General features: G+C 48.6%; 1 protein-coding gene across 7 annotated transcripts; it reads right to left on the bottom strand.

The window, feature by feature from the left end:
- Positions 1-30,674: 30,674 nt before the first annotated feature.
- On the bottom strand, positions 30,675-71,728 carry ccser2b (coiled-coil serine-rich protein 2b). 7 transcript variants are annotated; one of them, XM_048987547.1, is made up of 12 exons: positions 70,671-71,728; positions 59,983-61,189; positions 59,371-59,573; positions 50,891-50,990; positions 50,433-50,514; positions 50,022-50,199; positions 45,452-45,538; positions 44,505-44,591; positions 42,393-42,497; positions 38,780-38,864; positions 37,937-37,976; positions 35,119-35,320 (listed from the first exon to the last, which is right to left on the bottom strand). In XM_048987547.1, exons 2-12 carry the CDS (start codon positions 61,145-61,147, stop codon positions 35,260-35,262), a joined length of 2,193 nt encoding a protein of 730 aa, XP_048843504.1. In that variant the 5' UTR covers positions 61,148-61,189; positions 70,671-71,728; the 3' UTR covers positions 35,119-35,259. The 7 variants fall into 7 exon arrangements, with proteins under 7 accessions (XP_048843500.1, XP_048843499.1, XP_048843501.1 ...); XM_048987548.1 differs by having other exon boundaries at positions 37,937-37,973; XM_048987543.1 differs by lacking the exons at positions 37,937-37,976; positions 38,780-38,864 and adding an exon at positions 64,977-65,177 and having other exon boundaries at positions 30,675-35,320.
- Positions 71,729-72,089: the final 361 nt, after the last annotated feature.

Raw genomic sequence — 72,089 nt, 5'->3', positions numbered from 1 at the left:
TGTCTATGCATCTCTTAACTGTTATGCAGTACAGGGTCAAAAACATCACCCAAGTAACATAGGGTACAAGGCAAGCGAACACAGTGGGTATCATGTTAGTCCATTACGGAAAACACACAGTAATACATTATGGGTAACTGAGTGACATCCAGTCACCTATCTTGACGTCTTTGGAAACCCCAACACCCCACACAGAAGATGCTAGCTCCACTCACAGCACCCTAAACTCCTTAGGCAACACTGCTATCCACTGAGCTAACCACTTTTCCCAGTCTTTTGCAAAACGTATCAAACAAGAGACAGGAAATACACAGGGTTCTCTCCTGTAACACACTATCCTTCTCTTCTCTTTCTTCCTGCCTGCCCCCTTTACCTGGCATCAGCCCATTTCTTCTAAACATTGACCGTAAAGGGCCACGCACATAACAAGCATAAACCATTAAGACATAGATATGAGTGCCACCTATCTTCTCGGAGGATACATAACACTAGTACGCTCTCCCCGAGAGGCTCTGGCTGTGACGTATTTATTATCTGTGCTTTTGCAACAACATATCACATTATTATCACAGTAGAAGCTCCATGTGAATCCCCCACTCTCCTGCAGATTGAACTCGATGAGGTGTACGGAGCTTCTGTATGGTGGTTGACCTTTACTCATCCTTGGCGACAAAGAAAAGCTCATGAGAAATTGATTGTTTACTGAAGCTAGTGTGGAAAAAAAGTAGAGTCTTCAGTCAAGCAAGACAGAAGGCCAGGGCAATTATTACACGATACACATGAAGGGGTAAACTGGGTATCTCTGGGGGTTTGGAGAGCCGTCTAATAGGAGCACAAGTCAGAGTTTCCTCATTCGGTAACATTGTTTGCTTTATTAGCAAAAGGACAAGATTCACACAGCTAAATACGCAAGATTCCCTTCGAAGTGCGCAAAGCACTTTCCTATTATTGATTACCAGTCTGTTACTGCCAGCAGGAGGGAAAGATGCCTGCACAGAACCTAAATCACCATCTACCCTGTGGTTTCCTGCTGATACCAGGCAGCATAAATTATGGAATTATGAAAATGCTAAGACATGGAAAATGCGGAAAGCTGAGCCAGACGCATTTATTTTTTTGATTTCGTCTGGGGAAGAAACATAATGTGTGTAAATAAACCATGAACAATAAGAGTGAGCTATCCCATAATACCTAACAAGCTACAGTAACATAATACACATGATAAAACAAAGAAGATTATTGTTGTATATGTTAATGAATATTTCTGTTACTGTTCTTATTAGGTTTCCATAGTGGATATGTTGTTTATGAGAATAATCTCTATGTATAATAGATACGAATAACTACTATAAACTGAATAATGAAGAGTAATTGAATAAAGTCCATTTCTATAAGCTGTGCACAAAAAAAATGTGTTAAGTTCATGTAATGTCCTTCATAAAATCATAAAATCCATTTAAAAAAAACAACAGCACACCAGCCAAGAAAAGGACATGTTTTAACACCATCCCGTATATTGTCCAAATAATATTTTTAATGGTCATTTATGTTGGGAATATATTAGCAACATACCATAAAAAGTAGTTCCATTTTGTAAAAAGCAGAGATATGAGAACTTTTTTATTAACTGTTTTATTAACTGTTTTGACAAACCATATACTTATTTTTTTATCAGTAAATCCCATACCTGCAAGAGTACATAAAATAACGTTTAATATTCCTTCCTTAGATCCTTTGAAATTATGTTCTTCCAGTATGTAATGACTGACCTCACCCTACCTGTACTGAAATATCTCATAGAGAATTATGCCACATTGTTCTTCAGTTAATGTTATGAGCTAAGTATAAAATTCATTACTTTTGCGGGTCCTTACCAGTCAGTGCCCAAAGAGAGCGGTCGATGCTAGTCAACTCAAAGCTGAAGTCGTCTCCATGATCATTCATCACCGTGAAGCCTACAGTGCTTCAGGTATCGTTTCAGTCTTATCTGGCTGACTGGCAGCAATTTTTCTGCCTCGCAAACCACAAGCTTACTTTTTCTTCGATAATTACCTAAGGTGTTCCTCAAGGCACTCTTTCTAGTCCTCTGCTTTTTGTTATACGTGATCTACTTCTGGGCCTGATTATTCGGCAGTACGAGTTGGATTCACAGTGCAGTGCCAGCAACATTCAAACACACACCTACACAAAATCCACCTCCATTTGGTTTTTTTTTTATTTTAACATATGAAAAACACAGTTGAGCAAAAACGTTTTGAATAAGAACAAAGTGATATAATTTACCTCCAAAAGGTACTCCCAGTCCTATACTGTAGATAGTGGAATGGTTGTACTGTTGCGCCCTCTGCTGAAACTAAGGATCTGAAACATACCCTGGACTGCTAATGTTTAATCAAAAAACCTGAAAGCACCATATGCATCATCATGACCCAAACCTTCTCTCAGTGGTTCCGTGACTGAAGTTCTCATATATATCCGTTATACGTTTATACTCATTTGGACCTACCAAAATGCTGTGTCTGTTTGAAGGACCTACTAGGTAACTCAAAGATATAGTTACGTAAAAATATTAATGCATATTTCAATTCAAATTTGTATCCACGTTCTGTATTTTACTCTGCTTTGTCTTAAGAGGTGCTTATGAAACCAAATTGGCAGGCATAAATGTTTTTACTGTATTCATAATTGTTCAATTACCTTCAATAATCAAAACCATCTGATTCATAGACGAGGGTTTTCACTGCCACAGGAAGCTTACATCATAAGTAGGCGTGTCCTGGATGACACACCAGTGTACCACTGGGTAGGCACATTTAAAGGGCAACTTAATCATCCAGTGAACGACATGTCATTGCACTGAGAGAATTACACTGGGGCTGGGTTAGAGGGAGTTGACACCCCCAGTGAGCCAATGCACTGCCACTCACAAACAAAAAAAATTACCTTATTATCCTGGCATGTTCCGTTAATGTCAAGACGGTTTGAGGCTCACTAAGGGCCACACAACCATCCCAGATTGTTAAGTGGCTTAAATATTTCGTTGTTTTGCTATGCTACATAGAAGCATGGACTTCCATTAACAGACCACACATCGGCCCAACACAGGCAGCAGACCTGTCGTCAGATCTGAAACTGCTCGATACCAGTGAAAGCTCTCAATCCAATACTTGGTTTTCTGGGGCCTACCTCAAAGGGGTCAGCAGTCAGCAAGTCCTGCCCCCATCATTAAGTATCAAAGCAACTCCATCACCACATCCACACACCTGGAGTCTGAGGATTACCCAGCGTGCAGAGGTGTAGCCAGCCTGCGATTTTCAGAGTGCTTTTATCGATCTGTTTGGGGCTCCTCGACATCTTACCCAGGCCTTATTAGAAAACTGTCCTTGGAAACAGGCACTGTATTCTCTAATAAGAGCGAACTTACCAGAGTTTAATATGGATCAGCTTCTCATATGAGGGTTCCAGTGTTGGGCAGAAACCAGCTTGCTTAAACCAGTAGACCAAGTCTTAGTTAAATGGGTTTTTTTTTAATCATTCAAATCTCCAATCTCCTAGATGAGCTGGTGAACCCGAGGCTGCTCTCTTAAAGGTCCATACTGTAAGAGATGACTGGATCAGAAGCTCAGATCTCCCTATTTAGGCAAAGCCAAACACTGACAATGACCTCACTGGAGATTGAGCCAATGTCCATTTTAGTCTGCTGATGCTTGAACAGTTTAAATGCACTTTCTTGTTTTCTCTTTTTTTTTTACTTTTTTCTACAGCAGCTGAAAAAGAAATATGTAACATTTTGTTTCGCTTGAGGTGTCTGTGTCTGGTTTTTTAACATGATATTTTTGCTGTTAACCCTAACAAACATGCAGCACTGGCTCAAAGACGTGTCCAGCTGCTCTGCTGTTTTCCAGTTGATTTCCAGTAATGTGCCAATTGAGATGCCACTGAGTCTTGGCATGGTTTTTAACGGAACGATTTGCTTTCAATTAGTCACATTGGCACCCAAGTAAACACACACATGCATCATTTTGGAGAGAGAAAACGGTGAGTGTCAACCAGCGCAATTATAAAAGCTTTAGCGAGATAAGACAGAATTCAAGACATTAAACTGACGTTCCACCCACGGGATTCCCTGACCTGTACGTCCTGTGATAGGCTGCAGGCTCACTACACCTTTGCATTTCAAAAGCTCTTATAGATGGATGGATGGATCTATCATGATAGGACTTACAGAAGATGAGAGTCGACTGCAAATAGTTGTCTTGCCTTTAATAACCGTCTTTCTCCATTCAGGGGCAATACAACACCTAATCAATGTAATATACCCACAATCCCCTGGTGATGTATACAAACTCTACTGGCACACTGCATTATGGGATTTATACTACCAATAACTATTCGTCACAGGACGGACGGATGGCACAAGTGACTAAAAGGCAATTTTATTGTGGTTTCATACGCTGTTATGGAAAAGGGACGGATAGATTAAGGCATTAAGCAATGTTACGAAAAAGCGTAACAAAACTTGCATGATAAAAATAGTATGACCTTATAGCATTACAACTCCTTCTGCAGTGTATTTACGGTTTTTTTTTGTAGCTATTTTACCATATGCACAGAATATTTGCACACTGTGACAGGGTTTATGCCTGAGAGGAGAGCAATTGTGAAATCAATCCGTTACCAAGAAACCCATCTTGGGTGCAAGAATTGCACATCATCAAATCCTGATTCTTCTAAAGCAGGTGCTGTTGGAGGGGGTCTACAGCAACCAGTACGCACGGATCAAACGGCTTGGGACGATTCCAACCACTGCGGCCCGCATATCAGTTGTAATTAAGCAATTAAGCAACGTGATTAATTGTTCGAGTCAGTTCGACGTCGATCGTTAATCGGAATCAGCTTTTCTTTTATGCGCGTCAGCCATGCACTAACCCCGCAGTCAGAGAACAGATGACAGCCGCGCGTCTCTCCCTCCGCTCCGCCAGTGCTTATTTACCCGGCGACAGAATGGGACCCTGACCGGGAATTGGCCGCGTCTGACTCCCTCCCCCGCCAGAGCCCGATTAATAAAGCTGTCTTCTTTTGCTCATTATATCTTGATTATGCCTCGCTCTCTGCGCCTAATGTTCACCAAGTAACCGGCCGCGTCGCTTATTTTAGCCTCACAAACATGAAAGATACTGGCGGCGGACCCAGAGAGCTGATTAGAGTTAAAGCCTTTTTTGGGGGGGCGCTGCGGGTGTCTGCGGGGCTCTGTGTGTGCAGATAAGGGAGAGCAGCGCAGCCCGCAAACAAGCAAATTAACCGCAGGCAAATGACAGCACGTGGATTCAGGTGCGAAAGAAAATGCAGACACTTACGAGGGGGGATGATGATGGTTCTGTCGATATACGCTTACATATAAACAAGAACTGTTGTGGAAAAGCAGAGGTTGAAAAAACTTTACGAAGTTCAGAAGCTTTTTCGTGATTAAACATTTTATATGACATAACGATAATCTGATCCTTCCGGCTAAACTATATGTAACTCTATGATTAGGGCAGATTAACTAATCGGTGAGATTCTTTACCAGCGCACCAACTGTCTTTGTTTTATTATGGTAATTAACAATGGCTTTGCGTGACGGTGAAATTTAATGAGTCTCTACTGCACAGCTGTGAATCCATTTAATGGGGTAAGAACAAAATAACTGAATAAGCATGAGATCGGAAGAGAGAAAGAGAGAGAGATGCCGGTTAAAAGAAATTCAGACGGCACTGCTCTCTCTACAATAACCAGCTCTACAAAGGAGGTGATTTACTTAGTTGATGAGGTTCTGGTAGTTAAAAAAGATTTAAGGTTAAGTGTTGTAATTTTCTTTTGATAGCAATGGATTTTTACTGCTTGTGTCTGGTAAGATTGTGTTGGGACGTGCACATAGACTCTGTGTTTTAGAGAAGTGTCTTCGCAAGGGAGGGGCGAAGAATGCCTGGATTTCGAGCAGGAGGGGGGGGTGTAAGAAGGATTCACAGGGACAATGTGTTTCTGTAAAAGCGTAAACAGAAAAATCCTAGTGACATAGGTGCCTCCATCCAGACAACAGACGAGGTGAGGATCCCTTCCCCCACCACCGCAGCAGGGAGTCACCCCAAGGGCACAGAAATAAAAGCTGATAAAGCTGTAACACCGAGTCCTGCCCCCCCCCCCCCCGAAAAAGCAGGCAAACTCACCATTCTCTCATGCTGTCTGAAACGCATCGTTTTCGAGAGTACTGTGTTTCAGAATGAGAATTACAGGGACTCCACATAGCCAGCCAAGCTATTGCCTTTGGAAGGTGGGAACTCAAGCAGGAACAGCTGTTTGGTGAGGGGCTGCTGTTTTTGTTTACTCATTTCCTAGATGGTGACCCCAGCTCTCTGACCCCATCGACTTGTGCCGAATTGGGGATCTTTGCCCATCTTTTCTCACCCGTGTGCCGATAGCCGCTCCGTCGGCCAGAGATCAATCCAGAAATACCCCGGCCTCCAATCATCACGAAGGTCTGTTCTCCTGCTATGGATAAACAAGTCTCTCACCCTCACTCTATCCATGCTTCATCTCGCTCTCTGGTCCCACATCCCCTCACTCAGTGATGCCGGTTGATCGCTGTAGCTACGGTCCCTCTCCGGAGTCTTTCCCAGTTGCCCTGGGTCTGCTCACCCTTTGTATCCCCCCCCTGGGTCCCCCATATCCTTCTCTGAGGAGTATGTCATAGTTAAGAAGCACAGGTTCTTCAGTCAGTTGGGGGGAAAAAAAATGAAAACCCAACTATCAGCCTTTTGAGGAGGTGAGCTTTTGACGAACGGGCTCTGGGGGGAGGATGGCGAGTGACAGGCCAGTGGGCACAAGTAGAAATTTCCCAAGATGCTCGGCTTTGTAGCAAACAGACAGGCATGCACACGTCCATACGCATCCGCAAAAGGTGTGAGCAGCCGCCCTCGCCAGCCAGACCCCAGTGGAGGTTAGATAAATGAGAAACGGAAGATGTTGGCAGAAGAATGGGACCGGCAACTCTCAGGACAGAACGCTTATCGGCTCCTAACTGCAGTCCGGGGAAATTCTCAGCGCTTATGGGAGTTTTACTTGCACAAAAATGTTCTGAGGGCAGAATGAAAAAATAATTGGTTACCTCTCTGAACCAATCAGATTGTAGAGGAGGCGGGACCATGACATAAGAAGAATGACCAGCCACAACACCAAGAAAGCCCTCTTACATACCTGACATATAGGTCAAATATTTTAGCAGAAACCAATATCGCCTATAGAAGACTTTGACCAGGGCCGGTAATATTTATGGGGGGGCAGGTTTGTTGTTTGTGGGGGTTATAGCCAAAAGAGAAACGAGAGACAAAAACAATGTAACTTCAATAATCCAATAACCTGGAGGGTGCTGATGGAAGAACTTACTGACTTGGGGCTTGGATGGGGGGGGTACCATAAAAGTTACAGACCACCTTTTAGATCCAGCATTGGCTGAAATGCAGAATTCCTGGATTTGCTGCTGGATGCATTAATCATACATCACCTTCATACATAGATCATCGCCCCCTTAACATGTTGGGGTTAGCAACAGTTATCAATATATACACGCACATCGTACATGTCCATGGTCAATTTCAAGGAGCACTAGCCCTTTAAAAAGCCGCTGTCACCCCACCCCCCTCCAGGAAGGGTGCCTTGGGTACGCAGTTAAAGTCCCCCCCCCCCCCACTCTAATCACAGTTGTCTCATGCAGTCAGAATGAATTATAAACCTGCACTCCATTAGGTCAAACTTCACATTTATATTATAATTGCTTCTAAATTAAATTCTGTCTGCCTGTGTCATACACTCTAGGAGGGGGGGGGGGGAGTAATTTTGCTTTAAAAAAAATAATCACCTGAATACATTTGTGCATTTTCCTTGTGCCATCATGCATAGTGCATGAGTACATTCAAGGAAAAGGCACCCCAACCATTTTTACTGCAGCAGTTTAGTCGATGGCAGAATATTTCATTACAACATTATAACTAATTCATAGCGCACAACATCGCCAGTTCGTGTCTGAGAACCGTCTTTGCCGGTAAACCCTTCAGAATGTCTCGTTCGATACTCCTAGTAAAGTAGACAGCAGTGGTACTTATGGAAAAGTCAGTGCTGACCTTGATATTAGAGTCTACTGAAAAGAACGATGAAAACATAACACCCCGCTCCCCTCCCCTCCCCCCACGAACACCCCGCTCCCCCAACAACCATCACCGGCACTAGATAAGGATGGAGGTGGAGATGTTTGTCCAGATCCAGGATTTAGGCTGGTCAGACATCGAGGCTAATTTTCTATGAGTAACGGACAACTGTTGCGTTGTGCCACAGCAGTTTAACAGAATGATCCCCTGGTTTTACGTGTTGGGCCATGATTTCTTCTCTTTTGAAGAGCCAAAGTAAAAAGGAAAAGCTTTTGTGAGCCAACCTGAATACCTGTTTGTTTGATCCTGTTTCCTTTGTACCCTTCCTCAGATTGCCCTCTCTCTCTGTGTCAGGCCTCTCCGCTTTGATGTAAAGTGACCGCTGCACATAGTTACCTTCCAGTTTTTTTAACGTTTACAATTGTAAACAATATCTCAGCTTTAGGACAGGCTAAAAAAAAAAAAAGTAAAAGGACTTGAACCCGTGCCATTTAGCAGGTTTGGTTGTGAAGTTGCCATGGTGGATACACTCAGGGGTGTGACTGCAGCAGGGAGCAGTGTCCGTCCTGAAGGGGGCGATCTCAGCCCAGGCCGGTCTACCCATCTGGATCCATAGGCAAAATAAATAAATAAATAAATACTGTTCTCTGGTCCTGCAGCGGTTGCCACAGCAACTGTAATTCTCAAGCATAACATCGCGGGCCTCTATTCTATTAAGGATGGCAAAGGAAGAGCAGGTGGGATTAGCAGCAGAGGTAACATTAGGGGGGGAAAAAACCGCGAGGTGGTTCATATCAAAGTGCTGCACACCAAGAGATTAATTGGCATGAAGCGCGGGGCCCATCGGAGAGCGAAACCTGAGATGTTAAACCGAAAAACGATAGACCGCAGTGGGGGGGTAAGGATACAAGCACACCTTACAGAGAGGGATACGGGCGAGGGAGAGGGGGGTGGAGTGATTGAGGGATGGATGGAGATGAGAGGCACTATAACGGTATAGATCTCAGCCTTTGCAAACCCCTACTGTCGCAAAGCATTGTGGAGCCCGGTACCGCCGCATTCCTGCAGCCGCATGCAACAGACAAATAGGTAGACTGCAGGGCGGAGCCGCAGCTGTGTGGTGGGGAGAGCGAAAGGGACGTTCAGACCTCGTATCCGCCACTGCAAAACAAAGGCAGATACAATATAAATACACCACTGTAGCTTTCAAGCAAGTGTCCTAAATGTTGAGTCTTTTTCTGTTATGTTTTGTTTTTGGTTGTTTTATTTGCAATGATTAAATCGTAAAAATGTAAATGTGTACAAAATCTATGCTAAGTAGTTCCATTTCAGTTGCTTTTTACCGTACGCATCCCTGTGTCCACAGTAAATTATGATAATTATTTTTTTCATTGCCGTTGTTATGCCAACAACGACTCACAATAAAACAGGATCCTTTACTTTCCCCAGCACATTTTAATGGCTGTATATTTCATCGGCTTGACTAACTTCCATCTCTCAGGGAGAATGGCTCCTCAGACACCTCGATGCCTGTGATTGGAGGCTGCACGGTGACCTTTAATACGGCACCTCATTGGCGCTTGGCACTGCGGGTATCTGGACGTCCAGCCTCTTGGTTTCGTTTTTCAAGCGACATGAAAAGGCAATGAGGATTATTAAATGTGTAAACGGTGAATGTCGCATGTTTTCGTAAGCTTCTGTTTCACATGCATGCCCCCATGTCAGAAAACAAACCTAGGCTGTATGTCACAGAATAACTAGCCCTGTCCAAAACACAATATATGCGACATACATTTATTAACATATTCTCTGAGGGGGAATTATTACGTTGAGGTGTCAAAGGCAACTAATTTATGTACATTAGCATTCCACAAAATAATAAATATTGCTGAAAGCAAGATTAAAACAAACTTTACTTGGAAAAATAATCCTATATTTAAGACATATTTAGTACACATAATGATATTTTATTTGTAATAATTTGGATTTATTCAGTCACACGTTTTACAGACTTCGACCTTCGTTTTGTAATTCATTGATCGTTGATTGATCAGTCTACATTTTTGTGTTCACATATAAAAACGCCAGATATACACACCTCTACAACAGATATTCCCAATGCTACATTTCCTTTATGTGTAAAGATATTCTATCTGTCCCTCTTTATCAAAATTAGCAATTAAAGGAAATTAGTAAGTAAAACCACTTAAGAGCAGAAACATTTTATTCATATTTATGATGCTGTTATCCAAAGCAACTTGCATAGAAGGAAGCATTATAATTTTTGTGTGTCCCCTGGGATGTGAACGCACAACCTTTGTGATGTTAGCCCAACACTCCACTTGTTGAACTACAGGAGCTCAGGAGGAACAACATAATCAGCCAGCCTGCTCATGAGAAGAGCAGATGTTGAACTGAAAACTATTACATAAATACCTGCATGACAGGTATTTTAGGCTCCTTTGTTTTATATTACACAAAAACCTGCATGACAGGTATTTTAGGCTCCTTTGTTTTATATTACACAAAAACCTGCATGACAGGTATTTTAGGCTCCTTTGTTTTATATTACACATAAACCTGCATGACAGGTATTTTTAGGCTCATTTGTAATATATTACACAAAAACCTGCATGACAGGTATTTTTAGGCTCATTTGTAATATATTACACAAAAACCTACATGACAGGTATTTTTAGGCTCCACAGCAATAAAGGGCTAAGCCAAGCAATGTATGGCTCAGAGATTGACTTAAGCTGTTGATGTTCATAAAAACGTCATGAAAACTTGCTAGTGAAAAATAGCAACCTGCATGGTTGTGGGTCATCAGTGCAGGTCCAAACTCACACAACGAGATCTTGTTTGATAACAGGCCTCACAAAATATAAACTCAGTGTTTCCCAAACCAAACCCAACCACACTGGACGGATCCACATTTCTGTTTTATCCCAGTACCCAGCACACCTGAAAGCTATTTAAAGGTCATGATTGCTTAGGTCATGTGTTCTGGGAACTGGGATAAAACAAAAATGTTGATCTATCCAGTGTGTCCTGAGGACTGGTTATAGAAACAATGTATGAGCTTTGCCAGCTGAAAGCTATACAGATTCTTAAGAACCTTTATACAACACCAGTCAAAATTCTGGACACGCCAAGTCACTTGCAAAGGAGAGTGATAATGTCACATTACATGTCCTGGCCAGCAGACCTATACACAGAAAAAAATAGTTTTGGAGGAGTTTGACTAGAGAGTGACGGAAAAGCGGCCAATGAGAGCCCAGCATATATGTGGGAGCTCCTTCAGGACAGCTGGGAAGGCATCCCAGGAGGCACCACCATAGAGGAGACAGTAGGGTCAGCCAGTCTCTGGAGAAATTGGGGTTAAGGGCCTTGCTGAAGGGCCCAATGGTGGGATCACTCCACCGACTATGGGATTTGAACTGACAACCTTCTTAGTCTCAACCCATGGAGCTGTCCCTCACAACAAATGAATTTTTTTGTCAATGTCTAATTCCATATGTTATTTTATAGTTTTGATGTCTTTACAGTTATTCTAAAATGTTGAGAATAGTACAAATAAACCTCTCTATGGGTGGGTGTGTCCAAACCTTTGACTGGTGCTGTATATCTGAATCTGAATTTAGTCATATTAAAACCCAAAAGTTAAACCTCATAACCTCTAACCACTCCACTTATATTTTCCAATACCCAACCCAAAATCCCGAACCTTGGCAGCGGGGTTGCTTAGCAACAGCACTCAGCATTGTCAGATGCGCGTCAGCATCTGTGCGTGTGATCGCGCTCACACTCATCTTCCAGTATCTGTGAATGGGCCGCGGAGATCCAGAAACAAGCTCGCATCAGTGCCGGGCCGAGGCCACGGCGTTCCGGCAGAGCTGGGGTGCATCCCGACCGTACACACTGCGTTGTGCCGTCAAACCGTGATTTGGGCACGTAAGCATATTCTGATGCTCCGGCAGGGGAGCACGATGCACAGAACGGCCTATTTATACCGAGACATTTCGCTTAATCATGCCACCAAAAAGGGAAACACCTCCACAATAAATGTCAGGTGGGGAGGGTTCAAGGAAGAGTTCGAGAAAGGTCACATATCGGGAGAGGCTTCAGAGCTCAACTTTTACTAAAGTTTGAGTGGAAAGTTCAGTATTTCACCACAGTTTCAGTTTGCCTTTAGTTTAATGGGTGATGCACTTTTTACCAAAAAAAAAGCAGCACTGCTGAAATATTTATGCTTTTTTCAACATTTATGCCGTAGGGTCTCACTCGTAACATTTGTATGCACATGGCTTTGGCATCCAATCAGATTGGTCACTTGGGTCCCCTCCCAGACATTCGTGGTCATGGTGGCGTTTCATCACAGGCATTAGCAGTGTGCCGCTCAGCCAGCTAGGACTCTGTGGCTGTGATTGGAAGGTCGTAGGTTCGAATCCCAGGGCTGACAGGATGCCACTGTTGGGCCCGTGAGCAACACCCTTGACCCTAGATTGTTCCAGAGGCACTGTAAGCTGGCTGACCTAATGCTCTGACCCCAAGCTTTGCTCTCGTGTGTGTCTTTGTCGCAGAAGAAATGTGAAACTTGTGTGTGGAAAGTAGTTTTCCAGTGTACTTGTACAAGTGGCAAATAAAGCATCGTTTTTTTTTTGCCAGGTGACATTTGACTGTTGGGATACGGGGGTGGGGCACGTCACTGTTACGGACACCAGGCCTACACTGTTCTGCGGCTTGGATCTACAAACACAGCAACACAAGCCTCTGAAGACCTGCACACTTTGATCCGTCGCACAAGAATCACAGGGACAAGCCCTCGGAATGTCTGCTGTTATCACACCGACACACTCCGAATTCCAGCATCCACAGCCACGCCACACTCCGGCTCCGGATCGAACGGTACTGGCCAGGCCACCTCCAGAGAGAATACACTTCACACCGAGCCAGTCGATAGTTCATAGCGGGGCCTGAAAACAAGGCGGGGCAGCAGGGAGCTATATTGACGGGCCGACCTAGACAGGCACAGCGCGGGCAGCCTCAGTTAGGCCCCTCAGTCTATACCATGCAAACAGAAATGGCATGTCAAAAAAATATAAATACTGTGAAGACTGTCACGAATGCTTATGAGAGGTTATAGCAGCCACATGGAAAACACCTCAGAAAGCTTTGTGGTGAAGCATAGTGAAATCCGATTTCAGCTTTAATACAAAGGCTGGGTTTGCGGTGAAGAGGATATTGAATGAACGGGTGAGCATTTATGTCTCTCCTGTTTATGGGGAAATTTCCAGGAACCGCTGAAGGTCCAAGAGCCTAGGAGTGCTGCTGCCACAGAAAGGATCTGCCCCCCCCCCCCCCCCCCCCCTGCACCGCAAACCTCTGCAGCGTGGCTCAGTTACAATCGCAAAAAGAGATTTCAAAGCAAACAGCCTCCTTGGGTCCTTCTGGGTCAGCCCGTGAAATATTAAGCATCTTTAAGTGCCTTTGGGAAGGATAACGGCCAGCTCGGTCATCGTGAAGCAGGCAGGCGGCCAGGGCCGGGCCCAAACATTCCAGCTACGCCCCATTTCCAATATGCTGTCGGATCCGTCTCGATATGCGCTGTAGGCTCCATGGGTTTTGATGTGGGCCACGGAGCTCTTTTCGATAAACATCTACGCCGGTCAATGGAAATGGGCGGGATCGCAGTGAAAAGGCGGAGCACATCGCAGGTTCAGCATAGCCAGTGCGTTCCAGAAGGGTGGACAGTGCGCATCTAAAAGGGACAGATTCCCTCTTTGCTCCATCATGCAGTCGGAGCGACTCTCTCAGAAGTGAGCGGGGGCCTGTTTGTGTACATCTTCAGGAAAAACCCGGAATTCCCCTGAGTCTTGCCGCCTCGTTAAGCAACATGCTCCGTGCCGACTTGATGATTCACACGTTTAGCGTTATCGTGGTAATAATTAAATTCCTCTCCCATTACAGTGTACAATTATTAGAACAAAATACTGTATTTCACAGCAAGCTGTTTAAAAATTTCCATCGCTGACAGCCCTTAGAAGAAGAAAAAATAAAAAAAGCCTTTCAGATAAGTGGCGCAGAGGATTACGATTCCCGAGGCAAAATCAAGCAAGTACCTATTTAGTCACACACATTTTGAGGGCTTTCGACGAGGAGCTGAGATCCTCATCTCAGAGCTGCGCAGACGCGGGATGTTTATGCCGCATAACAGTATTAAAACCCAGCAATCTCTGGGGAGGGAAGGGAGAGTGAACTACTTGAGATCAGGAAAGCACATGCAATGGGGGACTTTCACCATTATTCCCTCCATCTTGCAACTGCATATCTATTACAAAGTCACGGTGCGTCTGAAGCCTATTCCAGTATGCTCGGGGGGGGGGGGGGGGGGGACACACTGGATGGTGTGCCTGATCATGGGGACACACAGGACTACTCATAATGGGGGGGAATACACATTTGTAAAAAAAATACACATTTGTAAAAAATGTAAAATGTCACTGCAAAGCACTGCATAAATAACATTGGTTTTCAAAATTGTCTTTTGCTTCCTAATGCTAGCAGTCTAGTGTAAGTAATACATGGAGGACATTAAGGTCAAATGCATCTGATCCCCCTAACAGAACCACTGACCTCGGTCTGCCCCCCCCCAGTTGAAAGCCCCCCCCAATTGAAATGATCTAGAATCGCCACTGGCTTGGGGGGTCATGAGTATGTCAGTGTGGATAACAGTAGCTTTGTTTTGGAGAAGGGAGGGGGGCCGATTCGGTAGAATTCTTTGAGGGCTTGGTCATGTCTTTGTGCAGTCCTGCGCACGCACACACATACATACACACACACACACACACACACACACACACACACACACACACACACACACACACACACACACACACACACACACACACACACACACACACGCGTGCACATGTCGGGGAAACATATCTTTATGGCGACCACTCATTCATTTCTATGAGAAAAATGCTAACGCTAACTATGACAACCTTAACCCCTACCCAGTCCTAACCATAACCATAAGTAATCAAGAAAAATACAAGAGTTATTGCACTTTTAACTTTTTCCATTACAGTCACAGAAAGGAAACTGGTCCCCATACGAGAATCATGTTGTGGAGCCATTGTGTCCCCATAAGGTAAGGTATACCCGCCCACACACACACACACACACACACACACACACACACACAGAGGCTGCTTAGCAATGTCAGGATGTCCAGTCATGCATTTTTTGACTGTTTTTGTCTTTTGCAATACCTGCGTACTCAGGAGTACAGATGTGAATCCCCAGTCCCAGGGGATCGGCCTGCAGTGGTGCCCAGTGAGCCAGCAGGCCAGCCCTTGGAAAACTACTGTTATTGTCATTTATAAAAGGCCATCTGTCACACTCTGCTTTCTAACACCAACAACATGGGTCCCCAAGTGAGTCACGCTCCACACCAGGCCTGTTCCGCTGCTCTTAACAAGTATATAGGGGCGGGGCTACAAGGGCACTGCCCTTAGCCAAAATCTGATTGGTCTGATTGGCCCCTCCCCTGTCACTTACCGATTCAGAACACATCATTAGCTAATGTTAAGGTTGGCCCCCCTGTATGAGTTATGACTCCTCTCAGGTGCCCCACCTTAAAAAATCCTCGGATCACCCCTGATGTTACGATGAGCTTGGGTGCCAGCTATAAACCCCCAACATTTTCTTTTATTTAAATAAAGGCAAAAATTCTATTCGATTTACTAAAAGTGACCCGAATTCATTGATTTTATTACGGCTACAATTTCCTTTACAGTCCATTTACTTTTAAAACCCTCTCACTGCTGGATGAATGCATTAACTCTATGAAACACAACTAACAGTGTAATTGAGCAGCAGAAAAGCTAAGAATTAAAAAGCTACCAGCGTCATATCTCACTAGGCCATAAATGACACTCCGCTTCTGTACCACAGGTCAACACACGGCCGGCATCGACCCCGACACCAAGCGAAGGCGCCTTGAACATGACCGCCTGAAATTTCAAAGTGATCAGCATGTTCTATTTTTGCCTGCTAGAAAAAAAAATCACATCTTACGCAGGCCTTTAGGCTAGAATACAGCAAGATAACTGCTTAACATTAAAATAAAAAACTGAGATTCTCACATTTCAAATCCTGACGGGATTGACTATCAAAAATTGTGCAGATGAAGAAAATGAGGTGAAGAAATCATTTTTTTTTTCAGAAAAGCGATTTGAAGGTAAAGAGAGAAACCAAACAGGATTTTTAGCAGCTGAATGGTGGTTTTGGGTTATTAATGGTGCATTCACCCTGGAATGCGGCATTAACCCCATCACCATGTGCATACAGACAAGCCCCATGTTCGATTTATCGCTCACACAGGTTCTAGTCCCACTTCTCACACCAATGTAGTGTTTTTGTGATGCGACAGGATCCCTTCAGTGTTACATAATTTTTTTATGCAAAGCAACTCCAAAGCCAATTGAAGCAACTATGCAAAGCAACTCCAAAGCCAATTGAAGCAACTATGCAAAGCAACTCCAAAGCCAATTGAAGCAACTATGCAAAGCAACTCCAAAGCCAATTATCAGCCAGATATTTTGCTCAAACAATTCACTATCCACTCAAAGGTACAACAGCAAGACCCCTGTTGTTCTGCATTAACCCTGACCCTATCCCACTAATGGTTACACTCACTGAGCAATTCTCACTGGCATGCTGCCCTCAGCCTTGCATTTTACAGTGTTATATCCTCACATATCCATGCAAAGACTTAGCGGCTGTTTAACTGACTTTGTTAAGGGACTCCATGCTGGTAGAGATGCATTAAGCAGCTTCGTTCCACGTATCACAATCCTCATTAACAGAGAGAGGTTATATTGATTAAAAACTGTGCTAGGACCCTGTCGGCGATTATTAAACTCCCCTCAAACGCAGGCACCCCAAGAAGAGGGAGCAGATGTCCCGTTAGCTGAAATGAAACTCGCCCCATCCTGGAAGCCCACTAAGTAAACATCTGGCCTTGCCGGTGTAAGCTACCAGGTGGCCAAAGATGCCAGAAATCTCCCCAGTGTCCATCTCTCTGCAACAACACAGGCACCTGTACCCTGCTTCCCAAGGTGGTGCACGTCACAGCATCATAAATGAGGCAGTTGGACGGTTTCGTATTAATCATCGAAAAGGAGGCCTCGGGAATCTCTCCATTTTGTTAACGGACCGCTGGGTCACCAGGAGGCAAAAGGCGTGATCCAGAAATGACGGGCTCCTGGAGTCTGAAGGGTACAAATGACATCTTTGAAATGGCACCGCGACACTTGGAGGATGTTGGAGGAAGTCGGCAGTATTTTTAATCTGCAGAAGAAGCATCCACAACAGACAGGAAGGGAAAGTTCAGGATGCACCCAGTCTCCCATGACTTAAGTCACATCGTAATGATTTTTCTCACTGCAGTTGAATTGTGTAATGTAACTGTCCAAAGAGAGGATACTTTATTACCTCCAGGCATAAATCTGTGTGGGTGTGGCCTGCAAATGGGTCTCCTCCTCCTACTGGATGCTGCTGAGAATCCCTCTGTTCGGATTGGGGAACAGAACCATGTGACATAGGAATGGGCAAAGAGAAAATAAGGCTGTTTTGCAATAAGTGTACTTGACCATGCTTGTGTTCTCATGTACCCGTTTTACATAATTTACCACTGCCAAAGACCAGTTCCCAGTTCCAAGAACAGAAGTACAGAGGATGGTAAAAAATCCCAGGATGTCATTCTTGCCCGCAGATATCAAGAATACCTCACTTGCATCCTCACCAAACGAGACCAATCCCATAATTCGTTGCAGCCCAAGTTCGTTCTTGGGAGGCAAGTTAGCGAAACCGCTCTTGCCAAGACTTGGTATTGAAAAACACCCCAGGTTTACAGGGGAACAAATGACTCTTTCCAGGGTTTACCGAAAACATCACTTTATACTTTTAGCCTTGAAAAATGGACGGGTATAAACCATCGCCATCCTTCGACCGTCCTACCCGAGACGACCTGCCCCATCTCTCCTCAGAAAATTCAAACAGCAGCTCACTAAAACTTACGTCAATCCCAAAACAAAGATTCTGAATGAACGGTATTATTCAGCCAAGTGTGTCCTGCAGGTGTCGGGCCTCTCCGGCGTGACCAAGAAGCGATTCCAAACACTTCAACCAATTCCGTAGTCGCAGGGTGAATGATAACACGGAAAACATCGGCTCATTCTTCTGGGAGTATTGTGGCTCTGAATAGCGACTAGAGGCCTTTGTTTAATCTGTTAGAGTGCCTCAATGTCATGTATTATTTGGATTGCGGCCTTTCTATTACATTAGCAAAGTCATCAGATGACGCAGTCACAGTCCCCGCGATGTTCACACCCGCTGCCCTGTCACACTGTTTGTTTGGAGCTGCCAGGGAAATTACCCGACAAACACTCGCCTGCAATTGTCCAAGTCTGCTGCTGAGCTCTGACGGGGAATGAAAGCTTATTTGTGGGCTGACCACAGCTGGGACTTTCCATGTCATTGGGTCTAGATTCAGCGCGAAGAACCTTTGGAGGGACCCAGATGCCGGATTCGTCAGGTGTGTGTTATTACACCATGCTGGCAGGTTAGTGGAACGCGAAACAAGCCCATCCATCCATCCATCCATCCATCCATCCATCGTCTCTGGACAGGATTGTGGGCGGAAATTGGAAGCCTATAATAGGCAGCATAGGGCACAAGTGAGGGGGGACGTCCTGAATGGGACACCAGTCCATTAAACTGTCCTAATGAGGCAAAACACAGTAACTGCACTGAGAAAAGCGGCTTCAGAGTTTTTCAACTGTCCAACCATGTGTGCAGTAAGTAGGAAAATAATAGTGTACTTATTCAAAACTGAGCATAACTGAAGGAAGACAATTTGTCACGAGATAAAACAGAGGCCAAGAGACCCGGTTTCAGGCATAACTCAGTTTTGACGAAATGTGTCATCACGGTGTTTGGCCATCCTGTGGCATTATGGGATGTAGGACGTATTCAGAGACAGAAATACAGAAACTAACTGCATTTCTTTGGAATGCAGGAGGAAATGGGGGAACCCAGACACGTGAAGAACATGCAAACTGCCCCCCGCGCCGAGCAGGGGAGGGACGTGAACTCACAACCCTAGTGATGTGAGGTAACAGGGCAGCCCAGTGGGCCACAATGCTATACATTTTAAACAACGCTTTGTATTTTTCTGAAGTGATGCTTCACCACAAGATCCGGAGACACCCCCCCCCCCCCCCCAAGCCAGGCTACACTTCTGTTCTTTTCCACAACCTACGCACCTGCGTCTATTGTCAGCTAATTATAAAGCCCGCAATTACATGACTCAGACATGCAGGTGGCGATATGAAACGAAAATCCAAAACTGGGGGGGGGGGGGGGGGGGAGCTGTGGATTTTCTGGATTTTTTTATGATTAACATCAAGCTAATATCAACAACATCACGCACAGCAGTTTAAACCTTGTGTGCATTATTCATAGGACAGTGCGACGAGCTGCAGTCCCAAAAAGGGGTTAAATTCAGTGAAAACAGTACAAAGCTAAACCCACAAGAGATGCATAGAACAGGGAACCAAGCAGCACTACAAATTTAATAAGCTGAGTTAAGTCATAAAGCGAGGAGTAGCTGGCGGAGGCCCTGAAAGCGTCTCCAACAGGTGTGTCAGTCATTCTGGTCTCGCTTGGTGCTGAAATTAGTCTGGTTGAGATTTCTCCAACCAGGAAATTGCTGCCGGACTCAAAATATTTCCAGTTCTCTTGTCTCCTTGGTAATTGCCGGGCTCAGAGAAGACCCATTCTTCAGAAAAAAATTATATTGGCAGGGATTGGGGGGGGGGGGGGGGGCTCAGTGTGATTTGTGAACACTTTGGCACCCTGCTCTGTCCTCTGTTCCGAATTTTAAACTGTAATCGCAACAAAAATGTTTGTCTTGTCAAGCAGGGGTGGGACACTGAACCCAGCTGGAAGATAATTGGTTCCCAAGGTGTCACCTCCACTGTCACTCGCTGATTCAGAGTATATCATTGGCTAATCACTGGATAACCTCTATATGAAACATGGCACCCTCTTATACCCTCCCACCTACAATCCTAGAGTCGCCCCTTGTATGGAGTCCTCTGACGGTCTGGACTTGCGGGTTTCTGAGTTCACTGACAGGTGCAGCATTCCAGAGAGGTCAGGTGACACAGACCCCTCGGCCCTAAAGTGACTGACACGTGGGGGTGTCAGTAGACTTAGGGAATCCGGCAGCAGGCTGTGCACGCTGCACAGACCCGACAGAGGGAGGGGTGCTTTGCCCTGCGTATTTATTGAGCAGGTTTTCCATCCAGTCCACAGACTCCCCCTCCCCCGTTCAGTAAATGGAGTGGCGTGGTGCATGAAATAACAACATTCTAACAATGGCCTGTACAGCCCAGTTAACAAGTCAGTGTGCTTGACCAGTATCACATAAGGTGACGAGTAAACCTGCTTCAGAGAGGCGGGGCTGCAGGGGCACTGACCCCAGCTGAGAGCTGATTGACCCCTTCTCCTGTCACTCACAAATTCAAAACATATCATTGGCTAATGAACCCCACACCTTATCAAAAAAAATCCCTTGCTGTCTCAGTAATAATACGTTCAGCTCACAGACATAATGGGTATTTTCTAACAGACGTCTGGATTTATACTTAAAATGGTGGTACATCAATTCATTATAAGATAGTTACTGTTAGTTCAGTGACGCTGTGTCTAGACATGTTTCCTTTGTCCATCAATATTTAACTGACTCTCTGCCCAGTAAAGTACAGATGCCTGTCTGCCAGACCTCCAACAGTCGTGGCAGCGCCTTGAACAGAACAAGAACGCACTAACAACTGCAAAATTTTGTTTTATTTTCAGCCAGGCTGTTGTAAGAGTTATATTTTGCTGTCCCCTGAGATTACAGATTGTAAGATAGCCTTTATTTTTTTGCCTCTTTAGATTCGCTGGATGTCGTAACTCACAGATTTCCCGATCAACATAAATACTCAATATCCAAAAGAAGAGTAATATGGTAATATTACTATTAATTTGAGAAGTGTGAGTATATCACCACTTCTATGCTGTGGATGTTAACTCCACCTCTGTGGGGACCCTGCTTATCATGCCGATTCTATGAATTGACCCCGGAAATGGGGGGGGGGGGGGACGCCCAGCCTGTGCCCAGGTCCCTTTTAGAGTAACATTATAAAGAATTCAGTGATGAACAATAAAAGTCATCTGCAAATAATTTTAATGCAAGCTGATAAAACTATTCATAAACGCCTGAATTATGCACAGGAAATGTATGATTTATGCATCATATACACTATATTCATGCTTATCTTTTATAGCTTGTTCTGAACCCTTTCAGCCATTGTTTTTATGCTTATTAGGAGTGAATATAGCACATCAAAGTCTCTGAAAAGATCAGAGACAAGTGGACATGAGCTTCCCTCCCACACTGCGGCCCTCCACCCCCAATCTCACTGCGGCCCTCCACCCCAATCACACTGCGGCCCTCCACCCCAATCTCACTGCGGCCCTCCACCCCGGTCACACTGCGGCCCTCCACCCCCGGTCTCACTGCGGCCCTCCACCCCAATCACACTGCGGCCCTCCTCCCCGGTCACACTGGGGTCCTCCACCCCGGTCACACTGCGGCCCTCCACCCCGGTCACACTGCGGCCCTCCTCCCCCGGTCACACTGCGGCCCTCCACCCCAATCACACTGCGGCCCTCCACCCCGGTCACACTGCGGCCCTCCACCCCAATCACACTGCGGCCTTCCACCCCGGTCCACACTGCGGGCCCTCCACCCCAGTCACACTGCCACACTGCGGCCCTCCTCCCCGGTAACACTGCGGCCCCTCCACCCCAATCACACTGCGGCCCTCCACCCCCGGACACACTGCGGCCCTCCACCCCGGTCATACTGCGGTCCTCCACCCCGGTCACACTGCGGTCCTCCACCCCGGTCACACTGCCCTGCATTGTTCATGTGCGCGTTCACAGTCCACCATTATATGGACCAATTATAAATTAAACACACACAGAAATAACTGAATGATGTTCTATCATGGATTTCAAAATATAAACGCCCCCCCCCCCCCAAAAAAAGTATGCTGCCACAGACACTCAGAGGAGATTTGATTAAACTGGGACTACACTATGTAATGTAAAACAACACACCTACGACTGACAGCAGCCGTTCTTACTTTTAAGTGAGTTAGTAGCACTTTCCCAAGGGGGATCCGTAAAAATCCCAATGGGCCTGGGGGGGGAAGCAAACTTGATTATTTAATACTAGAGCCTTGCTTGGTATTCTCTAGCCTGCCTGAGACTCCCAGCCGCGGCGATGAGGAAATTTTTCTGATTTTACACTTTGTAGGGCCTTGTGAACTACTGATTGAAGTGTTTGGGTCTGGAAGATATGAATTACTTCAGTTAACTTTCTGAATAAAGGGCCACAACACCCTCCAAAATTATACGATTCGTTTTGCATGTCAATGATTTAATTCTGATGTCTCAGCAAACAAGCATAGGAACATCAATTTTCCAAAATGATGGTCTTTAGGAAAGTCCTGTTTCCCTGATTCGACTGAATTTGTGCTTCTTACCAAAGCCTGCACAGCTAAACGTTTATTCGCTGTATTTATCACTTTGCCGAATGTCCATCACGTTTACCCAGAATGCCTCAGTGCGTTTATGTTTGTAGGAATTATTCTGGGGATCACAAAGTAGCCAGGAGAAACAAAGATTTCCAGGAGGAATAATGACGCACTGCTTAATGTGTCATTTTCTTCTGAAGCAAACCTTTCAAAAAGCATCAGAAAGTGCAATTATCCTGCGCTTGTCCAGAATGTTCTGTCTAAAGCCGTATCTCTGTCACTTACATCCTGTGCCTACAAAACACTGTAAACACTGTCTAAAACAACTCTGCATTCTGAGCACCTGGTGTTTGGCTGTGTATTCGTCTCGAGGAGGGTTTGTACTTTCAACGCGGGTAAAAGAAAACGTCCCGCCTTTGAGCAGCTAAATTATTTCCAGATGTGCATAATGAGGTAAATATTTACGCAAATGTTTTTCGTATTTGCACTGCTTTGTCACTGCTGCTGTGAATTCACACACAAGTTTTGCCATAAAGTCACGTGATGTGACCAAGTGCTTGTATTGGAGACCCAAACTCCCGGAGAGCAACTGAAATTCCTAACGACTGTGTCGACAGTCCTGCTCTCTACAGCAGTGCCACCGTTTCTGCAGCCTATTAAATGTATACGACTATCTTCAGAAAGCCCCGGGCGAGTGTTCGTCAAAACAAATCATACTGTAACAAACAAACAAACAGTGAGGTATGACAGCCTTTATGTAGCATATTACCTGTCGTTATCATTCCTATGAAACATAAAGAAGTGATGGGTTAGTGATTAATTAGGGATAATCAGATTGCCTAATCCACCTGCTGCAGTCTTTTTGTTTTGATCTCAAACGGCACGTCAGTTTACGTTGAAATCTTTCATGCCAGCGCCAGGCATCGAAAAGAGGGAATCGGAGATGGGCTGGACACCAGACGACGTTCAACATCTGCTTCAAAGAGTCTGCGTCTCCACGGAAGTACTAATGATGTCCATGAGCTTTACAAAGGCATGCCGAATGCCCTCTGCGATCTACATCCAGGGGCCGGCAGAAGTTCAGGCGGGGCTGGGGGACCCGGCTGGGACACGTCAGAGCTGAGCTGCAGCAGCTCAGCTAACAGCGACAGGCTCACAAAAGTAGAATAGGGCAGCGTCCACCATCACACAGAACATGCTGACCTGCCCGAAATGGTGCTCTTGAGTTCCCTCTCACTCCCTACTGTGCTAATTACCCACAACACAACAACATGATTCTGAGGGCAGATGGTTTGGAAATAACCGGAGGCCTGTCCCCGAAATCGGAAAGCCGATTCCACGAGAAATGGCTACTGGTTTATTCCATAGAGTTCTGGGTCAGGCGGCATAATTACATCTAATTTTGTGTTTGTCTACTTTCAGTAAATCACAGAGCCTGGTTTCTTGTCCAGATATAATCCAGTAATCACAGTTCGGCTCTGTCCAAACCCCCTCCTTACAAGACATGCGCAAACCGTCAGATAGTTTGCCCAGGCAGTTTTTATTTTTATTAAGTTTCAAAAACAGACAACTGCAAGTGCAGGTAAACTATTTCCAAGCGATCCCACCTATAAGGCCTTTTCTGGTTGCTCTGCGTGTAGCAAAGTTGTCAGCAGATCTGAATGTAGAACATTCTCCCAAACAGATGATGCGCCGTTGACCCACACAGACGCAAATGCCACAAGCTTTTATGTAAATCATCCGGTGAAAAGGCCGTGATTGTTGTTCACGATGAGTAAATATTTGCGGAACACAAGAACGAGCTATGTGGAGCTTGCGTGATGCTGTGGTTACTTCTTGGCTGTAGCTGGGCACAGCAGCCGCTCTGATATACCCAAACTTAGCACCACATGTTTGCTGCCGATACCCCCCTGGCAATATCCACCCAGCGAGGGGGTACATACACCACGCTGCTTACTAATTATGGCTGTGGGAGTCAACAAGCGATGATAAAGCTTTTAAAACATATAATGAAATGAATTACTATTCATAAGGCGGCACATGAGAGTTCGGCGGATAGCGAGGAGCTCATTTAAAAACATGAGAATGCAATTTTTCCAGCTAAATTTGCTTTTGTGATGTACATGTAACTTCAATTTTAAAGGGGCCACTGAGGGCTTGGATGACGTCCTCCATCTTGATTACTGCACTGTCCAGTAATAGAATCAGTGATGCATCACTTCAAGACAGACATGCTTTTCTATTATTTTGATACTTCTCTTTTAATTATTAGATTAGGGAGGGCTGAGAATGCCGCCCACAAGCGCGCGGGGGATTCTGCACAGGGTCGGGGCCCAGGAGTAGAGCGTCACCGAGCGACAGACCACATGGCAGACGCCGGCGGCGAGGCAGCGTGCAGATTGGGCGAGGTGTGGGGCCGTACGTCGGGGGTGTGACTGAGACCTATGGTGGGCTGATAGCCACATGGGCGACCTATATCAGGTGACACCAGGAAGTTAAACCAGGGAGATGGGGAACGCGAATGACAGGAAACCAGGGGTGATTCTAGAGATTTTTAAGGTGGGGGGGGGGGGCAAAAGAGGGACCATAATTCAGAGAGGCCATAACTCATCATTGACCAATGATATGTTTCGAATCAGTTAATGAGAGTGACAGCTCTTAGTCTCTGTGGCCCCTACACCCCGTATAATAACAGCCTTCTCCATCTGTCCACAAGCCACCATGCTACATAGACCGGGACCACGAGTGACGATTCAGCACGACTGGCTGCCACGCTTGTCGGGGGGGCGGAGCTTTTGCTGCAGTGTGAGTGATGTGTGTTTTACCGCAGAATGAGAAGGTCCTGGACACCACCCACACCCTGTTCCTGGATACTCTAAAGACATCATCTGTCGAATTCGCCCCCTCCCCTGTTGGGAACGGCTGTCCGTTTTTTCGCTGCGCCATCTTTCCATATCTGTTTATTTCATGGTGGTCACCTAGCGGAACAAGCTTGGCAGCTTTTGTCAGGGCTATTTCCAGAGAGACTAATCTCCCTCCTATTATTTTGCGATTACCCCCCTCCCCCCCCACCACCACCACACCCTGCACCCGACGAGAGCATGACAGCACATTCACCTACCAGCTCCACCTTATCTCTCCCTCGCCAGCTCTGCTGCACTGCATCCCTAGTAACAACCCCACCCCCCCCCCCCCCCCCCACTCCATGGGCGGACGGCCCAATTCGCACAACTAGCGCAAAGAGAGAGAAGGGGGAAAGACAGGCCCTGAAAGAGAGGTGAGGCGACCGGGGGAGCTGATTCGCCCGCAGCCATGTGAATTTTTGAAAGCATAGCCAGAAGGAAAATAGCAGAGCCAGGGCCTCTTAAAGGGGCAGCGTACATGCCAGTGGTTAGAAGCAGAACAGAGCAGATGAGGTCCCTCTCCCAGGACTGGCTGTGCAGACACCTGAAGTGTTTAAAACTTTAGAGGTGGATTCACAGGCAGCTCACGACGCGCCGATGCACGACTCGGGAGAATGGCGGTGGCAGCGGGGGAGGGGGGGCAGACAGACAGTTGCTGTCAGACAGCCTGGACAGGAAGACATCAAAGGCTTCGCATTATTACATTTTTATTTGCTTTCCAGTTACTCCCAGCAGTGAGTGACTTGCATCTCTCAATTTTGCACTTACATTTCGGGGGTCTAACAGTTACATCCCCACGGGGAATAGTTACCTTTAGTAACAAGCTCCTAACATCCTGTGTATGATTCAGCTGGCCATAGGGACTCATCGAGACAGGCGTCGGAGCTAAAACGCGGAGCAAGGGGCTTCGCCTTCAAAGCTAAGGCTTAAGAGAGCTGTAATGAAGCTGTGTCTTCTCCCCATCGAGATCCAGCCCTATTTGATGGAACACCAGTATCTGTTCATTACATGAGGAGGTGACGGTCATTTAGGGAGGAATCGCACACGGTGCAAGGAGACCAGAGAGAACAGCGCTCAGGTATTCAAAGGACGAGCGCGGAATTAAACCCGGCGTCGCTCTGCCCAAAGTCAATGTTTGTGAAACATCACGACAATGGAGACGAGATCTGCTTGTCCAGAAATCTATAACATACTGGAAGCTGACAGAGATTAATAAACATCGGAAGGAGTCTGTGGGTTGGCATGCAAGATCTGGGCGTGGGGCAGGAGTAGGTACTGTGCATATGAGGAGATGACGCAGAGCCTGGGCCCACAAGGAGACACTCGTTCGGTGTGAAGATGTCACTCCGCTGTCTTTGCTCGCATGGTTTTAATTCATGTATCTTTCCCTTGCTGCACCTGCAAATATGTCCTCTGGGAGTCAGAAGTCTGTTCTAAACTATGAACAAAGTGACAAAAAGAGTAATAAAAACCATCCATTGATTTTCCATCCCCCCACATATACAGCAGAGGACCTTGGAGCACAGGGCAGTAGGCAGGGCAGTAGGCAGGGCAACCCCCAGTGGATGGGATGCCAGTCAGCCTCAGGGCACATGCTCCCGGTCACACACCCTGAGCAATTTGCAGACGACAGTTCACCAAACTACATGCTCAATTTCCAGTGATGAAGATTCTGGTTTAATAGAGTGGAATAAGCACATGGACAGCCCACCTGGGTCAATAGGCGCGCTGGAGATGGCAGACTTGCCCTCCTACCCCCAGAGAAAGTGTCACCGCGGAGTCTAGCGTCGCGCTAACAGGTGTACGCCTCACAGAGAAGCCATCCCTCGGACTCAGGAGCCAACTTATCGAGGCCATTAAAAACACCGCGACAGGCAGGGCAAAGGAGGGGAGCCATCAAACCCAGTTTAGGTTGTCAAACTCCATCTCATTTCTCTCTCGCATAATTGTCTGATTAAATCCCAGCCTTTCTATTACGGCGGAGGTGTGGGCCGCATCGCCGGGCCAGAGACGGCACTTGGCATTGTGCGGAATCCAGTGTGATCCCCGGATTAAAAGTGCTTTACAAACGCTCGTCGTCATTCCGACTGTCAGGCGGGAGACACCGATTTCTACAGCCGGAATACCGTCAGATATAAATAGGCAAGCGCAGCTTAGCAGCAGCGCCATGAAGAAAGCAATCTACCATCGTGCTGGAAATGTTAGGGGGGGGCCTCCCCTAAATATGCCTTACTCTGCACGCCAAAGAGGGGCAGTTTAAACTTTTTGAGGCGAGGCCTCCCAGTTTCCACACCTGTCAGGGAACATGTTTTGAAGGGTTTTTTGATTTACCACATGTCGTTGAATGGCGTCACCCTGATGTGAATTAAAACACAGGAACCAGGATGATTTCATGCCTGCAAAAGGAGTGGCTCGGCACAACGGCTCCGAGATCGTTTTAGCGCTTCCACGTACGTACGTACACCCACGTGGCTATTTCCTGCTGCCAGGAGCTAATTCTGTGGCCCCCATACCGTGAGGGAAACCGAATCTTGCGGGCGGATCCTTCGCTGTCCAAAGTTCTCTGACGAGAACGCTGGGGGGAGGAAGATGGCAAAGTGTGAGGGGGTGCAGCACTGATGATTTCCGCATGAGCCACCTGTATGAGGACAGGAAGTAAAACGTAACAGAGAGGAGAGAAACAGACGTATGTTAAAATAGTCATTCTTCAGCATTTCTTGTTGGAAGAGAAGATCTCACAATACATTAACAGATTATACAGACAGACAGACAGACAGACAGACAGACAGACAGACAGACAGACAGACAGATTTTGATGGAGCTCCACTTTTGAGGAAGACATTTTTTTCCTTTTACAAGCACGATGGTGTTTCTGCGACCACAGTCTGGGTAGATCCTGCATATGTGTCCCTCAAGAGTGTCCTATCATTGCGGCTACAGAGGGCAGGCTGCCATGCTCAGCTAACAGAACCCCCCCATTTTAAATCACCACTGGCATATTGGCTATGCCCTAGCTCCCAAACGAGCTTCCCGTCCATGAAGGATGGCCGGAATCGCCTGCCTCTCCCGTCACGCGATCCCATCTCACCCGACCTCTACGTTCCTCTCCATTCCACCGGATCATCGGCAGAGTCCGGCAGCCATAATGATGAAAGATGGGCTCTCGGCGGTCTGGTCACGGTCCCCATGACGGCTGAGGGGGGGGGTGGTGGAGTGGAGAGGGTTTATCATCACCGCGTGGATGGCATCTCCATCCGCGGCCTGTTTCAGTCCTGCAGAAAAACCATCTTCGGCACCTGACGGCAACAGAAGATGAAGATGCCATTATAAAAATAAAACTCCTTAGCTGTTACTGAGGGTCCACCGCCCACCCCCCTGGCTGTCTGTTACAGCCAATCACTGAGCTGCAGTGCGAAACAGAGCAAGACCTCCCAACCAGCGCTACACCTCTACAGATCACGCGCCGCAATCCCAGCCCCAGCGGGAAAACATAACTGAAGTCTGGGAGATGTCAGTCACCGACACACATCCTGACCCGCCGCCCCATGCTTCCTTTCAAGCAGACGCTAGATAAATCAACCACACTCCACTGCTGTTGTCTTTAGAAGGCAGCCAAGTCAGCTAATGGTTTTAGCTTATTCATAATTAGAAGGCTAACAATACACTTAAAGATTGACACTGGGATACCGGTATCCGGCGTAAATAATAGGGGGCTTATTAACATGCAAGCAGGCACATCTTTGCCGGAGGTCTTATTAAATGTTAACATTTTATGCGAGGAAATGTCTCAAACGCTGGGGGCTGGAAGCTCGCGTTGCTTCAAGGCTTTTCTGAGGAGGAAGAAAAAATTAAATGAGAGAAAAGTATTGTATGCATTGTACAGGTCTTAAAATTCAAAAACAGAGAAGGCACCTCCTCTCCACCCACACCCAGACCCGAACAAATGGCCAAGGTCCAATCTGTCCGCGTCTACTTATGAACCGCGAGACTGATTCTTTAGAGGGCAGCGATGGGCAGGGCTGAAAGGTGACATCTGATGTCTTCCTCACTCCTGCAGGGGAGATGGGAATGACATCGCTTCTATGAATGGCAGCCCTTTGAAATGTGACAAAGGCCTCCCCTAGACTGGTGCTCATCCACTGCTCGTCATCAGGGCCACACGAAGACCTGGCTGGGTCCCTATCAAACTACAACACGTCTTGTTTGCTGATCCCGGAATTTCTCATGCCCCACCCCCCCAGTGTCTGACACGGCCTTGCTTTGAAAGTCACCCTCACGACAGGAAGGTCGCTGGTTACGTAGGGAACCAAAGGATAGAGGACTAGAGACAGAGGGCGGTGATGTTGATGTAAACAGTTCTGCGCGTCGGTATCGTATTCTGATCACCCGCTAATTAACTCATCAAACAGGCACCCTTCAGGGAGCAATCTAGAGCTGCACTTATTAATAACTGCGGCGTGCTTCTGCTCAGAAGCCTGAGGGGGAGTGTCACAGCCCCCACCTCTTTTGGAGGGAGTCACGGCCCCTGGCAACGAGTGAGCCGCTTAGTTAAAACCAACAGGCTGCCACCACAGGGGGGGCCCGTCCTCTCCCTCTCCACCCGGCCACAAGCAGCAGTCCGCAGAAACCCCTACTCACGCAGAGTCTCCCGGGATGACTGTGTGACAGGAACGCCGATGTTTAGCTTTTCATCCATGCTCCTGAACACTGTTGCAAATAGAGGAAATTATGCAGAAAGATCAGGCTGACTGCTCTACGGCGCCCACTGCTGGTGGGAGGTCCCTTGTAACAACTTGGGGTGTCCGTGACACAACTTGACCGAAGTGATGACTGTTCCCAGGGGTGGGGGGGCAGACCAAACCCCTAAGTCATTAGGTCAGGAATGTAAAAAAAAAAAAAAAAGAAGTCATCAAAGAGACTCAAAAGACTCTCATTCGCTGCCATCTTTATTTATGCTCACAAACACAGACCAGAACAAAACAAGAACAAATTAGTCTAATATGCTTAATGTTTGCTCTCCACCAGCATCTCCACACATCATTTAAAGTGCATCCGAGTTTCCTTTAAATTACAGACAATTACATGTAGGACGTCAATGTCTATACATACTTATCATTAGAGCGTGTAGTCAGGTTTCTTACAGTATTGCACAATTTTTACAATCGGAAGATATGAGAATGCAGCAGAGGTGGCAGTACAGTTACTAATGAGTAGGCGCACATCTTAGAGACTGCGATGCGGTATCCAGCGACAACGGCGAAGGGAATCCTGGTACACGTGAACCTTGGGGCCCTGTGAGTGCGGCCTTGCATAGCGTAGCATGGTGCTGGCCGGCTGCGGGGGGGTGGGCAGGTAAACACAGAGGAAACATCAGGCCTGTACATACGTAATACCGGTAAGGTCGCTAAACAGGATGTGAACAGAGCGACGGTCACAGAAGGTCATGTGGACTTCAGCGGGGGGGGGGCCTATGTCCCATAGGTTGATGAGTGGACACCAGGCCCTGTGGCCAGGGGAGGGGCACTGCAGCACTGGTCAATCCCCCGCTGTCCGTGGTAACTCATCCATGACGTTACTATGGTTTCTGTCTGTGGCCCCAGGGGAGAAACGGAACAAATGAGGATGACCTCGGTGCCGGTGTGAGTGACAGGTACGAGGGCCCTGGCTGCCCGCCACTGCCAGGGAAACACGTACAAAATAGTAAATAAGTCCCTAATGATATGATAATAAGCATAAAGGGATAAACGATAATGATTTCCAGGCATATCCCGCTGTTTTGGTTGATATGTTGTAAATTGGACTATTAGCCATTTCTGGCTGAAACTCTTAAATAACAGGGAAAAGAGAAACGGCCTAGAGATTAATCTCGAGCAAGAACAGCAGAGACAAACACGGCCCCACGAGACACCGGCAGCCTCGACCGTCAGCCCAGACCGTCTACACCGTGCACTTGCAGGAACTGGTGGGCTGAGCAGTTAAAGTGAACCAGGAGGCCACAGATGGGTCCCAGGCAGACCGCAGGGGACACAGCCTGGCCGTAATCAGCCCCCTCCTCACTAGCCACCCTGCCAGACCACTGACACGACCCACCTTGACATGCAATGGTGAGGAAAGTCATCTCACACAGAAAACTACTGCATGCTGCCGAGAGGCTTACCAGTCCTCCACAGCAGAACCTTCAACATAGAACCATGGATACGATAAACGCATCACTGTGTGATGCAGCTGATATATTTATACGATTGTATACAGCGATGCGAATGCGACAGCAGGCAGCAGAGCAGCACAGCTTGAACTGCATTCTGTGCCTTTGCAGAGGGCGTTTAAAGCTCGCTCAGGCTGCCATACATACACGTTTGTCCAAAAGGCTATAAACCAGGAACTATAAACCAGGAACAAACTGACCCCAACAAACCAATAATGATGATGATCATTTATTGCCGTAAACGAGCCTCCTAAAACCACAAAGATTTCCTAAGACCTTCTCGGGGGGGTTGGGGGGTGGGGGTCAAGACTGGTTTAAAAAAAATACTTAAGAAAAAGACGGGATCAGGTAGATTGGGGGGTGGGCAACTATTGTCTCTATGCTTACGGCCTTATATGCTGATGCAGTGGGTGATTACCTTGCCATGTGGGGTGACAAAGGATGCAGAGGAGGGGGGAGAAAACGCAGATCAGAGCACTAAAGTGTGTGTGTGTGTGTTTGGTGGGGGGGGGGTGTGTTTGCAGCTGAAATGCAACAAGGCAGGTGGAAATGCTTTAATGATAAAACCTTTCTTCTGAGATTATCATGCAGAGGTTAACAAGCTCCTCGCTAATTATTCTTGATAACAGCCCCCATCCCAGGCAGGGCTGGGCCCGGTTCCAGGCAAAACTGCTCATCGGCGGCTGCTACGGGCCTTTCGAGAGCATGCCACCTCCGCCGGTCAGGGCGACCGAACCGGGATGGCAGGATTATAGAGGCGGTACAAACAGCGACACAGGGATAAGTATGCTTAGCGAGCCTTTTTCAAAGATGGAGACAAGACAGGATGAGGGGACTCTGTCAGGCAATTTGTTCAGAGCTGGCAGAATGCCACGGCGAGGGGAGGGAAGGGAGGGTTGGTGGGGGTGCTCCTGACTCAGATCCTTCACTAGGACGTTGGAGCGGGAAGCATGGCCAATGCTGACCTCTGCCAATGACGGGCATCCTTCTCCCTACCGCCTCAGCTGCATATACACACTTTGAAGTTCAGGACCGCGTGGTGCTTGCCAGAGCGACCTACCACCGGCACCCAGGGAATTCTGATGACTACAGTTAAGATTTCAACGTGATGGAGCAGCCCCCCCCCCCCACACACACACATGCTTGGCCTGAAGTTCAACAGGACCCGTCTGACGGGCAGGAGCAGCGGAATGCCAATTGGACATCAGACCTTGGCTGTATGTATCCTTGGCACACAATAAAGGGGGGTTTTAAAAAAAATAAATAAAATCGAGAGCTACCAGGGATGTACACACTGTGGCTTTCATTAAGGTCGCCTCCTGCGCATCTCATAACCACAGAGTGATGTTGGGAGATAGGAGGAAGCGTTTGAGGGCGCAGGACTGGAGAGCAAGATGAAAGCGAAATGTTTAGGGTACAAGCCGATTCCCCAGTTACCGCTGGGCCCGTGCGGAAATCCTTTTGAGAGGTTGATTGTATGTATTTAGCGTGTTCTGTGTGTGTTTCAATGACAAATGAATGTTTGCTATTTCAGTGCTGTTTAATATGTGCTCCACTAGTGAGTCAGACTCATCGACGTGACTCACTCCTGCTTTACCTCAACGGTTCTGCTATCCCCGGGGTGGGAGGGGCTAGGAGGGGGTCAGACCAGGGACAAAATCTGAGGCTCAACTGGGCTGAACCACAGCCTCCGGCGAACTCCTGCACCTCGCAGGTCGACGTTTCGGAATCGGTCACATGGGAGGCATCTAGTTTAGTCAAAGGGGCATTGGGAAGAGGCATCTGAGCGGACGGTGACCAACATGTACTGCATCGCACCAATGGGAGGTGATGACTACCAGCATAGGGACAGAAGTCTTCTAGACAACGTCTTGCACACCAATTATCCAACGGAAACACCAATCTACTTTTCGTTTTGAACTTCGAGAAAGAATGTGGAACGCTGGAGCCCCCCAGGTGGTACACCACAGTTTTTTTTTTTTTTTTTTTACAATCTTACCTGCCCGTTTCCCCCCCTACAGCACAATACTGGCTAAGCTCTCGAAAGCATCTGGAAGGCCACACCAGCTAGAAGTGAGAACAGGCTGCTGAAGGAATGCACTCCAAATCAGGAACTCTTCGGCGGGGCATGGAACGAGTCATTTAACACATCTTATGTTTGGCCCTACGCGTCCAGGAGAGGGTCACTTCAGAGCTACTTCACTGTCCTCTGTGGCAATTCACCACCTTACCCCACAACGAGTAGTGTGTCAAAAAAAAAACATCGATTGGAAACCGTTCAGTCAAAGGCCTTTGGGAGGAGCGGCAGTTGAAGGGAAACTGTACTCAGTGTTTCAGGAAACAGCTGGCCTGTGGCCCCTCCTCCCCGAACAGAGAAACAGCTCACCGTCAATAAACTGCAGAGCTATCTACAGGCAACAAATTAACTGCACTCAGAAGACAACTGACCCAGCCTTCGCCTCTCCCACATTCGAGAGGGAGTGCTCAACTGTGCTGCGATTTTCACAGGGATTGTTTATTTTTTACAATTCGAGTCTCACTCTGGCTAAGATTCTCCCGCTCGTTCAGTCAAACATTAAGGGAATAAATGAGAGCAGCAAGGCGGGGTTTTGATCTTCTGAATACTGGTTGTCCTGTTGCTTGGGCAGGAGCTCATTATCTGACATGCAGGGTTCTGTGAGGGTTTCAGGTCATGTTTCTGGTGTTATGGGTTTGCCAGTCAGACTACTGATGCATCTTTGGTTTGGGGAGACGGGAGTGGGGGGGAAAGGTCGGTCCTTTGGCTCTGGCCAAGGAGCACTCGGATTCCCTGCCCCCCGAGCCCACTCCGAGCCCACGAGGCCGGGGGGTCCCGAAGGTGGCGACAGGCAGGGCGGATCCTGATGTCTGAAGCCTGGGAGTAAAACTGGGCAAGCCTCTGGAGGGGGCCAGCAGCTGCTTGGTCCTCAAATGAGGCCCTGGAATACTCCTAGCGCCCCCTGAGGTGGGCAGCCTGGAGGCAAGCATTCCCCGTGCTGGGGCGAGGCGCCGTGAGGTGGTGCGAACACTGCCATCTGGAGGTGGCCCATCTGCCTGGGACCTAACGAGGGACCTCACAGCCACACCAGAGTCTGAGACAGAGTTCCCAGCCTCTTCCGTCTTGGGAGGCGACTCAAGAAGCTGGCGGGGTTGGAAGAGCCCTGGTTCCGAAGGGGCATCGGTGGCGGCATTCGGGGCGAGGGGGGAGCGGGGCCGACTCCCTGGCGTGTGCCCATCTGACGGCGGGAATGAGCAGGGTTCTCCGGGGTCTAGTAAAGAAGCTTCTCCAGCTAATGCTCCCTGGACAAGGTGCTCGCTGATCCAGGGGCCTGAAGGCTGTAGTATTTGAGGCTGTAAGGAAAAACAAAAAGGTGGTGAGAAACCGAAGAGGAATGGAAGCTGCCCGAAGCACAGAAAAGATGCTGAAATTGCAGGCAACCTGGTGGGCAACGCGCTGGGTGGGACAGGAAGGCAGGTTTCAGGACAGACCTTCCAGTCTGGTAGCATGGTAAAGCTCACCAAGAACTGGGGCCCAGAACGCGATTACAGCATGGCTGAGCTCTGCAGCAGCAGTGTGGCCGAAAGAGACACGAGCTCCTCACGGGGGGAGGAGAAAAAAGCTTGTGAGACCCCCCCCCCCCCCGGGCTGACGAACAAGGAGAGGAGAAAGGTGGGCGGTAGTCTGGACTGGAAGCAGCACAGCAAGGCACCTTCATTTACAGAAATGTTAGTGTCTGTGACAGGGGCACCGGGGTACCCTCAGCCCCCCTCGTTAACATTTAACGATGCTCGTTAGGAGGAAGATGAGAGCCGCTTCCTGGCTCTGGACAAATGGCCTTAGGGTGCTACATGGGCCGACCGCCACTCAAAGAGGGGGCAGCTACGTCAGAGCCGGACTGAAGTGAACGGCAGCTGTGATCGGGGACAGCTTTCCACGGAAGCGTGCTGTACAGTGCCCCCTGGTGGCCACTAATGGAAGGCGGGCCTTCCATAAAGCCGTTTCTGCTGCTCAGTATCCTAAAGCAGACAAGGGACTCTTCAACAGGTCAAGGACCACTCAACACGTCTGGCAATACAGCATCTTAAAAGACAAATTATTTTTAGTCCTAAATGTAAAAGAACATTCTTTACACATCTGACTTAATCCCTACAACATGACTGCAGCATCTCTTAGCTTGCGCAGGAAATTTCCGTGAGACATCATTAACACAGTTAAAGCCCTCTCCTTTCAGCGCGGCTTGAGACCAGAGGATCCAGTGCGTCCTGGCAGTGAGGCCACCGGAGCTTTAAAGTGCCACTGATTCAACAGCTCATCCACGGCACGCGAATCTGACTGTGTACATAATCACGGGCAGCACGGTCGGCTTTGAGGTTTAACATCAAAGCTGATGGCAATGCACAAAGCTCCTGCAGCTCTAAGCCCCATCGACACCCGGCCCTCACGCAGAGGGAGATTCTCTGGTTTAACAGCACCACCTACTGCTCGCCACGTCACACTGCACCCCTCTCGACGTGCTCCATCTTTGTTTCGCTGGGCAGAGCATGCTACACCCTGGCTGTAGCTCCTGGCGGTGGGCAGCTCACCAGCTGTTGGAGTGGGAAAAGTCCCTTTTCGGGTTTCCCGACTGGGGATGATATTAGTGGCCTGTACAAATTCTGGGTGAACATACAAGGCAAGGTTTTATAATTATACCCAAGCAAACAGAACCCACTGGCAACCAGAGTGACCCCGCCCCCACATCTCCATAAAAAAAAAACGTGTCAAAAAAGAGCTCATCTTCTCATCGGAGACCCTGTCTGCGCCCAGTCTAATTCCAAACACCCCTCAGACTTGATGTTACCGGGCTGCTGACCGCCGAATCATGCAGCTACTGCCCACTGCTTCGCTTAATCCTTTCCGTCTCACCCAACCCAAGGCCCGTTTGAATAATCAGAACGGAGAGCCACAAGCGACTTCAACAGGCACAGATCACTTTAAATAGCTGCTGATACTTGACGATTAATGATATTTGAAAAGATGATTATCAGTCAGCCACTGACTAAAGGGCAAGGGGGAGGAGAAAATCAACTGTAAATGAAAACAAAGCAGCAGTGAGAAGCACAAATCATGCTTTTAGCTGCAGCTCTCGGGGAAAATGAACCCAGTTTCCAGTTTCCCTCCATTCATTTAATACACTGTGTGCACGCGTGTGTGTGTGTGTGTGTGTGTGTGTGAGTGGCGACCCCAAGTCTTTTTGAATTAGCGTATTCGTGAAACACAAACAAAATTAATAACTAAAACTCAAACATTCATTCCACAGAGCAATTCTCAAAACAAACACTGCCTGTTACAGTCTTCATTTCCTCTCCAATGATTAGCTTGAGCCGAACATGCTAATTCCCAGAATTTAGCATAGCAGTACCTGTATCAGGGCAATTTTCATCACCTGCGCTTGCATTTAAAACTTCATGATTTACATACTTGCATCCTGACAGGATTTATTAGCACAGCGCATGATGTTAAATCATGCAGTGCGCACTTCCACACCCCAGGCTCCATGTAGCACTGTGCCTCTGCGCCGCGCTAACAAGCATCACGGCAAAACCAGTCCGGACAGACTGATTGATTGACACGCTGGGAGATCAAACGAGGTTCCTGAGACAGCCCGTTTTCCAACACAAGACCACGGGGATACAGAGGTAGATAAAGGGGGGGGGGGTGAAATAGATGGACAGCATGGTGCTGCACTACTGGGGGAGACCGGCAGGAGGAGAGAGGCCGACTGAGGGAAGATGGGATGTGCTTGATACAGTAGACAAGAGCAAAGTGGGCCCACTGTTGGCCTTGGGGGGGGGACTGCAGTGATGGACTGCAGTTAAGCAAGGCGACACCCCCCAGGGTCATGCAAAGAGCGTGATGGTGGGGTGGGGGACTGAGGGTTGTGATGGGGATGGTCGTAGGGGGGAAAAAAAAAAACAGTACTGTACCACGCTTTATCGCGGAAGTAATGCACTAGATGCTCCACTTCTTTCCCAAGGTATTATGGGAGACGTAGGCAGAGAGGGAGAGAAACAGGAAAGCTCAGTCACACAGATATCAGTGCCTGGTGCTAATGTAGACCCCCCGGCATGTTAAGACTCTGGCAAATCCACAGACACACTCAATGACAATACACACACGCGTAATCCACGTTGACCAAGATTCTCTGCACTCTCTCCAGTACGTACAATTAAGCAGTCCCCTAATATACACACATGCAGGGCAGAGATCTTTGACAAGTGGACAGGGGGCAGGGTGCTGGATGCCATGCCCCCACCAGACTGAGCGATGCCGCAGGCACTGTGTCCCAAACGTCCTGTGGAGGGATGCCCCAGGAGAAAGTGCATCATGTGCTGTGAGTTGGGGGGGCGGACAACAGCCCTTTTCAACTCACATGGAAATTTACATGTATCGATATAATCATGAGAAAACTCCCACGTATTCGTGTGTGTAGGAGTGTCTGTACTGTCATTCCAAGATTCTTAGAGCATTTTTTTATTTTGACACCAGAGATATTTCCTCAGTATTAACATAAAGTAGTTTTTTTTTGTCATTCTTACTGAATAGATATGGACATCAGCATGATCCTTAACTAAAAAATATGGGGCACTGGCACACTGAGGACAGTGACACGGGGGGTGGGCGAGGGCGACCAGTGGACTATACAGAGTGGTGGGGGGGATGGGGGGGCAAGCAAGCGATCACGTGGGCAGGTGGGCGGCACTGCAAAACCCAGGCGGTAATGGGGCAGGGGTGGGGGGGGGTGAGCGGGGGCGGCACGGGTGACTCACTCTGCTGGCGGTGAGGCACGGAGGCCTGGGGGGTCCCCTGGTACAAGCCCTGCCAGGGGTACAAGAGGGGGACAGGCAGCACACCCTGCGCAGAGAGAACACAGATGACGAGAGGCGTGACACAGACCGGAAGGGACGGAGAGAGAGAGAGAGAGAGAGAGAGAGAGAGAAGAGAGACAGACAGACAGAGAGGAGAGAGAGAGATGGGAGAGGACAAAGAGACAGAAAGAGACAGAGAGAGAGAGAGAGAAAGAGACAGGGGGGGGGGCGAGGCGGGACCCACAGCTGAGCCCACCATGACAGTGTGGGACGGGTACATTTTTAGAGAAGCTACCAGACCTCCAGCCCTACAGATACACAGAGAAGTGAACAAAACTGGGGCAGACCCAAGCTAGACGAGCCTCAGGGAGAGTCAGGCTGACAGCTTTAAGGGTAAAGGTCAGAGCGAGGCAGAGCTGGGCGGGGCTAGGGCATGAAGACAGGAAGCGGGAGGTTAGGCGTCAGACTCTCTTATAAAGCATGACGCTGAAGGTGGCAAAAGAAACCCAATGGGACTGCCAACACGGGCACTAGACAGGCGCAAGCTCCAGCAAAGGATTCAACGCTGTCCCTGGAGCAGAATATGGAGAAGTACCATTTGTGCTGGTTGATGTAACAAAGAGAGACAATAAGGCGTCAGAAGAGCTGCTGTGAGGTTTATTCGCTCAGTTGGGTGCCAGGGAGACCTAAGGTCAGTTAGCACCGGGAGCCTGACAATATTTATAACACGCCCACTGTGGTCGGCTCCGCAGACAGATACTGCGATCCTGTTCACCTTCCTCGCTCCTCACCCATCGCTGGCACCTCGCCTGTCACACGGACACCCGTCTCCCAGCAATGACACAGGAAACGGGGCCTGACGTCGATGGCCCAGATCAGAGGAGAAGCCAGGCAGTAATCACAGCAGGGGGAGTGAATGGAGGATCTATCCAGGGGTGCAGGACCAAGGGAGAAAGAGCTACAGTCGTCATAATCTGTTCCTAGCTAGTTCTGTCAGGATCCTCAAATTGGGCAAATGCAAGCTTGGAAGGAAAGTGGCTGCGGTGGACGACACTCCCCAGGGAGCCCCCCTCCCAAGCCCCCCACCCCTCCAGATCTGCGGTCGATATCCTGCATGGACGAGGCCGCGAGACTCCATGAACAACGTGATTATGTTCGACCCCCTGCTTGGCAGCCATCTGGCTAGACTGCCACCTGCTGGGGAGGTGAGGAGGGGGCAGAAAGTGGGAAGAGAGCGGCCGCCTCCTTTATTCCCCCACCCATGCCTTCAGACGCTGGAGGAGCTTGCAGAAGGAGATGCCTTTACCCCAAATGCTTAACATTAGAGCTGCTAATACCATCAATGTGCTAATGTAACCCATCACTGAAGGCTGCTTTCCATCCTTAATCAGTAGCGACTTCATCGTGCTTCTCATGCCGCATGTTTGTTTTCTCCTCTTTCCCAGAAGGTGATGCAAAAAAACGCAAGCATACTTCTATACCTCCATAAATATTTCCAAAGATTACAGTTTCTAGCCAGAGGGAAGCGTCGCGGTTCTCCTGACTGGTCTCATCATCTTGTCGGAGGCCGTAGGAAGTCAGGCCAACCTCCGAGGAGGTCCACAGGCATTCTGGAAGATCTGACCCCAGATCATCATTTACATCCTTCCAGAAGCAAGCTGTACGAGTGCCACCATTAGCAGCACTGGCTCGGAGTTGGGCACCAAATCCACTGGGGTCCTTCTTGGCCTTTTTCTGTCATTTCTACTGTCTACAGACATATAACCGTCTTCACTAACCAGGCCTCCTTCCCTCACACTTGCTCGACGCTACAGGCATACAGACGATGCTCATAATACAGCCAAGACTACCACGCGATCAGCGGCTGCCGCATGCTGCTGGACCTCAGGCAGGTCGGCCCACGTCCAGCGTACAGCACCTGGCACTCTGACGTACGTCGCAAGGGACACGGTCACAGAAGTACAGACCCATGTTACCTGGAGCCACAGTAAAGATGCTGAATGGCGAGAACTATTTATATATACACTGAACTGTATCCTCACGCACATGGAATGGACACAATTAATCACCCCAGTAACACCAGCAGCTCATCTTGTGAAAGTGGCAGTTTATCGCTTATCTTATATTTACATTACACTCCACATCATGCTGGCCATAAGCGGTTAGTGAAGCGGTTGACATTAAATTAAGTGTCTACGATGTGGGCGTCTGTGACCAGCAGCAGGAATATGTCACCGGCTGTTTCTCCTGAATATCAGGCTGCCGCTAAGCAGCCCATGTGGAGCCAGAACCTGGGCAGTGGAGGAGCCACAGACGGCACGCCAGGGAACAGTCCGGCCATGTGGCGGACGCAGGACCCTCTTTCACCTTCAGATGGGAAATCGGAGGCCTCGGATCAGCAAAAATGTCAGGGGCAGGAACATCTGTGATGCTCTGGGCCGAAGGCGGCGGTGGTGGGCAGTGGAGTGGGCGGGTGGGAACTGTCATGGCTCTCCAGTCCTGGGGGGGGGGGCAAGCAACATGCATCCCGCTGACAAGCCCAGAGAGCCAAGGGAATTGAAGGCCTTCGGAGGAACATTCCGGAGCAAAAACCGCCTTCTTTACCCATTTCGACTTATTCATTATCTGAGACAAAGGCAAAAAGATACGCAGGCTTACTTCCCCATCGCGCAGGCCTGGGTGAAACTAAACAGCAGGGATAACGTGTACGGCGGGGTGCTCCATTCACGTGGCGACTGTTACCGGGACAGACGGACGCCCGGCTTGAGAAACACGGAAAAAGCAGATGCCGCGCTTTAATTTAACTTCCCCCGACTTATCTCGGCACGCCGTTCGTAGTACCCCCTTCTAAGCGCAGTGGAATTCAATTAGCGGGCCACAAATTCACTAGCGAGCCCCCGGCTGCCGTGTGCCATTTCGGGGCACGTGTGCCTTATCTGGCGTTCGCTGGCAGAGCCTCCCCCCCTACTCTGATGCCAACACCTGTCCGGGGGAACTTTATCGTCCCGCTCAGGTGTGCTGCAAATAGGGCCGCGGAGCGTGACCAATTTCCCCTCTCCTTTATACGGCTTCTTCTGAATCGCAGCTGTGAAGATAAAGGGGAGGGGGGCGGGAGGGGATGGTGGCTTTACAAAAAGCACAATATGGGGGGGAAACAGAGGCAGCTAGAGAAAGGGGCTCTCGTCACGATTAAACAGGCCCGGAAATCTTTGGGTACTGCAGCCATTTTACTTGCCGCCCGTCGCTGCATCACACCCACGGCCCATGAGGTGCCCAGCAGGTGCCGGGATAGATCTTCTGAAGATCCAGAAACGTGGGCGCCTCGCCCCCTACCCCAGCTTAGGCCTCAACGCTGCACACATCCCACATAGCATGTCGATTATGAAACCTGTAATCCCAGTTGAGACAGCCAGGGGGCGTAGTGGTTGAAGTGAGACATTGTCACAAATTTACAGAGGAAGCACTGCAGCAATTATGATCAAGCACCTCTGATTAAGCTCAGGCGGGTACTGTTAGCGGCTCCCTGGGGCCCGTCAGTGCTTTCGGACTGATTCAGACGAGAAACGGGCCTCACCGCACTCCGTGTCCAGGGCGTCTGCGTTGCCTTGTCGCTGCTGCTCCGTCTCTCTCCCGAGTCTCTCCTCCGGCACGTACACCTGCCGGCTTGCACAGACGCAGACTACAGAAACAGAAGCATAGAGGGCTGCGTCAGCGGGACTCGCGGTGAGGCGGCTCGGCTTTGCTGTGACACTCGGCGCGGCATGTTACGCTTAGCTCTCAAATCTCCTCCCAGCTGGAGGGAGGAGCCTGCAAATGAATTGACATCAATCAGTTAGAGCTGCTGAGGGATGAAGACTCCATCAGTTATTCAAGGAGCTCCATGTACACAAAAGAAAAAGTTGGAGATACGCAGAGGGTTAGGTGTCTGAGCTCGGCTGGACCGCAACAAATCAGGAGTGCCACTCGTACGGCCAGAGGTCCTCTTGCGAAGGAATGGGGTGGCCGGGCTCCCTGACAGGGCGAACAAATCACGGCCCACCAACAAAAAAAGCCTCCAATCTCACGGCACTGTAAGCAGGTGAATAAACACCAGCGGCGCTCAAACTGGTGTCTTTTTGATGACAGGCGTTTGACCCGCCATGGAGGGCTTAGGGAGAGCTTCGTCACGTTAGGGGGGGCGAGAGACGGGATCATAGATCCAGGGGTGACATGAGGAGACCATGAAGCGCAGGAGCAGCATTAGAGAGGACCGAAAGCCACTTCTGCATTATATACATCATATACATTCAGCCAACAAGAGACTTTGGCCACTATGAATAAACAAGCTGTGCGTCCCTCGCTGATCTCTAAACTAGAGAAATACACACAAGGAAAACACATCATATACAAGGACACGAGCTGTATGAATAAAACTACACAAGGAGATTCAGACCTTGCCCAGGCTCCCTGCTTTAATATTCCGGGCATGGAGATACCAGGAAATAGGGAAATAAAGTCATGAAGGTTTCCCTAGCATTTTCCCCGCAACTAGGTGAAAAAAGGCGAACAGATTTTTTACAGCAACTGTCTTCCCAGTGTCTTCCCAGAAGGCTACAGGTGCCAAGGGCCAGTCTGTAACCTGTAATGTTACCCTCAGTGTAATGTACCTCCGATGGATGAACTCCTCTCTCCGCCGAACTTCACACCAGGGCATGGTCTAACATAAATTTAAGGTGACTTTAATTCCTTTTTATGTCCCCTTGGTGCATCACGCTTCTTCTCCTTCACCATACGGTAGACGCAGATGTTAAAGCGCTAAAGCTTTCGGGCACTTCATTAATAGATGTTCTGGGGGGATGGGGGCTTGCAGGTATAAGCAGAACCGGCATGCTCAGGTCAAGGCAGTGCCAGTCCGCCGCCCCCCCCCCCCCCAGACCATCACAACCCGAGATTCAGGAGTGTGCAGGCATGCAAATCAGCCGAATCAGCCTGGTAGCAACTCTGGCGGCAGCAGCGGTGGCAGAACATTCCGGCATTCGGGCTGTGCCTGGAGGACAGAACAGTGGCCAGCTCATGGCGGGGGAGGCACCATTAGCTAATGAGCCGACTGGACCGGAGCGAAGCGGGCCGTGACTGGGCCAGGTGCTGGACAGATAGGATAGGAGCCTGGTAATGCAGTAATAAGTCACGCTGAAGGAGGTTATTCACATCAAAGCCAAAACGTCCCAGGTAGATTCAAGAGCGGGCTGCACTGACAACAGGGAAACATGGAAATGCATTTATAAGGCCTTTTTGCAGTTAAACCACTGGAAAATCCACTATGATGGTCCAAACTCCCCATTCTCTGCGAGTCCAGTCTCTGAAGACTAACTGTAATCACAGGACAGGAAAAGCCTCTCTCAAAACGCTGGAAAAAAAACCTTGAAGCTGGACAGCTTTTAAAAAAAAACAAAGAAATCCAGTCCACAAAATACATATTTTTTTTGAGTAGCTCGAATCTGTCTAGCAGCACGACCTTAAATACCCCGTAACAGTTATGTAATGATGATGTTAAAATTAACACTAACTGCTTAACACCACTCAGTATTCATTTTAATTGTGCTGCACAACGTATCCAGCATCGGAGGGATCCGTCACCGTTAGTTTACGGTTACAGAAAACCGAGTTACAAGGCTTTCCCCGGAACGTTCCGCCTGAGATCTCTCACCATTTGTTGAGTCAGCAGCAAGATGGTTTCCTCTTTACTCCTCAGCTCCTCCCTCAGGTCCTGAACCTCCCTCAACAGCGCCTCCACCTGGCAGAGAAATGTCACACAAAGGCAGACACCTTAGCGAGAGCCCGCGGCTCCGTGACAAATACCTCTGCGACAGCTGTTCTTCAGAGCTCAGAAGCCGCACCAGGTCTTATCAGAAGCGTGGCTTGGGGGGGGGGGACGCATTACCGCACACTCTCCATCACTGTCTACATTAACCCAACGGCGCCGGTTAAAGCGGTCTTGCCCCTCTGGTGACTGACAGCACTCCACGATTCTGCCCATGGCGGGATTCAAAGCCTCCTCTCCCCCCTCTTCGGTTTATCACTGCTGAAGGGAAGTGGGCCCTGTAGCTGCAGCTCCCCTGGACCCTGGGACCCCAGTGCCAGTCCCAATGGAGATGGAGTAAGCGCAGGGTGGGTCACATGAGGGACCCCGACCGAATGCTGCATGCAACTTTAATAAAGCCCAGCCCACCAGGGCGGCGCCGGTCACCGCACGCTCCGGCCTCCTCAACACCACAGCCTGCCCAAGGGTCCCCGGAGGCTGCCGCCTCCCATGAGTCACACGGGTGAGATTCCTCCTTCAAGGACTGATGCCGGCGTGTTCGCCAGCTCACGAGGAGGAATATATAACACGCGTGTCACTCCCGTGGATGGGGAAGGGAGGTGGCAGATCCTGTCCGGCTGTCATCAGGGAGATTGGAGGGGGAGAGGTTCGCTGACTCATCCCCGAGAGCCCCCGGGACAGCGGAGCAATTCCTGCGCCTCCCACAAACGGGGCAGGGGGGCCACAGAACCGAGCCAGCAAAACCCAAACCCTTCACTCTCGCACGCAGATAGCCAAAAAGAGACCACGGCAGGTTCCGGTGCACTGCGGCGCGGAGCGAGAGGAGGCCTTACCTGGAAGGCAGCACTGGACTCTTTATTTGGTTCTAGACTCCGGACTTCTGACTGCAAAGCCTCCTGTATTGTGTCCTCAGCCTCACTCTGAATGGGGGGTGGAGGCAAGACAGAGAGAGAGAGATGGGATGAAAATCGAACCCGACTCCTCCTGCCAGCTGCTAACCCCCCCCCCCCCATGCGTCACGCTCCACTAAACCTCTCCCCCCCCCCCATGTATGTGATTACACCCTCGTTAATATCACCAAAATTGAATCAATATTCCGTTCTGTGTCGAACTCATGGCACCCCAGTTAAGCAAACAGATGTTAATAGATCTGGGTTTGTAGCAGTAAGCAACTCTCTGGATTTTAATGCAGGCAGAGAGCAGCAGCAGTGTGCAAATCAGGCCCTGACATCCCGATATTGAGAGTAAATCAGCGTGTGACAAGAGGCATGTGATGCACTGAGCCTATTACAGCTTATTACAATTTGAATGGGGGGGGGGGGGGGGGTAAGTGGGGCCGACCAATAATATATTTTGAATCAGTGAGTGACAGGGGAAGGGGCATTCCGGGGGCCAGTCAGCTTTCAACCAAGGTATTTGTGGCCAATCAGCTTTCAGTTAGTGCCCCTGTGGCCCCGCCCCTGCCGACCACAGAGCAGCGATGGCACAAACCGTATTTCACGTTCAGAAGCCTCACCATTATTTAGGACCATGAGTGAAAGGTTGTGAGGATATTAAGGGCAATTTAAAAGACATAAACCAAAGAGTAGCACTGGATTTTAGGGTTAAGGATGGCAGTATGGACATATGAAATGATCTCTTTTGATGTGGTGGTGAAGAACATGGAGTCCCAATGGGCCCATCAGGACACTGCTGGATGCTTCTGAGAACAGTGGGCGCAGCAATCCATCTCTCCTCAGGCCAAGTACCCTGATGGATGATGCCAGCTTGAGGGAAGCATCCAGAGGACAGCTTAAAAGGTCTGAAGACAGACACGTACATGCTTGTTCTTCTAACAGGGGTACAATATGTAAGAGGGTGGCACAGGGACGGAGGTTAGAGGGCTCGGTCTGCAGCCAGCGAGCAGGGGTCATGTGCTTTGTGCGTTAGCTAGTCCACGTTCCTAAATACAGATCCACATCCTCTCCACTGCAGCCACTGCAGCCTTGCTGGGCGACCTGGTGGCGTTCACTCCCGGCCTTGACGACCAGATGTTGACCCTCCAGTTCACGTGCGACGATCAAGGAGGTGGGCGGAGAGCTGAAGGCAAGGTGCTGCAGAGGCAACGCTCGCACTGCACCGCAGCAGCCGCTGCAATCCAGGCCCACCAGGACCTGAGCCCTGTCTCCACGGTCAAGGAGCCAATTAAAGCCGCAAAGACCTCCATAGCTCACAAAGGAATATCAGGCCTTTCAAAAGAAGGACGGCAGCTGGGGACACAGTAGAGGGACACTGCATTATGCATGAATAAATCCCCTACTATGAAAATGTCTGCCAGTTAAAATGGGCATACATAATTGATAGGCTGATGGACCAGTGTCATTTCCCCAATTAGCATTAAACATTTTCCTAGAACACCTCGCAATCCTCGTGACAGTCATTTAGTGAGAGACAGGACACCTTGGGACGGACTACTGATGGGCCACCATGGAAGAACTGTGCGGGCCAGCACAGTTGATCAGCGCATTACGATTTATAAATTGCCCGTGTATCTCTGCCTTGTGGACTGTGCTACCTGTGACAGGCTCCAAGACACCCACCCCCGCCAATCCGGCTCAAAAAAAAAAAAAAAGAGTTTGAAAGATGGAGGGATGCAGTATCTGCGGGGGGGGTGTACTGCAGAGCTGGACTGTGATCCTGTATGTTACATAGCCTCGGAACATGCTGGAAGGAAAACACTCTGCAGAGGAGTTCCAGGGTGAAGATCAGCTCAGCTCCCGATAAAAATACAAGCCCCCTCACATGCACAGGGGAAAGACTTACAGCGCCTCCTGGTGGAAGCTCCAGCCCTGGAACAGATTTCCCTGTGATGTTTGTTCATCTGACCAAGAACTATCCAGTCGTGCCGATTATCCATAAATTCCAAACAAAGACGTTTTATATCACTCAGATCAGGATTTTCAAGGAGTTTGAAAATCTCCTGGTGTTATTTCATATGAAGGCAGGAAGCAAATGCCCCTGTGGATTCGGGATGTAGTCTAACCTCCAACCTCTGTTGGTTTGGAGTCATGCAGGCAACCAAACTGCCCTCATTACAATTACCGGCACCAGCTGGCTGCTGCAACCTCCAATCCGCACGAAACCGTCACCCAGGATCCTCCTCTGTGCCGACTGCACGCATAATAGAGATACAAATGCAGCCAGAAGTCCGCCTCTATAACGACACGTGTAAACGGCATTGGTGTTAAATTGCCACCTGCCATTTATTACTCTCCGAAAAGCCAAAGCGACTGTCACAAACCGTTCAGCCTCAAGCTGAACAGAAAGTGCCCGCTGGGGTGAGAGGTGATCCATTAACTACAGAATCTAGTGCCAGGTTTGCGCCAGGTTCTAACAACTACACTGGCAGAAACATCACCATTAAGAGCACCTCCGAAGCTCATTTCCACCCTCCACCCACGTGACACCCACACAGAACCACGCCTTGCCCATGCAGGAACCCGCACTTCAGGTGGACGACCTGTAGAGGGCGCCCAAACGTGCAACTTATGCCCTGCTGGATCACGCAGCGGGTTCAGAAGTTGCCAGAAATTCTGGCACCGCTCAGCAACGACTGCATTTACTTTCCTCCCCCGCGTTAATTATTTTGTTCCAGCTGACGAAGATCAATTAAGTGATTATGGATCGAGTGGTGCAGCTTCTCACTGTTTTGTCATGGGCACAGGGACACGACTCTGAGCATTATAACAGCTTATATATAAACTACACATCAAAATTAAAAGGCAAAGCAATCATTCCAACGGTGCTTTAATTACACGCATGTCGTTTTCTCTACCGAACCGTTCACTAATTCCTATTTTAATATCCATATACAGGCCTGGGGCAGAGGAATTAAACAACTATACAGCCACCATGGTTATTTATTGAGGGAGGTGTGCTATCAGGGCCATTACCTCCTTGTAGCACCCCCTGTGTCCCTGTGTGCACCCCATACCTCCCTCCACTAGGGGGATCTCTCCAATTTTTGAGTGGGCCAATGGCAGGGAAGGCATCACACAACAGCTAGCTCATTTCAGCCAATTTCCACATTATGACACTGAGCAACAAAAGTTGTTATGAGTTCACAAAAGGCACAGTTGTCAAAGGTTTTAATGACATTTAGACTGTGGGGTCATAGCCAACGTTTGATGACATCTGCATAAGGTGTTTTCTTGGTGACTGTGCTGGCCTGTAGGTTCCTATACCACTTCGTCATTATCCTGTCCCATACTTCATGCCAGGTTCTCACATCGTAAGCATAGCCTATTCATTTTTCGGCACATGTGTATACTTTCGAGGTTCATTTCAAAGTCAACTAAAGCAACCAAAAACATTTGGGATCTTAGAAAACCCTCCCTCACTCCCAAAGTCCTCCCAAAAGCCTCTGTCCAAAAGTCACAGACCAAGCGATGAAATCGCCTTCGGTACTTCAAAAGACATCTCCAAGCAACCGACAGGTCTTACTTTCATGTAACTGATTTGAAAGACATCACAGTTTTAGCACCCCCGTGGTGTCGGTTTTTATCGAAAACCATCCAAGTCCACATGTGTCTGAACAAAATCGAGAGGCTATCAAATACATATTTTTCACTTTGACGGTTTCTCATACTGATGTAATCTCTCGCCTTTACCTGACTTCACTGAAATTTCTTTATCCACCTCCAGTCGAACTCTCAAGCTGGAAATTAGCCTAATCTCCACTACTTGAAGCAAAACAAACAATTACATTCATTAAATAATTACACCACTAAAAATTCCATTTCCAAACCAAAACAAAACTAATTATGCGGAAGATGTGATATGGGCCGGCGTCGAGAGGTGGACTGGCACGAGGAAAACGAGGAGCCGGGTTTTGGGATTCTATGCCGGTTAAGGATGACGTGTAGGGGGGCAGGGGAGAGCACTCCCCTGACCTGAAGAAGATGTGGCTGAATGCACAGCAGGAAACGCTTGCCCTCTGAAGGACTCCTGGCATTTAAAGCAAGAAGACACCCAGGGGTGGCCAAAGTGGAGACCCTGGGTGATTTAAATATAGGGTGGAGATGGGCGTAAGGCTCCCGAAAGATGGAGGGTGTCAAAAGACGTGTTTTGAGAGCACCACAGCAGGACCGTCAGCGAAGGCCACTTCGCAGTCCCAGACCCATGTCTGAAGGCGTCTCTGTTACTCATCCCGATCCTCTGGGAAAAGCACATCATGTGCTCATACTTACTGAAGGATCGCAGCTCCTTTAAGACGTCAGGCTGCACGGATCTCAGCGAGCTGGATCCCTGCCAAGCCTGTGCTGCATGGGTGCAATGCTGCGCCCCCCTACATGTGGGTCTGTGTTACCGCATGTGAATGTGTGTGTGTGCACGGGTGCCGGTAGCCCCAGGAGCTCCACACACCTGTAGCAGCCCTTTCAGGTGGAGCAGCTGGGCCTTGACAGAGGAGCAGTCCTGGGCCATGTCCCACAGCGTTTCCGCTTCGATGCCGGATGGACTGGTGCAGCGTGGCGCGCAGCCTCCGGCAGGCTGGTCCACTCCCAGTGCGGAGTAGATATCGAGCTCCGGAAACACGGATTCTCTGTGAGACAGTGAGAGAGAGAGAGAGAGAGGGGAGACAGAGCTGAATGGGCTACCAGGTTCTCAGTGATGCCTGTGTGATCCCAACCAGTCCCACTGGTATGACTGCAGATATAACACACATGTAGACAGACACACATTCTCATCCCAGCACACTGCAAGCACACACAGGCAGGAGCACAGCTCAAACACGTCGAGCCGATGGCTCTGACAGGGGCACCGCAGTCTGCTCACCTGTCAGAGGCGTGGCCCTGCCCAGGCCGCCCCCATAGCCCCGGGTCGCCTGGCCCCTCCGTGCAGGACGATCTGTCCGCATCTGCGAAAGGGGACACCATGTGACCGCTGAGCCACCAATCCTGGGACTCTGTGGTCACACCACGGTACCAAAGCGCTTCAGGAAATGTTTCTCGTACAAACGCGCGAGCCTGAAAACCCTGCTACGGGTCACACTTCACAAAAACGCCAAGAGTGGGGCGTCGCTGTGGAGAGCGCTGAAACAGCCGAGCTGCTGCTCACTCGCCATACATCAGCGGGCTGCTGGAGAAGTGTGGCCGCATGTTGCCACCAAGAGGCCGAAGGCAGCATTACAACGTGGGGTGAGTGAAACCAAGGTCACGCAGAATAAAGCACACAGCGCCGAACCCAGGCACAGCAGCAGATCGGCAAAGGCCTTGGGTACGAGGCACACTCACCGCTGTGCAGTGAGCAGTCTTCGGGGAGATCCACATCCAGCATGAGGTCATCCTCCTCCAAGTCACATGACTCCAGGTTGTCTAGGTTGTTCAAAATGTCCTGCAGGCAAGAGAGAAAACCTTAGGGCTAAGATTCAAGGAATTACAAGGTGAGAAAACTTCCTGCTTTCCTGGCTACACTGATGTACTGAAGTTCCCCTAACAAGAACCATATTAACTTCTAATGGGCAGGGTCCTGGGAGTCAACATGTTCTTCAATGCATTTATTCCCCCCCCCACACCCCAAAAAAAAAAAAAAAAAGACAGCTCACAGAGAGTTCTTCCACAAAAGACAGGATAAGGATAAAGCCCCTGCAATTAATTGCGGCATTTTCTTTTATTACATATAAAGAAAGTTGTTGTTCAATTTCTTCCCCAGCAGTTGGCAGATAAGCAGGCAAAATAAAGGCAGGGCACGAATCAATAAGTTCAGAACCTCTATAACAGAAGAGCTCCATCGCCAGTGCATTCAGAGGTTCCCGTGGCCTCCACCCCATCGACAAAGCCCTGCCACAGCGCTGGCGTTTCCGGTGCGAACAGCATCGCCATTCTCTTCGTAAATATTCAAACAGTGTTTTGCCCAGTGCCCTGCATCACGGCTGAGATATCAGCCGCTCTAAGCAGTACAAAACCCCGGCAGTTTACGATATAGATTTGAACCCGGAAATCGAAGTCTGGCGAGAAACACTACAGTTCTCATTTTTCTGTTTTCTTACTTTTAAATCCGAGCGCTATAGTGCAACTCCCCATCCAAAATTAATAACAGCGTTGGTCTGTGACCGGAAAGGCCGCGGTTATCTTCCGGACGCTTACCCCCGTTTTCCGCCCCTGTGCTTCCCGCCGAGTCGGGCTTAGTCACAGCGGGCTGCTCCCCAGGAAGCATTTTCTTTTTTTGGGGGGGTGGGGTCCAGCAGTCTGTGCTGGAAGGGCTGAGATTATCTCCACGCGGGAAAAGGGAGGCAGTTCTGGGGCTCGACGCCCTGCAGCCTGTAGGTGCTTAACGCAGCCGATGAACTCCCAGCATGGGGGAAATTAATAAATTAAAAATCCCCCACCTATGAGTGTGGCCATTCCTAGTTAACCTCTTCACGTCCACTAATGTTATAGTGTCAGAGGCCCATTATGTTTTATTTACAGAAAGGTTATATGCCACCTCTCTAAATTCCACATCAAGCCCACCCATCCATCCATCCATTTTCCAAACTGCTTATCCTACTGGGTCGCGGGGGGTCCGGAGCCTATCCCGGAAGCAATGGGCACGAGGCAGGGAACAACCCAGGATGGGGGGCCAGCCCATCGCAGGGTACACTCACACACCATTCACTCTACGGGCAATTTAGCAACTCCAATTAGCCTCAGCTGTGGGGGGGAAACTGGAGCACCCGCAGAAAACCCAACGACGACATGAGGAGAACATGCAAACTCCACATGCATGTAACATACATGTAACCCAGGCAGAGACTCGAACCCGGGTCCCAGAGGTGTGAGGCAACAGTGCTAACCATTGCACCACCATGCCACCCCCACAGCAAGCCCTCTTGGGCATATATAAGGCTCAGGAGAGAGCAGCTTGGCTCCAGAGTTCCCCCTCCCCTGTCACTCACCGATTCAAAATGTACCACTGGTTAATGGTTAATGATAAGGTTGACCCCTCTGTATGAATTGTGGCCCCCAACTTAAAAAAAATCCTAGAAATCGGCCCTGGGGGCCTTTCTACACTGGCCAGGCGATTACTGAGGCCTTAATTGCTACACTATTTAGTTCCCACAGGAGAACTGGCGCTAAGGTTAATGCAGCCTGAATACAAGCGAGATCAAGCCGCACTAATAACAGAGTGGTCCCCCACGCCATGCCCACGCAGGGGAGACGCCCCCCACAGGCAGCGTCCGTCCAGTGGAGACAACCGCGCCGACTCCGACCAGGTTCATCATTCACGATTCCGTCATCTCCCTGACGAGCTAGAAAATAACCTCAACAGACGATCAATATTCCTCTCAAAATGGAAGGGAAGCAGGGAAAGAAAAAAAAAACCGAGGGGAGAAAAGCTGGAATCAGCCACATTGATTTCCTTGCGTTTCTATTGGTCGTCCAAATTTCTGCTTTCTGCTTGCACTTTCCTTTAAGAGTAGCCTTGATATGTTCACGTTTTGCTCCAGTCTGAGGGCATTTCCCCCCCCCCATCTCCTCTCAAAAAAAAGGAAGAAAGAAAAGCATTGCAAAGCTCGCGCATAATGTGAACTACAGTTTTTATCTTGCCGCTGGCCTCTTCGGAACAATGAGCTCGCGTCTGTGCAGTGCCATTGTGAACCGGTGACGCGGCCCGTATGCGGATGAGGACAGGGCCGCCCGCCATGCCACGGCTGGTGTCCAAACCCGCCAGATGTGGGATTAACTTCGGCACGCCGAGCACAACCTCTGCGGCCTCGCACGTGGACCGCTATTCACAGCATCCATCTCTTGCCTGCTTTATTTATTTTGCCAAGCTTTATCTGCTGAAATTCTTCCCAGCAGTCACATGCCAAGGGAAAGCTTCCGGACAAGCACCATACGAGAGACACGGGCCGTGCATTCGGGGAGATACGAAACGCAGCAGTTAGGGCCTGCTGGAGCCCCGATACAATTCGGGTCTTGCCACCAGTGCAAAGAGGCAAACCAAGCTGACAATCTATGCAGGCAACGAGGCGTTCAGACAGCCATGCTTGCTGGGGTGTAATAGAACTACGCGTGCCTGAATGTACAAAACAAATAAATAAAACATCTATCCGGATCCAAGCACCATCAAGCCAAGCCACCTCAGGCTCATCCATCATTTAAGGGGAGTAGCAGGTCCATTACTTATGCGTCATACTCCCAGTGTTCATTTGGGGGCAGTAGAGAGTCTGTGCATAGGACCATGACCAGAGGGGAGCGATTGAATTCTGAAGATGCCGAGATCGGTCATGATGGGGAGTACACCATAGTGCTTGGATTTAAAATGAGTCATGAGCGCTGAAGAGACAGCTCGGGGGGGGGGGGGGGGGGGGGGGTAATGAAATTTCTAACTAGCGTCCATAAAGGAGGGAAAGGTCAGGCCCATCAACGGGGTGATTAAATCACCCGCGCGCTCCCCGGGCAAGTTAATCCAGGGCACGTCACGGCGATTACCAGGGTTCACCCAGGTCCACCCAGCAGGGTGGGGCCAGACCTTCTGAAGCAAGAGAAATGAATCCTCATTTTCTTATAACATCCAGACCACAAAAGTAATTTACACTAGGCCCCGCAGGCAGATTACAGTGTACCAGACGTCCCCTAGGACACATGAGCAGATAGTGTCTCCACATGTTTGGGTGCCTGTGCTCATACCAAGACCAGCGGGGGGGAGCACCACTGGCTGCATAGAGTATGTCCGATGCATTGAGAACCTGCTAGATACGGGGACTCCAGGATCAGGGTTGCCTCCCTCTGGGATATGCTATTGGTTCTGGTATTGGTTCAGGCTCATGTTCAGGTTAATAAGATGATGATCTCAGTGCTCACAGTCCAGACATCATCATAGCACACCGTAAGTGTCATGCAGGTCACCCTGCCACAGAGCCTGACCAGGCCAGACAAACCACCCCATTTACCAGCTATTAAACTACAGCGACAAACTCTTGCATACAACAAAACTCAACTATTATAGCAAACAAGAGAATGAGGATCTAACATGGGGGGCAGCATACACCTCAGCGACAGGGGCCTGTGCCTGTATCCGGAAGGTTGTGGGTTCATAGGCTACGGCTGGGAGAGTAATTACCACTGTTGGGCCATTGATCAGAGATCCTAATCTCAACTGTTTCAGGGCTACTGGCTCACCCTGCTCTCTGTCCCCAAGCTTCCTTCACATGCATGTTGCTTTGGTGAATAAGGTGCAACAAGGAATACCTCCAACAGTACACATCTTTTTACACATTTTTCATTTTCAGGGCTTTGTGCTAATTAAAAGGCCATTATAACTGATAAGTGGTGTTACAGCGTTGTTGCCTAATTGTATATGCAGTTTTGAATCCTTAAAACATTTTGTCCCTCATAACCAAACTACAGGTACACAGAACTTGAGCATACGCACAGCCCCTTTAAAATCACAGTACAAACTGCCCACCACAACCCTGCACAAAACAATAGGGCTCGGAGGGACTATTTTCAGCCAGCTCAGTCTTTCAGTGGATAATGTGCTTTGCCTCCCTACAGTCAGCCCAGCCAGATTATAATTATAATGATTATGATTATGTAAAGCAACGGGACGCCAAGAGCCCAGAGGGGCACTGCAGAGAGACATGAATGAGGCTCGGTGTGACAGTCCGTGCGTTTCTCTGGGCCAACAACCTGAGCCGTCCCACTGCCAGCCTGAAACTCTGCCTAGAGCAACACTGCCATCTGGTGGCAGACTTCAGCACTGCTTTACCTTTGCCAAGACTACATCAGGATTGCTCTCCATGAGCCGTGAATTTCAGGAACATAACCATAAAACATTGACTGACTCCACGAAAGTGTTTGTCTTTGAATTAAAACTTTGAATTAAAACCAAATATGGTGAAATCCACAAATGAAAACCTGGAGGAGACTTTTACATATCTGGCTGGTTAGATATAACATCAGGTGAGATAAAGAAAGAATATAGGAAGGTGGGACTGGACAGCTTCATTAAACAGTTTGAAATACAGGATAGGAAGGTGATGGATCAGTGCTGTCATGAATCCATCTGAATCTGAGCAGCAGCACCAGGTGGTCGCATGCAATTCTGCTCCTTAGGAGGCCGTCTTCAGAACCGGAGGAGGTGAGGAGACGTCCTACGCCTGCTGTTCTCACACCCCTCCCCATCAGAAACCCCCTTCCCACCAGTTCTCCACGGGACATCATCACCCAAGCCTGGAGAAACTGCTTAGTCCTGGGGTGGCCAACATTATCCAGAAAGGGCTGCTGTGTGTACAGGTTTTCACTGCAACTCCCCAATTAAGTTACTAATTAGAGGAGTGATTGGCTGAAGAGTCCTCACACCTGGGTTTGAACAGCTGATCTGAAGGTTATCCCAAAAACCTGCATACACACCGACCCTTTATGGATAAGTTAGCCCACCCCTGGTTTAGCCGGATGCACCGCTGTACAGGGGCCGGTCAAGATGGCAAGAAAGGGAGAGATCACATGGATTACACCATGATTCTCCCCCCACCCAAAAAAGCTACCCACTCCCATTCAGAACAACCCAGGGCCACTGGAAATCATTCAACTTCCTGTCATATAACGGTAATCAATTCAGTCTGGCGAAGACAATCGTCTTCACAGCGTGCTACCTTCAGACGAGCATCACTAAACGGAAATGGGGATACTTACTGATGGCTTCCTCTAAGGCAGACAGGGCAGCACATTCCATTAGCAGCTCAAATCCCAATCAAATGAGTGTGATACTCCCCTCCAACACGGGCTTCAGACCCAGCCGCATGCATCAAAAAGCAAAGCTGCCTATTCATATCCTTCCCTGCTCGCGGTTCAGCAGACAATGTATTACGACTGATAAAAGCACTTCCCTCCAAAATTCCACCGGAGGAAGTGAACCTAGAGAACCACTCGGATAATGGTTCAGGCACTCCTGACTTCCCCATTAAACATTACGATGACGTCGCTGCTTTGAGAACAGCCAATAGCGAAAGACTTTTGTCCAGGGTTCAGGAGTCATTGACATTGATTTAAAATATTTTTCACTTCTGCTCCTAAAATGTCTTTTCTTTTTTCTTTTTGCTTATTAATCAAAGAATATCTACCATGACATCAGTGTGACCAGTGACCAGCTAGATGATAGTGGCCACATAGAGTTATCTGTGAAAGTCTGATACGGGGGGGAAGTGGCTCTGAGTCTGGGCCCAAGTCAGCCATTGTCAAAGTCGCGATGGATTGGATTTCTGCGCGATGAAGGACTTCATGTGATCCAGCTTCAGAGCGGGAACTGGAAACGCGCCTCCCTGCGCCACCTGTCCTTGAATTTAGTAATGTGAGGAGTGCAGCCTGCTGCCTGACCGGGCCCAGAAAAGGAGTAGCCTTCTATTACCACAACCTGAACAGGACCTTTAAATGAGGGGGAAAAACACATACAGCCTACAGTCCACATAGAAGGCAGCTCCGTTAACAATGTTAGTGTCAATTAGGCTTGGACTTGGGGTGCATTACAGTACTATGGTACACTGTGCTATTTTGACAATCTTGCCGGCAAAATTACATTTACGTGCGCGGCAATAAAATATCATGCTCCAACTCCCACATTCGACAAAATTTATTGCCGAGATTTCAAAACACGGGAATATCGCTGCTTTTGAAACTGCCATCAGTCAAAATACCGTAAACCGTGGTATATTATTCGGAAGGTATGACGTGGGAAAATTCGACACCACCCAAGCCTAGCGTCAATGTTTTAAAAAGTCAAAGAGTCCGACTCTCCAGGGAAGTGAAGCAGACAGCAGCGGCACCATGACACTGCTGCAGCCACCCTCATCAGCCTGCTTTTCATGACCCGTTTGACTGCACCTCTCATCAGTGATACGGTGTCCTGTAGAGGCCATAATTCCTACAGGCACATTGTTTTAAGGTAATTAAACCCCTTATGTTTTAGCTTTCATGTCAGTTTAACGCAGGTCAGGAATAAAGGATGAAGTTCTCAGAACCTTAATTCTCCCTAATACGTCTGACAGACGACGAGTTATTTTGGAACAATGTCAGGCTGTTACCAGAGGTTTTAGTGAAACACGATTCTGCCGTTAAATTGCCTTTAAGATAAAATTGCTATAGACGCATAAACTACATTTCATCCATGTCAGTTTTCATTTAGTCAGAGTACACGGTTTGCCACGATAAACTGGTGGTACTTATGTCCTACCCTTCCAGGATGAGGACCACAGAGGCTCAGGACCCCAAGGGGGACTCGAAGGTCCAGAGACTCATGACCGGGCCTGAACAAGCTGATACTAAAGCACTGGAATGAAGAACGCACTTTTGGCTCCGGTATTTACAGTTACCTACAAAATAAGCTGCTACGTAGCGTATGGATTTTACAGCCGGCATTCTTAGGACAGCTGTTGTAGAAGACCCTCTGGGCATCTGTACACTGAAGTACCATTACCCAAATAAGGTCTTAGACTCTGACTGTCTGGGAGGCACTGCAGTGTAAGCAGACTGCGCCTCCCTAGAGGGATCAAAAAGTGTCCGATGGTCCTGGCATATCTTTGCAGACGCAGTTCAAGCACAAATGGAGTCATGCACGCATGCAATACATATGAAGCCCCGTGAAACACACGGGGAAACTCAAATAATCAATTTGGAGATACAAGCTGGGACGCCATATCTCATATTTGCCCTTGGGGCAAAGGATTCTGGGTAAGAGAGGAGTGGCCCTCTGGCGAATTCCTTCACGAGAATGCGGGAACCAAAGAAACTAAAGCCGCGGACAGTAACCCCGGGGCAGCTTACCAGAAGTTAAGGATGTCGCTCCGGAAAGGCTCTCCTGGGTCGCAAAGCAGCAACCCTGCAAGCTGGAGCCCCTAACCACCGCGATATACACTGCATCCTACTACGACGGGCAGCCACACAGAAGCGCATGCCCGACAAAAAGAGAATTATTTCAGCCGCAGAATGCATTTCTAATGCATCCCATCACCTAAACACGAAAAACGCTCAGCTGAGCCAATGATTCCTGGGCCAACTTGAAAGCCTGACAAAAGGGAAGTGGCTTCCAGGAACCTACTATTTCATCCTCATATCACTTCATTGATGAGCCTTAACATCAGGAACAATTAAGCGGGTGGGACAGGCTTTCCAGGTCCACATAACACCTGACACCTCTCCCCCACCTTCAGCACCTCCATTTGCAGAATACAAATAATCAGCCTGCAAGGTCCTGTTCCAGACGTTTTCCAACACATACAACACATGTCTGCTGGTAATAAAATGTTCCAATCATGCGTTCCGCTGCATAACAACAATGCCACAATGCCCCAGGTGCATGACGAAGAGAATCGTAATCCCCGAGTCGGCCACACCCTCGACCCACAGCTGTCTAAGCAGAACCTACCTACGGGAAGTCTCTGTGCATAAAAGAGGGAAACATGACTTCAGTGAATCCAACTAGTTCATCGGTATTGAGCCATATTCAGGGTCAAACATGCCAGTATGTTTGCAGATCATTAGGTGTATTTTGATAGGTATTTCATTTATTTACATTTTCCACCAGCAAACGAAAGCTGTCCAAACTTCAAATGAAACCCCTCTCCGTTAATCCAGAACACATATATGTAACGGAGGTAATGAAGTCTGATCTATTAAACATCATTTAACACTGAAGAATAATATTATTAAAGAAGACAGGAGTCCTTTTCCTCATTTACATCTGCGGCTCCCCTCATAGCGGAGGAGCAGGAGGAGATGCCTGGCCCACATACCATGCTGTTGATGTCAGAGTCATAGCTGCCGCAGGGGTGCGCGGGGACCCCGAGGGGCTCCAATCCCTCCTCGTCCCACATGTAGGTGCCCCCAGAGCTGTCCGAGGGGGAGAGGTCTAAAGATGAGCCGTGTGGGTAGCCCACGTCCGGGGACAGGGCTTGGTCGTTGTGGCAGTTCGGCAGCCTGAAGTCATTGTCTCCCCCTGGTGGTGAGGTAGAAGAGGGCACAGGAAGTACAGTCGTTGCCCAGTCCAGGCCCTCAATTCTTTCTTGCTTGGGGACTCTGTAATGGGATCTCATCCACCACTACTAAAAATGAGTAAACACCTAGTGCTCGTCCAACAAGTGATTCATATTTCATGCATACATCACAGTCAAATATAATACACAAATTACATGTTTTACACATAATCTTACAATCTGTATAAGACACTGCTTTGCGTTAAGCCAAAAATTAATTTGACTGAAGACATACTTTTTGCTTGTCACTGTATGGCTAACTGGCACTCTCATGGCAAACAGTTTGGAATAAGCAGCATTCTCAAGTTTACAGCAGTCAACACCCCCCCCCACCCCCCACTTCCCCGGGCCTCCATCTGTGTCTGTTCTCACCTGTCAAGCCCATCTCTGCCCAATCCACACTGTCGGACAGCAAGCTGTGGAGACTCGTCTGGCTGGGCGTGCTTTCCTGCCGGCTGGGGGGGGTGTTGTCAACAAGGGCATGGGGCTGTGATTGGAGAAGCCCTTCCCTTGGGGGCGGGAGCAACTGCAGAAGCCCGTTCAAGTCCCCCAGATTATCAAAGTCGTCCAGGTACTCCTCACTGGTGTCGACATGCTCCAAGGAAGAGGTAGAAGACAATGACATGTCTTCCGGAAACTCTGTTGGGCACTGTGAGATATGCTCGGCCTCCGAAGGGCCTGGGGATTCCTCCGGGGTCCCACCTAGGTCACTCGGAGGATCAGGGGAGGTGAGGGGCGTCACCATGGAGTCCCTGCTACCCTGCCTTGATGATGGCCGTGGATGCTTGACCATGGAAGGCCGGGTCAGTTTGTAGCTCAGTACCGAAGGCTTCCCGGGTAGCAGAGCCTTCTTTAGAACACTAGGCGGCGCCAGACCAGCAGCTGCTGCAGGATCCTTAGTGCCAGGGGAGGGCCTGCCGGAAACAGGCTTGCAGCGTGCCTGGCCTTTGCTAAAGGACAGGGAATGGGACACAGGCAAGGGGCTGGTGGAGGGAAGCTGCTTGAAGTGGCTGAAGCTCTGTGAACGTACCATGTTGTCTACAGACAAGGCTTTCAGGCTGTCGCTGGACCGAGATAGGCCCTGCCGTAAGCTGGGGTCAGGTACCAGACGTCGCAGGCTCGAGCGGGACGGTGCTGGGCCACCGTTCGAACCTTTCAGTTTGCTGCTGTGCGTACCTTGCACACGACCTCCACGAGGGTTCCCTCTGGGGACAGGTGAGAGGCGTCGGGGCTGGGAGGCTATGGCAGGGGCATTCTTAACCTCCCTAGTCATGGCCACCAATTTTTCCTCCAAGTCCTGCTCCGACCTTGGCATCGGCAGGCTGGCAGTACCACCACCGGTCTTCCTTTTCAGAGCGGGTAGGGACGACACATGCACCATTCCGTTGATCTTCCCCTGAAGGGGAACCTTCCCTTCGACACTAGGCGTGGACTGGCCGGATCCATTCAACATGGGGCTGGTGCCACCGGCAGGCCGGGCACCAAATTTTGGCAGCCTGGAGACCATGGTGGGCTTGTGGAATAGGTTCTCTCCCATCAGCCGTTAGCGGTGTCATTGAGGAGCGACAGGCGGATGAAACTGGAAGAGAGAAAGTGAAGCTCAATGTAACGCTGACTCAAGGAGAGCTTAGGAGGAAGATAACATTAAGAACATTCCATTAGCACATGATTCAGTGTGGCTAATTAATGCCTCTAACGAATGTGAAAGTCATATGGCTCTTAGAAGTCAGAGCCAAAGCACAGTACATTCGTGCAGGAATATCGCCGCTGAAACGTGGGCTTTGACAGATGCGCCGTGCCTGAGGCGGGACACGGGAGCACAGGCTTGTCTAAATACATACACTCCGGGGAGTTTAAATGACACAGAAACACAAGCACACATGCTTCTCTCTCTCATGATAAAGCCACTAACATTCTGACAAGAGACAGATCAAAAACATAGTACTTCAAATGTGATATCAAACAGCAGACTAAAGTACTCAATAGACTAACCAGTATGAACCACTGTATTACATTCTGGCAGCCAAATGAGTGCTGAAAAGCTTTGCACAAATGGGGAAAACACAACAAAGCAGGTCCCAGTACTATTATCGCGCCATTCACACGCCTAGCACCATCAAACACTGACGCAGCCACACCTGTTCTTCCAGTAGTCATTGCCTGACCTGCCCACACCCATAAAAACATGTAAATATAAGCAGTGTGAGGTATCACAGATCCAACGTCTACTCAAAGGAGACCCTGTTAGTATTTTCACAATCTGTCACCCATCCATCTAGACACAGTACGACCGGTCAGCTAACAAATGAGGAGGCCGTAAGCTGAAGAAGACAGTAATTTGTAAGCAGGGTGGGGCAGGAGAACCCCACACTGCTGCCTCTGGCACACAGATCGTCACGCCGCAGTCATACAAAACACCAGAAAGAGATCATTAAAAACAGTCACACCCAACACGTTTTAACCCATCCCGTTTGTTTGGGACAAGAAACATCCCAAAGGTCATTCCCAGCATGAGAATTAGTCCATGATGGGAAGGCTGAAACAGGCTTGCAGATCAGACATTATTCTGACATCAATGAACCACAGGCCTGTCGGCTATGACAGCCGCCTACCTGAGCTGGGGAAGCAAGGGAGACAAAATCCTCCCCAGGAGGAGGAGGAGGAGGAAGGGACTTTATTGCACATATCTGCCCACGCTCTGCACACGTCCCCCACTGCATCTGTTTACATTTCTGAGCAAATAAACATGTGGAACAAGGCGGGGGCCATGGAATGGTGGTGGGTAGGGGTGGGGCGTAAGCCAAAAAAAGACGGATACAATGTGACGCTTTGCTGATCAGATCCAAGAGTCCCGACTTGCAACACCCTCAGGTGCAGGAGACAGAATACAGAAGGGTGGGTAATTACTCACAGACGACGACACCCAAGATGAAATCTGACAACGAATCAGGGAGAGGGGAGCCAAAGATCTAAAACAGCATATCTATATCTATAGCCCACTGGTGTAATCAGATTTATTTGACACTTGTGTTTATGGAAGTCTTTACCCACAAGGATTCTGGAGGTAAAAGGGGAGACAGCAGGGACTCTCTGAAGGGCAGAAAAGGCTGTTTCTGCTTAGTGGGACGGCTCTGGGCATCATGTCCCTCTACATGCCCTGAAGAGGTCCCCCTCAGCCATTGCATTCCACTTTGGGGTCTGTGAGGCAAGACAGCAAAGAGAGCAAACCAGCAGTGCTAGCAGACCGGTTTCCAATCCATGGTAGAGGGACATTATCATGCCAAACCCACTACTTTGCCATAACTGTCTTGGAGGAAAAGCAGCCTGATCTCAAACGGTTGGTCTGTTAACATGCTATACATTGATCAGTGTTAGGAGTTTGGGGAAGCTGTGCAGGAGAGTCTCCTTCTGTCTTGCCAGGGCGTCCACTCTGGCCGTGTCGCTGGGGTTGTGCAGCCATTGAAGGATTGTCATGTTATGCAGGCTTCTGTTGGAGCTTGAAATCACATTCCAATCAAAGTCAAAAACAGGATAGGGCTAGAAGCTCAAAAGAGGCTGAGCCCAAAGCACTCCGCACCCTGGAGAAGCACCACATGCCATGTAATAGCCGGATTTGAAAACCTTAACCCACGGCAAACCCACCCATGCCTGCTGCCATACATGGCCTCAATTCCAGATGTGGAACTGCGAAAGTCACACTGCTACACCGACGTGACACCATCACAAAAATCGCATCTTCGTATCAAATGTACCCAGAGAAAAGTAGCTGCAGTGAGGAGCAATACCTATTTATGGTCCACTGTGGCCACAGGACGGCGCTACAGGTGCAGAAGATGCAGGCTATCCCTACACTGCTCTGTAATGGCTCTCAGAGATGTGCACTATCATGCACAATGAGATCCGTACCCTGCAGTTTCACTGGGGCGCCGGAAGATTACCGAGGTGCGTCTGCCGAAATTCGGGAGCTGCCTCTTTGGACTCATGAGGGCTGATTGACAGCAGACAGCAATTAAGCCTGGGATAAGCCAATTAGGTGGCACAGTACATCCTGCATTACTGCGTCAGTATTACACCCCTTCACTACAGCTGGGGAAAATCCTTCCACTGAACCATCTTCTCTGTCCCGCCCCCCCAGAATTACATAACACAAACAAAACAGAGCAAAGCACCGTTACAGGAAAAAGACGTTAGGACCCCTCCCTTGTGCACCCCCTTCCCACAGCCAGGATCCCCACGGCAGCTTTTGAAAGCAGGTGCTTTAATATTTCATAGCTGCATAGCTGTGCCTCCCCAAGGCAGAGGGGTGGGAGCTGCTGACTTCTCACGGGGCAGTCAGGTTGTTGTACACAGCGTGTCGTTCACATCGATAACTTTGTTCCCCTTTTTGGAACTGTGACCCTGGAACTGGAGCAATTCCAGCAGACATTGGAACAAAGGTCAGGTGTACTCAGAAGCCTCACAGAAGAAAAACAGAATGAGAAACAGCTCCATCAGTTCCTGACTGCTCCATTACATGGGTGCCTCACAACACAAAGACGCCATCGAGTAAGGACTGGCATCCCTCACAACACACTGCAGAAAGCAGCTCAGGAATCACCATCTAAACCAGGATCTTTGCGTTCTCCAGGCACGCTCATTGACTGCGGGGGAAATCAGAGCTCAGCTTAGATGACCCGGACTAAGAGGGTAATTCCCGCTGATGGAGGCACTCGGCCTGAGATTGGACTAGGGCGCTTCCTTGGCACGACGGGCAGCCGGTGACAAGCAGCCCTGCTGTTGTTTACGAACTCATCGATAACGGGCCATTAACCGTTGGTGTAGCCCACTGACCGGATCAATGCAGGCCACGGGGGAAAGGGAAACATTGAGAACAGCATTGCTACAGAACACTGCAAATGAGCAGTTTACCCACAGCCCACGAGAAAACAAATTCAACCGAACGCAACAGAATAAACACAAACGGGAGGAGGCCTTCACAATTCCCCACCAGAGGGTCAAGTATAAAAGGTATTTTACCAAGCTTGCACTCTTATCCAACTGACCTTCCTGGCACTTGCCCTTAGTTACCATTTCCTGCAACACTGACTTCTGTTAAATTCTAATAGCAGTTTTTTACTTATTTTAAAGCTATGTGAATATAACCATATAGCATTAATGAAATCTAGTTTGATTAGGTGGGTCTTAAGCACTGCATTTATTACTACAGTAATACGTCATTGATTGAGCAGGAAACAGTACAGCCCACATTAATAGGGTGGGGTTGGAGTGGTCAAGCTGAGCTGTAACAGCCTCCTTCCAGATTGACAGCATCACAAAAAGACTAGCGTGCTAGCTAGGGAAATACGAGCGGCAGACTGATAGCATACAGTGATGAAGAGCAGCGGGATGGCACGGCACCGCGTTCACAGGCAGATGGTCGGAGCCGCAGGGCGTGTCCGACGCTTTCCGGATCCGGGCCCGCAGAAGCTGGCTTCTGACCTTGGCAAGCACCGCTCAAGCTTTGCTCTAGATGGAACACCACAACATCACAGCATCCGGAGAAGTCAAATGTCCTTCAAGCACTTGACCTATGGAGCAGCAAAAGAAAGCCACCCCCATTGAAAACTGGAGGCCGAACACACAGTTCTTTATTTGATTACACCACAACAATGGGGACCATTGCAAGCTTTTCACATTAACTCCTTATTTAATAACAAAATAAGTATCAGTCACACTGTTCACCAGCACAATGCAATACAAAGCCCATCTGCAAAACCCTTTCATTCCCACACAACTTGAATATTCAATGTGTGCAGACAACTTCTACGAACGGCTATGAAATCAAACCAATCAGGCTGAATAAATCATGAAGCCATTACGTCTCCATTAGCCTCAGTGACTAAAGTTAGACAATACTTCCATCCAAATCCCTTCCAAACTGAGACATCATGCATTTTTTACGACGGATGGCCCAAACATTTCCGTAATCTGCAACCACGCGGCAGTCACGTGGTGCACGGGTGAGCCAGGAGACTTTAGACGATCACGTATCAAGTACACAGACAATCCTGACCTAGGTTCAGGTACAAGAAACTTGTGTTTCTGAATGGAGCTGCACAATGTCATATCGCAATAAGTGAAATTTCCACAAATAATAATGCAATATTTAAATCAACAAAAAAAAAAAGGGACGAAATCCCCCAAAATAAAGTCTACCCAAATACAACTTATGTACCAACAGAATATGTCAAATAAGTTGGTGGAGCCACAAATTCTGTCAACAGACAAGCAGTGTCAACAAATGCGATGTGATTACTGCATGTGTGCACGATGCATCATGTAACCCTATTTCTGGAACATGCACCCTGAAAGGCAAGTATAATCAGCCAGGAAGGTTTTTTAACTGGAGGGTACCAGACCAGTCATTGCACGATAATCCAAAACCATGAGAGATTTAATGCCTTGTTCCATGAATACTCTTGCAAAGTAATACATGTAAGACAATCTTGTTAACTGGCAGATGAAACTTTCAAATAAAGGCTGAAATTTGTTTACAAACTGCCGAGGACATGCATTTAAAAAAAATCCACCATGAACAGACGAGTGTCACTTTTCAAGCATGCACCTGGGTAAAGGTGACCCAGCCTTTGATGATGATAAACTAGGTATTCTAACAACAAGCTTTTCCACACACTGTACTGAAAACACAGCTACCAGAAAACAGGGGTCTCCCCTGCTGAACACATCTCAGGAGGCTCCCGTTTTCCCTTTTCCATCCTGGAGCTCCGGGGGACAATTTTACCACAGTGTGCGCTCCTCCCAGTCAGTTGCACACAAAAGGAGCCATTATTCTCACCTAAGGTCCTCAATTAACTTCACTCATATCAATGAGATCCCTACAGCAACTAGTTCCACAATCCCAAAAGTTCCAGAAACGTAAAACTGTACAAGCCGGCGTTCTTAACAAATGTAAGCCTAATAGTAACAGAATGTCTTCAAGTCTGGGAGCCCGTCTGTGCACATTCTCTGTAACAGTGTATACACATGGCTATATTATATCAACAGGGTGTGTCTACAGGTGTCATCCACTGTGCTACAGGTTCTTTGAGTGTGTCACTAAGGACATTCCTCTGTGTGTGCGTCTGGGCGTTTTTGAGGCTGCCTATGCGTGCCACAGAGGCAGACAGTTATCTAACAGGTATGACGGAGGCGAAAGGACAAAAAAGTCTTGATGCTGTGGTGAGTCTGAAGTCTCCGTTACCACGACAACAATTAAGCAGTGGACAGCAGCAAGGTCAAGCGGCATCATATGCCATAGAGTTTGAACTGCTCCATTAAAAAAAAAATGTCCGATTTGTATTATAAACAAATCGATTACTTAAGAATTTTTAATAGTTGCTGTCAAACTGATATAGACATGACGTTCCTCCAGGATGACTTGTCTTCATCTGGTTCTTCAGACTACCTAACAGAAACTACATATTAACATCATTAATTAGATGGTGAGCATGCATATCTCCAGCTGTTACAACACAAACCAGTTCAGTCGCACAGGCCACAAATAGCCATCTGCCGCAATACAAAATCGACCACAAAGGCTCCATCCACAGCAACAATGCAGGCCTTGAACTCATACAGAGAAAGGGGGGGGGGCATGAGGGATGGCACATGGCTACTCAGCAGATATCAAGGTGCAAGCTCACGTGCCTCACAGGACAGATAGATGAGTACGGGCCAGCATTGTGAATCACTTTCACTTGAGGCAAAGGCCATGGGATGGAGCCAATAGATAAGGCTTTTCCTTTAACGCGAGTGTTATGAGCAGTGAGGAAAACCGGGAAAACTCGTGACCCATCTGACCTCCATACCAGAAGCTGAACTTTAACCCCCCGTCTTTTTGAGAAAGACAACAGTGTTGCCTGAGCAAGTGCCACACTGACAGGGCACAAAAGTGAGACCTGCCTTCTGTTCATATTTTTACCCCATGAATGTGGCAGAAGATCCCTCTCCACACAAGCACTCAAGTGCCCCTCTGGGTAATAATTCACCATAGCCAGCTGAAGAGACTAGCTCCGAATGGCAGCTCACCTTCACGGGTCCGAAACACCACCTAGGTCAACCAAATTTCACACATCTGTCCTGGCGGCCCGGTTTATGGTTCTCTTTGCCAGTCTCATGAAGCCAAGATAAGTCCCTTCCAGAATTTCCTGCTCGATCCATAAAGTACATCCATAAAAAGACTATTTTTAACTTTTGCCCTCCATGCAAGTGGAGTTCCCCGCCTTCGTTCTAGCCTAGCAGTGGCATGCAAATGCCCCACCCCAGGGTGGTTGAACCACAAAAGCCCATGAGAGAAACAGCTGCACGGATATACGACTCTCTGTGCCATGCCCCACGGCCACCACATCAGCAAGGGCAACTGCTACTGTGTGCATAGGCTAACTGCTAATCTTGTTACAAAGTGTGGTAAGGCTGTTAATCACACCCCCCAGTGATTAAAGCCATTCCACAGCTTACAGACCAAGCACGGCATGAATATCCAAGACGGTAATTAAAATCATCCCTGGAAAGTCATTCATATTCTGCTATACTACAGTCACTGCTTTAGAAAGAGAGTCTGTGTATGTGCTTTTTTAAGTTAAAATCAGAACTGCCAGACTTTAGGACTAGTTTAACAGCAGGACCCCAGCTCCTACAAGAACATTGACCTGTGAGTTTTGGGCAAGGGGCCCTGTTCCTTAAACATCGCACCTTCTACTGGGTTAATTTTAATTCTGCACTAAAGAAAAAACACTTATTAACAAGAAGGTTAAAGAAGCAGAGATTATGTCTTCTTGCACAGAAGCAGGCATGCCCTGAGAGAAAACCACAGAGATAAAGGGACCCAACTTCACACACTCCACACCCAAACAGCATACAGACCTTCTAATAAAAATAACACGTTTCAGACAAATTTTACAGCATGTTCTTATTGCATGCAGTACCCATCTTACACTCCACTAAAGAATATCATTAGCAGAAATCCCTCACAAGCTTCAGATATATATGGCTAAACGTTCCACCACAACTGCTATGTACAGCTCAGCAAGATGATACCACTGGCCTGTGCCACAGCTGGTCTACTGGGAGTGTCATGTTGCCCGAGGACAGCCTCTCCCCAGCAGTTCTGGCCTCCATCACAGCGCATAAGTGCTTTTATCCCCCTATAATTGTTACAACAGCAAGGGGGGGGGTCCCCTTGGAATAGTACTTATGACCCATAACCATTAGCATGCAAGATAATAGCAGAGCATGTTCAGTCAGCCTGATGGATACCATGGAAAGCAAAATTAGGCCAGGCAGAGGGCAGAAGGGTGTGGTCCTTTAACGATTAACAAAAGGCAAACACATGGTGCGAGAGGGACCAGGCACAGAGCATTCACAGCAGCAGCACTGATACAATACTTACTCCGCTACCCCAGGACATCGCTTCTATGAACTAAATCACCAAGTAAGCACGCAGTAAAATGCAGCATTGCTGCTCAGCTCCTTTGGGAGTCTGTCATGATGAAGGACCTGACCCAGCAAAAAAAAAGCATGTCTGCCGACTTCTTTAGAGTCAGGAGCACATTACAGGAAGAGCGCGACGTAGGTTTAGTTATCAGCCACTGACAACACACCCTGAGGGGTGGCGAGGCGGCTGGCGTCAGCTGCAGTTTCGGCATGTGACCGCAAAACACAGGGCCAGGCCTGTAAGTGATGACTTGACGCATGGCATGAGAAGAAAATCACATCTCTGTAAGCTGACCTCACAGCCTAGAAGCCACAGCATATGGGGGGGCTGGCATGGAAACCTGACCAGACTTCTGCCACAAGCAACATGCTGGGCTCAGAGGAGGGGGGGAAATCAGCATCCTATCTATCCATCTGTCTAGGGACCCAAAGCACATCTGCCTCTCTTTCCCTGTGAAATGAACTCCAGCATTTCCTCTCCTCTTTTCCATATTATGATTAAAATTCAAAAAAAAAAAACATAACACAGAAAACCAAGCAATCTATATCAGAACCTGTTTCTTTTGACCTCCACAACACCATCCATCCATTTGCGATACCCACTTGCCCAGTGCAGGGTCACAGGGCTCTAGTGAACACCACACTGACAACTGAGTAAATTCATGAGGCTTATTCTAAAAACAAATAGTCAAACATGCACATGTAAGTGATATAGAACTTGCACCTACATTATGACATATTAATTATTGTTATTCATTGAGTAAACTGTGGCCAAACTGTACAGACATATGTTAACAATAAGGTGACAAAGACTTCTCAATCACTACAGACTATTTAACATGGACTTCCCAAGTCAACTTTCATAACTTGGTTAATTTATGAGGCACTGTAAAAACTAGTGGACAAGGACGCATATGAAACAGTACAAACTGCACCCACATTATGGCACATTTATTATTATTCATCACTTACGCTTTGAACAAACTGTATAGTCATATGGTAACAATAAGGTGTCAAACACTTAATCATTACAGACTTCTTAATGTACTTCCCCCGGTCAACTTTTCAGGGAAAGGAGAGGACGCTGGCAGATCAATTCCAGGGAAGAGGGACAGTCCAGACAGAGTAAAAACTGCAGGGTGAATCAGAGAGACGGGGAAGTCGCCTCCATCCCTTCATGCACCCTGGCGGCACCTTGCAGGTAAAACGACACCGCGGAAAATACCCAAGACGTGCCAGGTGGTGTGGTGGCACCCTATCTGACAGAGATGCGGTATGACTCTGCTGAACGGTGGCTGTGAAAGTCATGATACCAGCACTAACCAGGCATGACAACCAAAAAGAAATGAAGAACAATAGCCCGAGCGAATAGAAGAAAGGATTCAGGTTTTGGGAGCAGCACATACCCCCCCACAACCCCCACCACCGGGCCTATGTGTCAAAGTAGCTGCAGCAATGCCATGCCCCAATCGGCTTCTGGGAAACTGCATCAGAGGACATGGACTGACAGCTCACACTGACTGCCATATTCCAGTAAAGGATAAACGATATTAATATTCATTTTAAAGTCACACGACAAATGGTCTTACCTCAGGGCGTTTCACAGCATCATCGCAGTCACCAGAGTCAGGATCCAGAGGTGCGAGGACTAGAGAACTGACACACCATAGCTAGTACTGGTAATAGCGCTACCAGGACGGCTAAACGCTTACAGCAAAGTCAGGATCCAGAGATGGAAGGACTGTCGGTTAGCAAGACTACTGAACTCACACACCATAACTTGTACTAGTTACCCCACTACCCAGGACGGTGAAATACGTATAGTCAGGTCTTAGATGTATATGGGTTAGTAAGACCAGAGAACTCACACACCTTAACCAGTACTAGTAATACCGCTAACCATGACTGCGAGACGGGAATAATATAGCCAAAATCCAGATGTGGAAGGACTACCGGTTAGTAAAACTGGCGAACTCACACAGCATAACCAATACTAGTAATACGGCGAACTGCGCATAAAGGCAGCCATGTGTCGGATGCTGATGTGCGGTTGACAAGTATCCGAGCTGACCGCGTTAAACACAAGCGAACCTGGCGTCTACCGGCGTTAAACGGCGGCCCGAGCGGAACTTGCCGGCCGACCGGCCGCGTTCAACTGCGCGCGAACTGCACGAGACGCGCGGCCTCGAGCCGCATTTCGCCTCCCCGATACGGGTTAAAAACCGGAAATAAGCGGTCACTAACCTAATTGGGGATGACGGTAGGCAGGTGGCCACGGCTCGCCTATCGCCGCAGCTCGTTTGCGAGGCTAGGGCTCCCCTCCAAATGTGTTCTCCAGAGATGTCACGGAGCAGCGGCGTGGATGTCAGACGAACCGAAACACGACGTGAAGCGACCCACGTTAAAGCCCGCCGGCCAGGTAACAAGGTAACGCAACGGCCGCCCTGCTGCCGATTCTGGTGGCGGCTTTATGTGCGTAATGCGTTTGTCTAAAAGCCCCCAAACACATTCACCATCGTTCCTCATCAGCATTAGTTCGTTTGTTTTGTTTTTTTTTCGCTCTCCCCTCTTTCTTCTCCTTCCTCCCCTCCTTCCCCGGCGTCTCCCGATTCCAGCACTCGCTGAATCATTCACACACGGCCAAACAGCTGACCCTGACGACAGACGTGACCGCCCTGTCCCCGCCCACAGACACACCTACGGCCCCGCCCCCAATCGTGTCGCGCTGTCCCGTTTGTCAACCGCGACTAGTTAGGCGTCGCGCACAAACCGAACACGTTGATTAACCGAGACAAAATCGATACGACACTGGAAATATATTAAATGACGCAGAGAAAATGTCAAAGTACATTTAATTTTAAAGGTATTTCAAGAGAGAGCAGGTGTCGTCGTATTATTATATTAGTATTATGAATTATAATTAAATATATAATTTGGCGTTTTGAAAAGTCTCGTGTGAAAGTTACCCTTTATCAAATTAAACATTTTTTGTTTTTATTTTTCATCTT

The sequence above is a fragment of the Brienomyrus brachyistius genome, chromosome 20, assembly GCF_023856365.1.
Source record: "Brienomyrus brachyistius isolate T26 chromosome 20, BBRACH_0.4, whole genome shotgun sequence".
Taxonomy (NCBI): domain Eukaryota; kingdom Metazoa; phylum Chordata; class Actinopteri; order Osteoglossiformes; family Mormyridae; genus Brienomyrus; species Brienomyrus brachyistius.
Note: the sequence above shows the minus strand (reverse complement) of the source record. Positions and strands in the feature narration are given on the sequence as shown.

Bases quoted from the DNA above. Each gene is read 5' to 3' on its own strand.
- ccser2b (XM_048987543.1), bottom strand. From the start codon at position 61,147: ATGGGAGAGAACCTATTCCACAAGCCCACCATGGTCTCCAGGCTGCCA. The intron at 50,991-59,370 runs GTATGTGGGCCA...TCTTGCCTGCAG, and splicing joins ACTCTGACATCAACAGCATG to GACATTTTGAACAACCTAGA. The intron at 44,592-45,451 runs GTAAGGCCTCCT...TTTCTCTGCCAG, and splicing joins AGTCCAGTGCTGCCTTCCAG to GTGGAGGCGCTGTTGAGGGA.